Genomic DNA, 72,089 nt, shown 5'->3' on the forward strand with positions numbered 1-72,089 from the left:
GCCACTAGCAGTTAAGCATACACACACACACACACACACACACACACTCTACATGTATAGAGATATCTAAATTATACACATGCATTCATACACATTTGTGTAAAATTGTCTTATGCTTATTTTCACTTAGCCTGTTTCTCTAAAGGTGGAAAACATTTTCTTTTAAAATCTTAAAGTCTATATATTTTTTCAAAATCCATCAGTTCATTATTTCCTATCACATTAATATCCCAATCTTAAAATCTCTAGTCATTTTAAATAATATAAAACAATATCAATTAATATGACTGAAATTTAGTGTGGTTTCCTTATTTTTCTCTTTTGATTAACTATATATTTTAGCTTTATCTTTGTCGAAGATCCTAACCTTACTAATGCTAATCTACTATCCCTGCCTTTTGGTTACATAGCAAATACTACACCTGGTCTTTATTTTATTTTTCTGATTATATTTCATTTTTACATTTCCTGAAAGCCACATATTGTTGAGTTCAAATTTTTAGTCTACTATTTCCACTTTATGAATGAATTCATCAAATTGACATGATAAGCTATGATTACTTGTTCTTTATTTTTCTCCTTTTTATTTTCCTACTCTCCTTATTCTATTTCTATCACTCCTTACTCCTCTATCTTAGTTCTAATTGTTACTTTGCACTTCTCTTACTTACCATACTTCACTTAGGATTCCCTTGCTTATGCTCTCTTTATCCCAACCCCATTCCCTCTTATTTCTATCCAAATGTAGAAGATTTCTATACCCTTCCAAATTATATATCTATATCTATATATCTATATATCTATATATACATGTATATATGTATATATATATACACATATATATATATATATTATATATGTACACATACCTATATTACATATATACTCACATATACATACATGTGTGTATTATTTCTTATAAATTTAGAAGATTTTTCTTCCCATCTAAATATATTTTTGTTCTCTCAGATGTAAGTATGGTTCCTTCTAAATATTCTCTCCTTAATTCCCTCCATCCCCTCACTCTCCTCTTTCTGAACTTAGAATACTTTTATATACACAAGCACTGATATACAAACACACATATACTGTATACACATACACACACACACACACACACACACACACACACACAAATAGATTCACACCTATCGTTACTTCTTTAACCCAATGTAAGAGAGTAGGCTTCCATATTTAACAGTTCTCCTCCAACTAATTCCTCTGTATTAGTTCTTCCTTCTGCATCTCTTTTATATAACAACTCTTTTTGCCTTTTCCCACATGGTTTTGCATTTTGGAATCATGTTATATTCACCTCTACCCCCCCAATTTTTTTTCTAACTACCTAATTATTAAGAATAATCTTTGGCATTTGTTTTACATTTCCTCATATAAAAAGTAAACAATTTGTTGTTATTGAATTTCTTGTAATTAGTCTTTGATATTTACCTTATATTTATACTGGATTTTGTATGTTAATTATTTTATTAAGTTCAGGCCTTTTTGCAACAAAATCCAGAAAGTTTGCAGTTTATTGAATATACATTATTTCTTTTTAGGATTATGCTAATTTGTTGGGTATGATAGCTTCCTTTTCTGTCCCAGAAAAAGGACACTTTTGCTCACCTGTATTATTTTAATGTCACCTTGATAGATCTTGGGTAATTCTAATTGTGGCTTCGCCATATGTGAATTATTATTTTTACCTTGTTACTTTTAATATTTTCTCCTTAATATGGGGGTTTTGGAATTTGACTTTGATATTCCTGTAACTTTATCTTGTAGGATCTCTTTCAGCTGGTGATCAGTGATTTTTTTTCTTTTTTATATTTCTACTTTCTCTCTTGTTCTAACAAGTCAGAATACTTGTCTTTTAATAATTTCTCATATTATTGTGTTAAGATTATTTTTTTATCATAGCTTTCAAGTGATTTGGTTATTCTTATATTTTCTCACCTTGGTCTGTTCTCCAAGTTATTCTTATTTTTAGCATTCATTCAGCAGATATATACTGAGGAGGCTCACAACATGAAGGCATAATGCTAGGGACAGATAGCTGCTTGAACAAATCATATGTAAACCTAAATTTTCCTCTTACATATATGATAACCCATGTGAGAAAAAATCCTTGAAGTGAGACTTCACTTATTCCCCTCACTGCTGCTGCCATTCAGGGTCCTAACACAAACTGCCAGCCTTTCAGTACTGTGTCTTAGTTCTGCTGGTTTGATGTCAGTGTTGAAAGCCAAGGAGCCCTGGATGGCCATTTAAATCAGGCTTAGTTGCAGTCACTAGCATGGTAAACTGGGCAGTTGCTTACTGAGCCTATCACAGAGTCCTCACAAGGGGAGGTATACCATGCCATACTAGCCACATTGTGAGCTCCTATGAAAAGGGCTACCTGAAGAAACATTGTCATATGTGGAGAGTATCTGGGATAAATTAGAGTCTTTAGGTTTGTCACCAGATAAGGTCCAATATTGACCTCAAAGAGAGGACAACTCATTCATGAACCAGTTCTTACTAATGGGAAAGATAATGATGTGCAAGGAAGCACTAATTAGCTTTGGACTCTCTTAGTTGGCCTCTGGCTGCTCAAAGGAGTAGGTCCAGTTTGGAAAAGTTTGGACTTTCTTATGAGGACTAACAGCGGTCTTGTTAGGGCAAATCTGGGTACACCAACAGATCCACTCTTGGGTAGACTACGGAAGGGTTTTTTTTTCTTGCTAACCTTCCTCGTCATGTTCGTCCAAGATCCCTTCTGCTTCACCACTTGGAGTAGCAGGTGTGACTTTTGGTTAAGGGGCTGGGGTATCACTCTGGGCAGCACTGTAGAGCTGACTATGCTTGATAATCAGAATTGTCATGAGACAAGGGATGTACCTTCCATTATTGTCAATGGATTGTCTTTTTGGGGATGTAAGATATTTCAGCCAATCACTGTAGCAAGATTCTGGACAACCATCTTTATATTTAAGTGAACTTGAACTTCATACAAAAACTTACATATGTATTTAAGAAGGTCTGAGGAAGATTTTTCACTGCTCAGCTAATTCCAGAGTGCCTTCACTCTCATTATTAATTTTTCTTTTTGTTTGTTGTTGTTGTACTTGTTATTGTTTTGCTGAGGCAATTGGGATTAAGTGATTTGCCCAGGGTCACAAAGCTAGGAAGTGTTAAGTGTCTGAGACCAGATTTGAACTCAGGTCTTCCTGACTTCAGGGCTGGTGCTCTAGCCACTGTGCCACCTAGCTGCTACATCTCATTATTTGAGAACAATTGAGCAAAAGAGAGGAAATCTTCATATTTGGCAAAGGGGATGGCAGACTCAAGCAGCTCCCAAAGATATAGTTTTAATAAGGAAAAACCTGTATAGACATCTGTTGTACTGTCAAAAAATGTTTTCTCTCCACATTTAAATGAATCATGTAAATCCCTAAGCTAATGTGACCAAGCATTCTCTGAGTCCTTATTTTGGATGTGCTTGATTGTTTCTTGATGTCTCATAAATGCATTAGCTTTCACTTGCCCCATTCTAAATTTAAGGAATTGTTTTCCTCAATTAGCTTTTATATTTTCTTTTCTATACAGCCAATTGTACTTATTAAGGAGTTGTTTTATATAGTAAATTTTGGCATTTCCATTTGGCCAGATCTACTTTTTGGGCAATTGTTTTCTTTTTCCAAGCTATTGACTGTTCTTTCTTTTTTAATAGTTTTCTTGCATCACAGTCATTTTTTCCCCATTTTTTTTTCTCTAACATATTTTTCAATTCTTCAGTGCACTCTTTTGGTGGTTGAGACTACTTCCTTTTTTTCTTTAGGGTTTTGTATTAAACCAATCCTGTATTCCTGGCATAAATTTCACCTGGTCATAATGTAATGGCACTGTTGGTTTAAATAGTACATTATGTACAATTTTATAACTCTTTGGGCATAGTTACAGATTGTTCTCCAGAATGGTTGGATCATTTTACAACTTCACCAATAATGCATTAGTGTCCATGTTTTCCCAATCCATCCAATATTTATCATTATTTTTCCTGTCATCTTAACCAGTCTCATAAGAGTGAGGCATTACCCTAACATTGGTTTAATTTGCATTTCTCTAGTCAATTGTGATTTAGAACTTTTTTTATATGACTATGGATGGCTTTAATTTCATCATCTGAAAATTGTATGTTCATATCCTTTGACTATCATTTGGGGAAAGACTTGTATTCTTATAAATTTAACACAGTTTTTTATATATTTTAGAAATACAACTTTTGTTAGAAACACTAATTGTAAAGATTTTCCCCCAGTTTTGTACTTCGCTTTTAATCTGGTTTCTGTTGGTTTTATATTTACAAAAACTTTTTAAATTATTGTTATGGACAACAAAAGTTGTCCATTTTGCCTTTCATAATGTTTTCTAGTTCTTCTTTGGTCATAGCTTCCTCCTTCCTGAGATCTGATAGGTGAATTATACCTTGCTTTCCTAATTAGTTCATGCTATCATCCTTTTTGCCCAAAGCATATACTTATTTTGACCTTATTTTGGTAGGAGCTGTGAGCTATAGGTCTTTACTGAGTTTCTGACATATTATTTTCCAGTTTTCTCAGCATTTTTTTTTTAAATAGTGATTTCTGTAGAAACTGCAGATTGGGTATTTATCAAAAACTAGATTACTATAGGCCTGTTATTGTGTCATGTGTATCAAATCTATTCCACTGATCCATCACTCTATTTCTTATCCAGTACCAAATGATTTTTGTGTTTTTGCTGAGGCAATGGGAGTTAAGTGACTTGCCCAGGTCACACAGCTAGGAAGTTCTAAGTGTCTGGATTTGAACTCAGGGCCTCCTGACTTCAGGGCTAGTGCTCTATCCAGGGTTCTACCTAGCTGCTCCAAATGGTTTTGATGATTGCTGCTTTATAATATTGTTTTAGGTTTTGGTTTGCTGCTAAGCCACCCTCCTTCATATTTTAGGTTCATTAATTCCCTTGATATTCTTGACCTTTCTTCCAGATGAATTTTGTTATTACTTCTAATTCTTAAAAAAATATTTTTTTGCAGTTTGAACAAGTAGAACAATTTAAGTAGAATTATTTTTTTTTTTTTGTGTGTGTGTGTGAGAAATGTTTGGTAATTGTGTTCACATAGTTCTCTGTTTTTTCTTGGTAGGTAGACCCCCAAATATTTTATTCTCTCTACAATATTTTAAATGTAATTTTTCTTTCTGTCTCTTGCTGATGGGTTTTAACAGTAATATATAAAAATGAAGATTATTCATGTAATACCCCATAACTTTTGTAAAGCTGTGAATAGTTTTCCAGTAGATTTTTAGATGACTTTCTAGGATTCTCTAAGAACATCCTATCATCCACAGAGTGAATTTTATTTCCTCAATCCCTATTATAATTTCTTTAATTTCTTTTTCTTTTCTTATTGCTAAAGCCAACATTACTAGTACAATGCTGAATAAGAGTTGTGATAATGGGCATTATTTTCCATCCCTGATATTATTGGGAATGTGCCCAACTTCTGTGCATTATAAATGCTTGCTGTTGGTTTTAAATAGATATTTTTTTTTATTGAGTTAAAGAAAGCTTCCTTTATTCCTTTGTTCTCCAGTGTTTTTAAATAGGAATAAAAGCTGTATTTTCACAATACTTTTTTTATTATAGCTTTTTATTTACAAGTTATATGCATGGGTAATTTTACAGCATTGACAATTGCCTGTAATGGGCTGAGGTTTGAGCTGATGCACTGAGGTCCCAAGTACATGAGGCTAGATAGTAATTGGGCTATACTCTATTAATATACATGATTGGATAAAGAATGGTCCCTGCCCACTCTCTGTGCAAGTCCTGATGTGTTGTATAGGAAATGACGATTTTGGTGGGTGGAGGCAGAGAGAGAGGGAGGAAGACAAGTGGGGAGAGATTGGGCTGGGTTCGAGACTCCGAGCTGCTGGTTGTGTGGCTGCTGGTCGAGCTAGCTTCTTGACTCAGCTGCACACATTGCTATCGCCGATTCTCTTCCACCTCCGATCCTTCTTCACTGAGAATAAAGACTGACGATTTTCCCCTAACCTGAATTCCTGTCTCGTGCTGATCTTAAAATACACGACCTTAACAATTGCCAAACCTTTTGTTCCAATTTTTCCCCTCCTTTCCCCATCCCCTCCCCCAGGTGGCAGGTTGACCAATATATGTTAAATCTGTTAAAGTATAAATTAAATACAATATTAGTACAGATGTCCAAAGAGTTATTTTGCTGTACAAAAAGAATCAGACTTTGAAAGAGTGTACAATTAGCCTGTGAGGGAAATCAAAAATGGAGGCAGACAAAAATAGAGTGATTGGGAATTCTATGTAGCAGTTCATAGTCATCTCCCAGAGTTCTTTCGCTGGGTGTAGCTAGTTCAATTCATTACTGCTCTTTTGGAACTGATTTGGTTCATCTCATTGTTGAAGAAGGCCAGGTACATCAGAATTGATCATCATACAGTGTTATTGTTGAAGTATATAATGATCTTCTGGTCCTACTCATTTCACTCAGCATCAGTTTACCAAGCCTTTCTGAAATCATCTTGCTGGTCATTTTTTACAGAATAATAATATTCCATAACTTTCATATACCACAATTTATTCAGCCATTCTCCAATTAATGAGCATCCATTCATTTTCCAGCTTCTAGCCACTACAAAGAGGGCTGCCACAAACATTCTTGCACATATAGGTCCCTTTCCCTTCTTTAAAATCTATTTGGGATATAATCCCAGTAGTAACACTGATGGACCAAAGGGTATGCACAGTTTGATAACATTTTGAGCATAGTTCCAAATTGCTCTCCAGAATGTCTGGATGTATTCACACTTCCACCAACAATGTATCAGTGACCCTATTTTCCAACATTGTGCATAATCTTTCCCTACCATTCTAGCCAATCTGACAGGTGTGTAGTGGTATCTCAGAGTTGTCTTAATTTGCATTTCTCTGATCAATAGTAATTTGGAACACTCTTTCATATGAGTGGTTATAGTTTTAATTTCATCATCTGAAAATTGTCTGTTCTTATCCTTTGACCATTTATCAATTGGAGAATGGCTTGATTTCTTATAAAGTTGAGTCAATTCTCTATGTAATTTGGAAATGAGGCCTTTATCAAGGCCTTTGAATGTAAAAATGTTTTCCCACTTTATTGCTTCCCTTCTAATCTTATCTGCATTAGTTTTGTTTGTATGAAAACTTTTCTATTTGATATAATCAAAATTTTCTATTTTGTGATCAATAATGATCTCTAATTCTTTATTGGTCATAAATTCCTTCCTCTTTCACAGGTCTGAGAGGTAAGCTATGGCATGTTCCTCCAATTTGTGTGTAATCTCATGCTTTATGCCTAGGTCATGAACCCATTTTGACCTTATCTGGTGTACAGTGTTAAGTGTGGGTCAATGCTGAGTTTCTGCCATACTAATTTCCAATTTTCCCAGCAATTTTTGTCAAACAGCGAGTTCTTATCCCAAAAGCTGGGGTCTTTTGGTTTGTCAAACACTAGAGTATTAAAGTTTTTGACTCTTTTGTCCTTTGAACCTTACCTATTCCATTGATCAACTAGTCTATTTTTTAGCTAGTACCAAATGGTTTTGGTAACTGATGCTTTATAATATAATTTTAAATCTGGTACAGCTAGGCCACCTTCATTTGATTTTTTTTTCATTAATTTCCTTGAAATTCTTGACCTTTTGTTTTTCCATATGAACTTTGTTGTTATTTTTTCTAGGTCATTCAAATAATTTTTTGGAAATCTGGTTGGTATAGTGCTAAATAAATAGATTAGGTTAGTTAGGATTGTCGTCTTTATTAAATTTGCTCACCCTATCTCAAGAGCATTTAATATTTTTCCAATTGGTTAGATCAGACTTAATTTGCGTGGAAAGTATTTTGTAGTTTTGCTTTTAAAGTTTCTGATTTTTCATTGGGAGATAGATTCCTTAATATTTTATACTATAAGTAATTACTTTAAATGGAATTTCTCTTTGTAACTCTAACTGTTGGATTTTGTTAGTGATATATAAGAATGCTGATGACTTATGTGGGTTCATTTTGTATCCTGCAACTTTGCTAAAGGTGTGAATTATTGCTAATAGTTTTTAGTCAAATTCCTGCGGTTCTCTAAATATATATACCATCATATCATCAGCAAAGAGTGATAATTTGGTTTCCTCATTACCTACTCTAATTCCTTTAATCTCTTTCTCAACTCTTATTGCCAAAGCTAACACTATTACAATATTGTATAGTAATGGTGATAATGGGCAACCTTGTTTCACTCCAGAAATGGTTGCAGTTTATCCTCATTACATATGAAGCTTACTGATGGTTTTAAATAGATACTACTGATTATTTTAAGGAAAAGTCCATTTATTCCTATACTCTTAAGTGTTTTTAATAGAAATGGATGTTGGATTTTATCAAATGTTTTTTCTGCATCCATTGAGATGATCATATGTTCTTTGTTAATTTGGTTATTAATATGGCCAATTATGCTGATAGTTTTCCGAATATTGAACCAACCCTGCATTCATGGTATAAATCTTGTTTGATCATGGTGTATTATCCTTGGGATGATTTTCTGTAGTATTTTTACTAATATCTTGTTTAAGATTTTAGCATCAATATTCATTAGGGAAATTGGTCTATAATTTTCTTTCTCTGTTTTCAACCTACCTGGTTTAGGTATCAGTACCATGTCTGTGTCATAAAAGGAATTTGGTAGGACTCCATCATTCCCTATTTTTAAACATAGTTTATATAGCATTGGGGCTAATTGTTCTTAAATGTTTGGTAGAATTCACATGTAAATCCATCTGGTCCTGGAGATTTTTTTTATGGAGTTGATTAATAAATTGTTCTATTTCTTTTTCTGAAATGGGACTATTTGAGCAATTTAATTCCTCCTCTGTTAATCTGGGAAGCCTGTATTTTTGGAGGTAGTCATCAATTTCACTTAGTTATGAAATTTATTGGCATGAAGTTGGGCAAAGTAACTCATTATTTCTCTAATTTCCTCTTAATTTGTGGAAAGTTCTCCCTTTTCATTTTTAAGATTAATAATTTGATCTTCCTCCTTCCTTTTTCTAATCAGATTTACTAAAGGTTTATCTATTTTATTGTTTTTTCATCAAACCAAATCTTAGTTTTAATTATTAATTTAATTGTTTTTTTTTCTTTCAATATTATTAATTTCTTCTTTTAATTTTAGAATTTAAAGTTTGGTATTTATTGGAGGGTTTTAATTTGGTATTTTTCTACCTTTTTAAGTTGCAAGACAATTCATTGATCTTCTCTTTCTCTATTTTATTCAAGTAAGCCTCTAAGGATATAAAAATTCCCCTTATTACTTCTTTGGCTCCATCCCACAAATTTTTGTATGATGTCTCATTGTTGTCATTATCTTGAGTGAAATTATTAATTGTGTCTATGATTTGCTGTTTCACCCAATCATTCTTTAAGATGAGATTATTTAGTTTCCAATTACTTTTTTGGTCTATTTACCCCTAACTTTTTGTTGAATGTAGTTTTTATTGCATCATGATCTGAAAAGAAAGCATTTACAATTTCTGCCTTCCTGCATTTAATTTTGAGGTCTTTATGCTCTAATATATGGTCAATTTTTATATAGGTTCCATGAACTGCTGAGAAGAAAGTATACTCCTTTCTGTCACCATTCAGTATTCTCCAAAGATCTTTCATATCTAATTTTTTTTAATATTCTTTTTACCTCTTTAATTTCTTTCTTATTTGTTTTGTGGCTTTGATTATCTAATTCTGAGAGTGCAAGGTTGAGATCTCCCACTGTTACAGTTTTGTTGTCTATTTCTTCTTGCAACTCTCTTAACTTCTACATTAGGAAATTTGATGCTATACCATATATATGTTTAATATTTATATTGCTTCATTATCTATGCTACCCTTTACCGAGATATAGTTTCCTTACTCATCTCTTTTAATTAGATCAATTTTTGCTTTTGCTTGATCTTAGATATGGATGGCTACCCCTGCTTTTTTGACTTCATTTGAAGCATAATAGATTCTTCTCCAGCCTTTTACCTTTACTCTGTATGTATCTCCCTGCTTTAAATGTGTTTCCTGTAAACAACATATTGTAGAGTTCTGACTTTAATCCATTCTGCTATCCATCTCCACTTTATGGGAGAGTTCATCCCATTCATATTTACAGTTAAAATTACTAATTCTGTATTTCCTGCCTTTTTATTATTCCTAAATTATGCTTTTATTTTTCTTGCCCCCCCCTTTACCTTTTTTCCCAGTATTAAACTTAGGACTCCATTTGCGTCACTCAGCTCTCCCTCTTTAGGATCCCTTCCTCCCCCCTTCAAATCCCTTCCTTTTTCTTATACCCTTTGCTTATTACTCTTTTCCTTTTCCCTTTCCTCTCCCACTTTTTAATGAGGTGAGAGAAGATTCTCTGTAAAACAAATATGTCAATTATTTTCTCTTTGAGCCAACTCTGATGAGAGTAAGATTCACACAATGTTCCTTCCCCTTTTTAAGTTCCCTCAAATATGATAAGTTTCTTTTACTTCTTTGTGGGATGTAGTTTCCCTTTTTTTGTCTACCCTTTTCCCCTTTTTTCTGACACTATCCCCTTTCCATTTCTACTTCACATTTTTTCATGTTAAATCAGTAAAATCAGATTATACATGTGGTCTTTATGTATATCCACAACAGAAATACAGTTCTCAAGAATTCCTTTTACCTTTTTCTGCTTCTGTTGAGTCCTATGGTTTGAGATCATATTTTTTGATTAGATCCATTTTTTTCCTTAGAAACAAATGGCATTCATCTGTTTCATTAAATTTCCATCTTCTTCCATGAAAGTAAATGTTCAGCTTAGCTGGGGAGTTTATTCTTGACAGTATTTCAAATTCTTTTGCGTTTCAGAATATCAGATTCCAGGCCTTTCGATCCTTTAATGGGGAGGCAGCCAGATCTTGAGTGATCCTTATTGTGGCACCTCGTATTTGAATTGTTTTTTCCTGGTTGCTCATAATATATTTTCCTTAGTCTGATGATTCAGAACTTTGGCCACAATATTCCTTTGGAGTTTTTATTTTAGGGTCTTTTTCAGAAGGTGTTCAATGAATTCTTTAAATACCTATTTTACCTTCTGATTCTATTAAATCTGAACAGTTATCTTTGATGATTTCCTATAAAATAGCATTTAGTCTTTTTTTTTTTTTCATCATTATTTTCAGGAAGTCCACTAATCCTCAGATTATCTCTCCTAGATCTATTTTCCAGGTCTGTTGTTTTTCCAAGTAGATATTTAACGTTTTTTTTTCCTAATTTTTCATTTTTTTGGTTTTGCTTGACTGATCCTTGATGTCTCAATGAATCATTCATTTCTATTTGCTCAGTTTTGATTTTTAATGAGTTATTTTCTCCATTAGCTTTTTTTTACTTCTTTTTTATATGTCCAGTTGAGTTTTTAAATGAGTTGTTTTGCTCTATGGAATTTTTTTTCCATTTCAGTATTTTTTTTTTTTTTTTTTTTTAGTGAGTTATTTTATTTTTCCAAATCTTAAATCCTACTTTCCTGGGATTATTTTTTTACCTTTTCCAATTCACAAATTCTCTTTCCTTGCACTTCCTGGGAATTCTTTACCTTTTCCAATTCACATTTCAGGAAGTTATTACTCTTTTGCATAGCTTTTCTTTCATTTCACCATTTTTCTTCTAGCTGTCTTTTAAAATTGTTAGTATACTCTCCTAGGAGAGCGTTATGTGTTGGGGGCCAGGTAACATTCCCCTTTGGGGTATTGTCTGGAGACTCTCTGCTATTAGTCTCCTTGGGATTGAAAGCCTTCTCTCTTTTTGTATAGAAGCTATCAATCATCCTTTTGATTTTTTTTTTTTACTCATTTTTCAAAGCCTGTAGGGTCTGCCTTCAGGGCAAGGAAGTTACCAGTTTCCTCTGCAGAACACTGATAGGTGTATGGACAATAGCAGTCCTGCAAACAGGCTGCAAAGAGCAGTGAAGTCCAGGAGTGCTCTGGGAAAAAACCCCCCTTCCCCCAAGTGATTCAGACCTGGTTAGCCAGAGCCAAGCTGGAGAAGTGCCCAGTGAAGAACAATGCTTTGTGGATTAGTGACTGCCCAGTGGTTAGAGACTGAGCAATGAAAGTGTCACTAGCCCAAGCCCAAGCCTGCTACAGGCCATCAGTATTAGCAGCTGACCCACAAATAGCCCGGTACAGACTGGAAGTGTCTCTGCCCTGGGAAGTACTGTCTTGCTGTGGAAGTTCTATTGCCCCAGACCAAGCCCCACACTGTGCAGATTAGAGCCTGCCCCGGATTGTGCCCCCCTGCTGTGCAGATTTGTGGCTGTCCTGGGTCGTCCCTTGCTCCAGAATTCAGTTTTACAACTGTGCTGTAGTCTGAGCTGAATCACTTCTAGTTTTGGGTGGGTATAGCCAGATCTTGTTAGGTTCTGGTGTTTTTTAGAGTACCCTCTGCCTTTGGCTTTAATTTCTCTGTTGATCTGTTGTTTTGCAAGCAAGGCGGAGTACTCAGCCTATGGCAGAGTCGTCTCTGTAGATTTTCTAACAACAGACGCCACCCCTGCCTGGTCTGCTCGGTCTGCTAGACTCTAGGTCTATCCTTGCCCGTACTGATGTTTTCCCACTGCTCAGAACAAACCTTTCCTAATGAACTTCTAGATTATCTTTGGCTGGTAACTTGTCCTTCAAATCTTCATGAATTTTACCAGTCAAGTGCTATTTTTGAGGCTGAATTTAATAATTGATCTTGAGGATATGAGAGAACTCAGAAAGTAGTGTGTACCTTCTCTGCCAATCTTTGCTCCACCTCCATGAGTGCTGTATTTTGTCAAAAATTTTTCTGCATCTATTAAGATTATTTTATGATTTCTGTTGATTTTATTATTGATCTGGTCGATTATGGAAGTAGTTTTCATAATAGTGAAATAGCCTTGAATTCCTGGGGCAAATCCCACTTGGTCACAATGTATTATCTGACTGATAAGTTACTCTAATCTCTTTGCCAATAGAGAATATTTTTGCATCAATATTCATTAGAGAGATTAGTCTGTAATTTTCTTTCTCTGTTTTGGGTCTTCCTCGTTTAGGTAAGAGTATTATAATTTTGACAAAGAAAGAATTTGGCAGGACACCTTTAACTATTTTTTCCCAATATTTTAGATAGCACTGGAATTAATTTTTTTTTTTTGTTTGTTTGTTTGCTTTTTAATATTTGGTGGAATTCACTTGTGAATTGATCTAATCCTAGAGATTTTTTTTCCTAGGACATTCATTGTGATGAACTCGTATTTAAAATCAGCCAGAGTCTCCTGACAGGTTAAGGGAAAATCTTTGATCTTTATTCTCTGTGGAGGTGAAGAAGAATCGGAGGTGAAAAGCGATCAGAGGTGAAAGAGGGATCGCAATAGCAATGTCAGCAGCTGCAACAAGACACCAGCCAGCAGTTTCTCTCTGCCTCTCTTCCTGCCCCTCTGCCTCCACCCACCAAAATCGTCATTTCCTATACAATACATCAGGACTTGCACAAAGAATGGACGGGGCCATTTTTTCTCCAAGCATGTATATTAATAGAATATGGTCCAATTACTATTTAGCCTCATGTGCTTGGGACTTCAGTGCATCAACTCCAGCTTCAGCCCATTACAATTCATTAATGGCTTGTTAATTTTTTTTCTTTTCTTTTTTTTTTTTTTTAACATTAAAACAAACAAAGCTTTAATTAAGGCTTTTTTTTTAAATTTAATAGCCTTTTATTTACAGGATATATACATGGGTAACTTTACAGCATTAACAATTGCCAAACCTCTTGTTCCAATTTTTCACCTCTTACCCCCCCAGCCCCTCCCCCAGATGGCAGGATGACCAGTAGATGTTAAATATATTAAAATATAAATCAGATACACAATAAGTATACCTGACCAAAACGTTATTTTGCTGTAGAAAAAGAATCAGACTCTGAAATATTGTACAATTAGCTTGTGAAGGAAATCAAAAATGCAGGTGTGCATAAATATAGGGATTGGGAATTCAATGTAATGGTTTTTAGTCATCTCCCAGAGTTCTTTTTCTGGGCATAGCTAGTTCAGTTCATTACTGCTCCATTAGAAATGATTTGGTTGATCTCGTTGCTGAGGATGGCCTGATCCATCAGAACTGGTCATCATCTAGTATTGTTGTTGAAGTATATAATGATCTCCTGGTCCTGCTCATTTCACTCAGCATCAGTTCGTGTAAGTCTCTCCAGGCCTTTCTGAAATCATCCTGTTGGTCATTTCTTACAGAACAGTAATATTCCATAATTTTCATATACCACAATTTATTCAACCATTCTCCAACTGATGGACATCCATTCAGTTTCCAGTTTTTAGCCACTACAAAAAGGGCTGCCACAAACATTCGTGCACATACAGGTCCCTTTCCCCAATTTAAGGATTTTATTTCCTCTTTTGGGCAATTATTGTATTTGTAAATATTCATAGGTTTTGGTTTTATTGGTGGATTTGGTGCCATACAGTTAGGTAAAATTGTTCCTAAGTTTTTCTTTAATTTATTTTCCATTGGTGGTAAGTTCACCCTTTTGATTTTTAAGGCTGGTGATTGTTTTTTCTTTCCTTTTTCTAATCAAATTAGTCAAAGTTAATTTATTTTGTTGTTGCTTTTGTCATAAAACCAACCCTTAGTTTTATTGAGTAATTCTATAGTTTTCTTGGTTTTTTTTATTTTATTTTTTATTATCTTCTTATTTTATTTTTTCTTCTTATATATATTTTATTTATCTTCTTATTAATTATTTATTAATATCTTCTTTGAGTTTCAGAATTTCTAATTTGATATTAGAAATGGGAGTTTTGATTCTTTTTCTAACTTTTTTATCGTATACCCAAATAATTGATCTCTTCTTTCTATTTTATTTATGTCCTAGGTAATCATTCTTACTTATACTTTCTCTCATAAAGTCCTCAATTTTTCTATAATATATAAAGAACTGGGCAAGATTTATAAAACTCTATGCTATCCCCTAATTGATTCCCACTGATGGAATAAGAACAGGTAGTTTTCATGTAGCTAGGTTTTAGATGGAAAAATCAAAGCTTTATATGTAAAATGCTCTAGATTACTTTTGATCAGGAAAAAAATGCAATTTAAAATAACTTTGAGGTATAATTACCAAAATTGGCTAATATGATACAAATGGAAAATAATAAATTTTGGTGAAGGTATGATAAAATTGGGATAGCAATATCCTCTTGTTGGTGGTGTGAATTGCTTTAAATAGTCTGGTGAGCAATTTGAAACTGTAACCAAAGGGCTATAAAACTTCATACCCTTTGATCCACTATTAAATCTGTGTCCCAAAGGGATGATAACAAAGAAAAAGGATCTACGTGTGAAAACAACATATTTCATACCAGCAATTTTCATTTCTTCATTTCATTCACATTGTGTTTTCTGGCTGATTTTAGAAAAAAAACAAATAAACCAAAAACAAGGAAAGGCTCATCTGAATTGTGGCAAAGTGTAGTGAGTAGAACTAGTAGAACAATGACATAGAACATTATGACAATAGTACTCTAAGATGATTGTGGATGATTAAGCTTATCTTAGAAATACACAAAACAAGATGATTAGAAAGCACTAGCGATCAAAAATCTTACACATCTCCAGAGAAAGAACTGATAAATTTTGATTGCAAGTATATTATTTTTCTCTCTGTTTTCTTTTATTTATTTGGGTCTTTTAAATTTATTTTTGCTGCTTTTTTTTTAGCATGATTAATACAATAATATGTTTTTATATGATATAGGTTCTGAAATATAGCAATGGTTTTGGGGTCTCCTGACCTTGAGGGCCCTCTGTTCTAACAAGGAATCAATAATATTAAATCTTCTGTCTTTGGAAACCCCTATACCCAATCTGCCTGATTCTAGAGATCACTCCTCAATTCACTGCTGACTGGTAATCTTGTTAGTAATAGTCTGGTCAATAGAGAACTGATCCTTCCAGAGATCACTCCTTTCTATCTATGAACCATAGAATTAGCATACCTAGAGTTGAAAGCTGTATAAATGTATCTTCTTGCTTCTGTTTCTCTGCTGAAATTCCCTTAGAATTTCCAGTTTGCTTTTATAAAGGCATTACAATTACTATTGCAATAAATCTTTGCCCCTAGACTAGGAGATGGGTTTAAGCCTGCAAATTGTTTTGAGATACCTCACAGCACTACTCTGGAACCCCAAACTTTTAGGTCCCCCTTCCCAACTTCAACATTTTGAATGATTGAAAATGAATAACCTATTTCAAATTGCTTAAAGATTCAAGTAAAGAGAATTTAAGGGAGAGAGAAAGAAATTTGGAACTTAACATTTTAAAAAAATGAACGTTAAAATTGCCTTTAAATTTAATGGAGGAAAAAAAATTATAATAAACATATCATTAACAACAACAACAAAAACCTTTTTTAGTTCTGTCACACTAGCCTTCTTATTAGCAATGTTTCCTAAGGTCCATTTGATTTTATATATGTGCATTTTATTATATTGTGTTGAATTGCATTACATGATGTTGAATTATATTGTAATATATTGTATTAGAGGCCGTGTGTGGCACGATAAATAGAATGTTAGGTTTGAAATGAAGAACAATAGTATTAGCTCTGTGGTAATGGGGAAGTTAATTAATCTCTTTTTACTTTGGTTTCCACAATGTACAAGGGATATAATATGAATTTTCATCTCCCATAGTTGTGACAATTTAAAGAGATAATGTGTATAAAAATATTCAGCATAAAGTCTGACATAGAAACAGAAAGAAAAAGATATAGACACAGAGAAAGATAGAGAAAGAGGCAGAAAGAAAACAATTATATGTATACATTTCAGTAGATTAAAATTTCACTGATCCAACCCTGCAATTTTTGCCATACCACAGATACTTGAACTAAAGACTTCAGAGCTTTGAAGTTGTAAAGCTATAGTTCTCCTCACAAATAAATCTTGGGTGGCTTATTTTTGAACTTAGTTGGACTTGTTCTAAGAGAGCAGGATGTAGTCTGTCGCTAGGACCATAAGAATATACTAAAAGCCTTTGTATATATGTTTGTATTTGTGTGTATGGATAGATCACTGAGTCAGGAGTCAGGAAGAGCTAAGTTCATATTTGAGCTCAGACACTTACTAGCTAAGTGATCCTGGAAAAGTCACTTCATTCTATTTGCCTCAGTTTTCTTATCTATAAAAAAGATCTGGAGAAAGAATTGACAAACCATGTTAGTATCTTTGCCAAGAAAACTTCATATGGGGTCATGAGGAATTGCACATAACTGAAATAACTGAAAAAAAAAAAAAAACAACAAGATTGTATGAGCAACACTCACTCTGATGATTTTCACAAGATTTTAAAAGAAGTTGTTAAATTTATTTTCTTAATTTGGCTCAATCATAGTCTAACTCTGAGAAATATAAAAGGCATTTTTGTTAGCAAAAGTATTCTACTGGTTTTCTTATTATCATCCACAACAACTCTATTTAAATCAAATATGCTCAGATAATTCTTTCTCTTTTAAGGCTTTATTTCTTTTTGACTCATTACTCCAGATAGAATATTTCAAATGAAAAGTAAGTTTTCTGACCTTTTTCCTCTGAGGATACATGACACTAAAGAGATGCACAATGGCGATCTTCCCTGGAGGTAACAGCTTTCCAAGTCCAGCCCTTCAGTTTTATCTAAATGGTCAGCATTCCCAGAAATATCAGAGTTCCAATTTCTGCTGAAATGTCCTTTTGTAGACAGAACAGGCTGAACAAATGGAAATTGAATGATTGGTTCTGATCACACAGATTACTTTGATACAATCAGAATGATTTGAAAATTCTTGCCCCAAAATACGTATGGCCTCTTCTTTTCTCCCCACAGACTCCCAAAATTATGATTTCATCTTTTTTTCAAACACCTGATTCAGAAACTACCTCCATTGATGCAGTTTTGCAGCACATATGAGATTGAGAAGTTTAGTTGCTTAAGATCCTAATACATTAAATATCGTATCCAAGCCTAACACAATAAGCTTATTTCAAAGACCATACTTGAATCTAGTTCTTCCGAAATGTGAGGATGAATCCTATACCTACTACAATACTATTTCTCATGTTCCCCCCCTCAAAAAAAATTAGAAAATATATGGAAGATAATTCATTTTGTATTCTTCTTGTCTATTAAATTGGTTAAAGTTAATGAAATTTTATGTAATATTAGAAAGGATACAGGGAAGAAAACAAGATCTGTTTGAAAATGGTTTGAAACCTGTACAGAGCATCTCCATAGAGATCCATTTCAACTCAAGAATTCAGGAGAGATATTAAGGTTAAACTCTTATATTTGAAGGTGATCAGCCTAGAGATGAGACATGCATGTATGGGAGATATCATGAATATAGGGGCTCTACAGAGAGGAGTGGATGTTAATTAGACTAAAAACTTATTCATGGAAACTTGAGACAAAAAGGAAAATTAAGAATGGACCACAATCCTCATTTCTATATTGGTAGAACTAGTAGCATAGTGACAAGAAAGAATAAAGGTATGGCAGGAAAAATGCAAATAATTGAATGATTCTTTGGATTTCTATACATTTTAAATTAGTAATTGGATTTTTTTTTTTTTTTTTTTGCACTGAGGCAATTGGGGTTAAGTGACTTGCCCAGGGTCACAGTGCCAAGTGTTAAGTGTCTAAGGCCAGGTTTGAAGTCAGGTCGTCTTGACCATGTAATTGAAATTCTAAATGAGCATTCCTTGTACTCAGAAAAAGGTGAAATATTTAAAGAAAAAAGAAAGATGAAAGGATGGAAAGAAGGAAAGAAGTGAAGAAATAAGAACTAAAGGAGGGAGAGAGGGAAGAAGAGAAGGAGGTAGAAAGGGAGCAAGAAAGGAAGAGAAAAAATAAGGAAATGAGGAAAAAAGAAGGAAAGGAAGAGGAGAGAGGGAGAAAAGGAGGAAAATGATAATGATAAAACATATTTACTAACAGCCTGTGATGTATAAGGCAGTGTTCTATGCTGGAAATATAATTATAAGTAAAACAGAAGGACAGGTTCTATCCTCAGTGAGATTTTTTTTCACTTAATATTTTTTCAGTTACATGTAAAGATAGTTTTTGACATTCATTCTTGTGAGATTTTGAGTTAATTTTTCCTTCCTCCCTCTTTTACCTCCTCTGTCCTCAAAACAGCAAGCAATATGGCATAGGTTATACATATATAATCATTTTAAACACATTTCTGTTCATCATGTTGTGAAAGAAAATTCAGAACAAAAGGGAGATACATGGAAAAGAAAAAAAAAAAAAAGAAAAGCAAACCAAAAAATGAAAGGTGAAAATAGTATACTTCAATCTGTTTTTAGTATTTATAGTTCTTTCTATGGATGCTCATAGCATTTTCACATTCCAAAATCCAATGTCTTGAATCACTATTTTGCTGAGAAGATCTAAATCGATCATAGTTGTTCATCACACAATCTTGCTGTTACTGTGTACAGTTATCTTGGTTCTGGTCACTTCACTCAGCATCAGTTTATATAAGTCTTTCCAAATGTTTCTGAAATCATTCAGCTCATCATTTCTCATAGAACAATTGTATTTCAGTATATTCATGAACAATAACTTATTTAGTCATTCACCAACTGATGGGCATCTACTTCTTTTCCAATTCTTTGCTACCACAAAAAAAAAAAAAAAAAAAAAAAAAAAAAAACTGCTACAAACATTTTTTGCACATATGGGTCCTTTTTCTTCTTTTATGATTTCTTTTGGATATAGACCCCATAGGGGCATGACTAGATCAAAGGATATGCAGTTTCATAGTGTTTTTGGAATAGTTCCAAATTGCTCTTAAGAATTGTTGGATCACTTTACCATTCCAACAACAATGAATTAGAATTCTCAGTTTTCCCACATTCCCTCCAATATTTATCATGTGACCTTAACTAATCTAAGAAGTATGAGATAATACCTCTGAGTTGTTTTAATTTGAATTTCTCTGATCCTTAATGACGTAGAAAACTTTTAATATGAATATTAGTGACGTTGATTTCTTCATCTGAAAATTATTTGTTCATATATTTTGACCATCTATTTATCAATTGGTGAATGTCTTGTATTCTTTTACATTTGACTCACTTCTCTTATGTTTTTAAAATGAGGTCTTTATCAGAAACATTGGCTGTAAAAATTGTTTCCCAACTTTCTGCTTCCCTTCTAATCTTGGCTGCTTAGATTTTGTTTGTATAATTTTTTTAAAATTTAATTTAATCAAAAATATACATCTTGCATTTCATTATATCCTTTACTTCTTTTTTGATCATAAATTCTTCCTCTCTCCAAAGATCTGACAGGTGAAGTATTCTTTATTCTTCCAACTTGCTTATAATACCAATTTTATAAGTCATGAACCCATTTTGACATCTTGGTACAGGATGTGAGATGTTGGTCTATGCTTGGCATTTCCCATACAATTTTCTAGGTTTCCCAGTAATTTTTGTCAAATGGTGAGTTCTTATCATTAGGAGTTAAACATTATATTACAATATTCATTTATTATTGTGTATTATGTATTTAAACTATTCCAGTCATCCAATGTTTTATTTCTGAGTCAGTGCCAAGTGGGTTTGATGAATACAACTTTATAATAGAGTTTTACATCTGGTATGACCAGACTGCTTTCCTTCGCATTTTAAAATTAATTCCCTTATTATTCATGACTTTAATTCTTCAAGATGACTTTTGTTATTATTTCTTCTAGCTCTAAAAAATAATTTTTGATTAGGTATGGTTTGATTGGCATGGCCCTGAACAAGTATGCTAATTTAGGCAAAATTTTCATTTTTATTATATTAGCTAGGCTTACACATGAGCAATTTTACCAATTGTTTAGATCTGACTTTATTTGTGTGAGAAGTGTTTTGCAATTGTATTCATCTAGTTCTCTGGTTTGTCTTGGCAGATAGACCCTCAAATATTTTATTTTATCCACAGTTATTTTAATGGAATTTCTCTTTCTTTATCTTGCTAATGGGTTTTGTCAGTAATATAAAGAAATATGTATGACTTGTGTGGGTTTATTTATAACTTTTATAAAGCTGCAAATTGTTTTAAGTAAGTTTTTAGATGATTTTCAAGGATTCTCTAAGTATATCATCATATCATTTGCAGCGATGATAGTTTTATTTCATCGTTGCCTATTCTAATTGCTTTAATTTCTTATTCTTTTTTATGGCCGACATTTCTAATGTTTTTAGTAGGAATGGGTGCTGTATTTTGTAAGAAGCTTTTTCTGCATTTTATGATTTCTGTTGGTTTTGTTTTTGATCTGGTTGATTATAGTAGTAGTTATTTTTCCTCATTGTGAAAGAGCCCTGCATAAATCTCACTTGGTCATAGTGTATTATTCTATTGATAAGCTACTGTAATCTCTTTACTAGTATTTTATTTAAAAATTTTTGCATAAATATTCATTAGAGAAATTGGTCTGTAATTTTCTTTCTCTATTTTGGCTCTTCCTGGGTGAGTAATCAGTACTATATTTGTGTTAAAGATGGAATTTTACAGGGATCATTCTTTACCTATTTTTTTCCCAAATAATTTAAATAGTATTGGAATTAATTTTTCTTTAAATATTTGGTAGAATTAACTTGTGAATCCATCTGGACTTGAAGATTTTTTTTCTTAGGGAGTTCATTAATGGCTTGTTAAATTTCTTTTTCTGAAGAGGCCTTGTTTAAATAATTTATTTTTTCTCCCGTTAATCTGGGCAATTGATATTTTTGTAAATATTCATCTATTTTGATTAGATTGTTGGATTTCTTGATATACAGTTAGACAAAAGAGCTCCTAATGATTTCTTTAATTTCATTTTCATTGGTGGTGAATTCACACTTTTCATTTTTGATACTAGTGGTTTATTATTTTTTCTTTTCTTTTTCTAATCGAATTAACCAAAATTTTATCTATTTTGATGCTTTTTTCATAAAAGCAACTCTTTATCTTATTTATTAGTTCAATAGATTTTTTTTATTTTCAATTGTGTTGTCTCCTTTGAGTTTCAGAATTTCTAATTAGGTATTTAATTGGGGGGGGGTAATTTTTCCTGGCTTTTTTCATGGCATGCCCAATTTATGGATTTCTTCTTTCTGTTTTACTCATATATTATGAAATAATTCTGACAGCTCATTTCTCTGATAAAGTTCTCATTTTTAAAATATATAGAGAAATGATCAAATTTGTAAGCTCCATGCAACCCCTAATTGATCAATGTTCATGGAATAGGAATAGGTAGTTTTCATATAGGTAGATTTTAGACAAAAAAAAAAAAAAAAAAAAAAAAAAAAAAGAGAAGCTATTTATCTGTAAAATGTTCTATATTACTTTTTATTGGAAAATTGCAATTTAACTTAACTTTGAGGTATAACTTTCAAGATTGGTTAACAGAAAAGAAAACTCATAAATATTGGTGGAGATCTGGGAAAATTGGGACACCAAAATATTATTGTTTGTGGTGTGAACTGCTTTAACTATTCTGGATAGCAATTTGGAACAGCAACCAAAGGGCTATAAAACTCTATATCCTTTGATCCACTATTAGGTCTGTGTTGCAAAGAGATCATAACAAAGAAAAAAGAATCTACATGTGAACTTTTCATTTTTGATTAATATTTCATTTTCAGGTTGATTTCAGAAAAATAAAAACAAACAGAAAATAAACAAACAAAAAAATCTGTCAAGGCTTATATGAATTGATGTAAAGTTCAGTGAATAGAACCAGGAGAACATTGTACACTGTGATAATAGTACTATAAGACGATCAGTTGTGTAGATTAAAATAGGAAGGATTGTAATTTTATTTTATTAGCTTGGCCTACTCATGCATCATTGATATTTTTCCAACTGTTTGGATTTGACTTCTGAAAAGTGTTTTGTAATTGTGCTCATATTAAGTTTCTAGATTTGTCTTGGCAGAAATAATCCAAAATATCTTACAGTACCTATAGTTATTTTAAATGGGATTTCTCTTTCTATCTATTCTTGCTTATCTTTCTTAGTAACATTCAAATACCAGTGGTTTATGTGAAACCCTATGACTGCTAAAGTTAATTGTATTAAGTAGTTTTTTACTTGATTCTCTAGGATTTTCTAAGTATATCATCATATCACCTGCAAAGTTTAACTTTGTTTCCTTTTTACCGACTCTAATTACTTCAATTTATTTTTTTCTCATTGCTGAAGCTAAAATTTATAGAATATTATGGAATGGTAATGGTAATAATGGTTTCACCTCTAGTTCTTATTTTAAGTGTTTATAGTTTATAGCTTATCCCCATTACATATAATGTTTGCTGATAGTTTGAGAGAGTTTCTGTTCATCATTAAAAAACAAACAAACAAACAAACAAAAAACAACTTCCATTTATTCCTATTTTCTCTAATGTTTTAATGTGCTTGTATAATGTATTTGGTTAAATGCCTTTTATTTCATCTATTGAGGTAATATGATTTCTATTAGTTTTGTTATTAAATGGTCCATTATGCCAATAGTTTTTCTTATATTGACACAAATCTACATTTCTGGTATAAATTTCATGTGGTCATATTGTAATATCCTGGTAACAAACTGCTTAAATATCTTTGATAATACTTTATTTGAAATGTTTGCTTTAATATTCATTTTGTATATTGATTTATAATTTTTTCCCTGTTTTTGCCCTTCTTTAAATATCAGCAGCATATTTGTGTAACAAAAGGAATTTGGCAGGACTCCTTTGTTACCTATTTTTTTAAAAAAATGTTCATATGCTATTAGAATATATTATTCTTTAAACATTTGGTAGAATTCACTTGTAAATCCATCTGTTGTTGGAGATTTTTTTTTTTCTTTAGGGAGTTTACTGATGACTTTTTCAATTTCTTTCTCTAAAATGGGTTATTTAAGTACTTATTTTTTCTTCTGTTGATGATGATTTTGTCTAGACTCTGAATCTCTCTCTTTTTGCCTTTCTCTCTCTCTCTCTCTCTCTCTCTCTCTCTCTCTCTCTTTGTCTCTCTCTCTGATCATTACATTCAGGTAGTCTAATAATTCTTAAATTATTTCTCCTGGTTCTATTTTCTAGGTTACTTGTTATTCCAATGAAATATTTTACATATTCTTCTATTTTTTTTTATTTTGTTTGATTTTTTGATGTCTTGCTGAGCTATTAACTTCCACTTGTCCAATTTTAATTTTCAATGAATTATTTTTTTCAGTTATCTTTTTTACCTGCTCCATTGTGTCAATTCTTCTTTTAAAGTTGTTTTCTTCAGAGTATTAGGGATATAGAAAACCCTTACCCAAAATGACTACTCAGAGATCATTCAGTAGAAAGCAGAAAAGTTGTTTAGTAAAACCTCCAGAGAATGAGCTGTCCTATCACAAGGTAAGAAAGAGAAAGCTCGTGGTAGGAGGGCTAAAAAATTAGTAAAGATATACAGCTTTTATAGGTTCTGTTATAAAGGATTACATCATAAATTGGGAAACATTGAGAAATAGGTGTCCTCTCCTCTACTTGAATGTTAAACATTGGTGCCAAAGGCAGATTAGAACTGAATACTTTGTTTCCCTCGTTCCAAGAGGAATCATGAGTCAGATCTTCAAACTTCAGATTACTGAGCTGACAGTATTTAATAATGTAAATATTGATAACATTGGACAAGGTTAAGTAAATATATGTAAAGTTTAAGTAAATATTGGCTAGCTCACATCATACTTATGTAGGTCACAGAGACATAGAAATAATAATAAAAAAGATAAAATAAAGAAAAAGAATTTAAACATTCTTATAAGTTCTTCACCTTATCTCTCTATTCCATACAAGTGATTTTTTTTCCTATTTTGTCACATATATATTTTAAGGAGTTGTTTTCTTCTTCAATTTTTGTTCTATTTTATTTATTCAATTTTGTTCTATTTATTTATATTTGTTCTATTTATTTATTTATTATATAATTAATTATATATATAAATTATTTATTAACTATTTAATCCACTAAACCACTTAGAGATATACAATTTTCCCTAAGAAATGCTTTGGCTGTATCCTATAGGTTTTGATATGTTGTCTCATTATTGTCATTTTCTTGGATGAAATTATGGATTGTTTCTGTGATTTGTTATTTGACTCACTCATTCTTTAAAATTAGATTATTTAATTTCCAATTGGTTTTTAATCTATTTTTCTCTGGCCCTTTGTTGAATATGATTTTTATTGTATTGTGTTCTGAAAAGGAAGGATTTACTATTTCTTCATTTTTACATTTGATTGTGAGGTTTTTGTATCCTAATATATGTTCAATTTTTTTGAATTTGACATATTACCAAGAAAAAGGTGTATTATTTTGTGTCCCTATTCAATTTTCTCTGTATGTCTATCACATGTGGCTTTTCTAGGAACCTATTAACCTCCTAGTTTCTTTCTTGTTTATTTTGTGGTTAGATTTGTTTGATTCTGAGAAGGAAGGCTGAGGTCCCCCATTAGGATTGTTTTCTATTTCTTCCAGTAAGTGGCTTAAAATCTGCTCTTGGAATTTGCATGTTCTATCACTAGATGCACTCACATTTAGTATTTTTACTACTTCATTATTTATTGTACCCTTTATCAAGATGTACTTTCCCTCCTTATTTCTTTTAATAAGATCTATTTTTACTTTTGCTTTATCTGAGATCAGAATTGCTGCCCTTGATTTTTTTTTTTTTTTACTTCAGCTGAAGCACAATAAATTCTGTTCCACCCTTTTACCTCTACTCTTATGTCTCTCTGTGTCAAATGTGTATCTTGTCTTTTATACAACATATTGTAGCTTTTTTTTTTTTTTTTTTTTTTTTTTATTTTGAACTCAGGTTCTTCTGACTTCAGGGCTGGTGCTCTATTCACTGCACCTCCACCAAGGATTCTGTTTTTTTTTTGTTTTGTTTTGTTTTTTTTGTTGTTGTTGTTAATTCACTCTGCTTCTGTTTTATGGGACAGCTCCTCCCATTCACATTAACAGTTGTGATTACCAGTTCTTTATTTTCCTCCATCTTATTTTTCTCCCTTGTGTATACTTTTGTTTTCTCTTTCCACCCTATTAGTTGTGCTTTTATATAGTTACTCCACCCACTATTTTATCTCCTATCACCCCTCCCCTTTCTCTTACTAGTGTTTTTTTTTTTAACCATGCCACTTATTATCCTATCTTCTTTTACCTCTTCTACTTTCTTAGTAGTATTTTGTTTTTTAATCCACTAACTTATCTTATATCATCTCTTTCCCCCTTCTCTTACCTTTTTTTCCCTCTTGTTTTTTCCTCCCTTCTATTTTATTCCTCCCTTTTCTTTACCTCTTTCTCCTCCTACTTCACTATAGGATTAGACGAATTTCTATATTCAACTGAATGATTAAATTATTCCCTCTTAGAGTCAAAACTGATGAGATCAAGCTTGATGAGATCAAGCTTCAGACAATACTTTTCCCCCTCTCTTTTTTCCCTTAATTGTAATAAGTCTTTTGAGCCTCTTAGTGTGAGCTAATGGTCACATTATATCTCCCCTTTCCTTTTTTCTAGAACAGACCTTTTTTTACCCATTAATGTCTTTTTTATGCCATCTTATTTGCTTTTTGAAGTATTTTATGAGCATTTCCAAGAAACCTCTTTGGGCTTCAGACCAATTTATCTCACTCTTTGAGATTTCCTCTGTGGACATTCTGTATTCCTTTGAGTTTTGTTTTGGTCTGCCCTGTCACCATAGTAACTTTCTATGGTCAAGATGCTCTTCTATTTTCTTCCTCATTTTCTTTCCTTTTCTCTTGATATTCCAATTTTTGTTTGTTTGTTTGTTTTTACTTTTACGGTAGAACTCTTGTCTTGGTTTTAAGGGAGTACTGTCTCAAGCTTCCTGTGCAACTCTGTACCTTAGCTTTGAGCACAGGGGCCCCTTGTGTTTGCAGGTGGTAGCTTTACTTGTTTTTTTTTTTTTTTTTTTTTTTTTTTTTTTTTTTTTTTTTTTTTTTTTTTTTTTTTTAGACTGATTTCCCAGAGTTTGCCTTCTAAGCTGCAACTGGAAGCTGCCCCACTCTTCTCCTCTATTGAATCAGGACTGCTGATTTGCTGTGATTAAAACCTTCACATCAGCCTTTCCAGAGTCTATCTGACCTGGACTGGACATCTTTTTCACAAGAGTGACTTTGACCTTTCTTGAATATTTTTCAGTCTATCTGGAGTTGGGGAATGGTTTCCTTCCATCAGACTTTGTTCAAAGGCTTAGTTTCATATGGTTTTCCAGGGAAAGCTCAAGTAGCTTCCTGATGTTACTTTGTCGTCTTTCTATTTAGAGTTTTGATTTAACATTGCTCCTAAGGGAAACTGGGGAGATCTTAAGCTAGTTTCTGGCTTCTCTCTGCCATCCAGGATTTTTATTTATTTATTTATTATTAAAATGTACACATAAAAAGGAACTAAAAATCAGGGTTTAGAAAAAAAAAGTTATCCATGTGAAAGATAAAAGGGGAAAATTTTCACATTATGACCTGAGAGAAATAAGAACTAAAATTGACTTACGCAGTTACTCAAATGGAGGTTTTGAGTAGAAACTCACTATTAGGAGGAGGAAACTATGAGAATAAAGGAATATTCAGAGTGCAAAGAAAACAAGACAAAGTGGGAATATCTGTAAACGAAGGAGCAGAGTAAGGAGATAACAAAATCACATTATTCTTGACTTTCCATTGGACTGTGAGGACCTTGCATGCATGGACTTTTTTTTTTTTTTTTTTTTTTTTAAGAAGCAAAGCAAAAACTTATTGTACATTCTCCCAAGAATCAGGTGTCCCACTTGTTGAGCAGGCAATCAAAGGGAGGAGGCACCTTCTGGGACAGGTTTTACACTTTAAATAGTCCCTAACACAAACACCCCTCCCACCACTGACCATCATCCTCATTGGCTGAGGGTCTTACATTCTTTTTTTTTTTTTTTTTTTTGATGAAAAGCTATTTATTTTATTTTATTTTTTAATTTTTAATGGCTTTTTATTAACAAGTTATATGCATGGGTAATTTTACAGCATTGACAATTGCCAAACCTTTTGTTCCAATTTTTCCCCTCCTTCCTCCCATCCCCTCCCCTAGATGGCAGGATGATCAATATGTGTTAAATATGTTAAAAGTATAAATTAAATACAAAATAATTATACATGTATAAACCATTATTTTGCTGTACAAAAAGAATTGGACTCTGAAATAGTGTACAATTAGCCTGTGAAGGAAATCAAAAATGCAGGCGGGCAAAAATATAGGGATTGGGAATTCAATGTAATGGTTCTTAGTCATTTCCCAGAGTTCTTTCGCTAGGTGCAGCTGGTTCGGTTCATTACTGCTCCATTGGAACTGATTTGGTTTATTTCATTGCTTAAGATGACCACATCCATCAGAATTGATCATCATATAGTATTGTTGTTGAAGTATATAATGATCTCCTGGTCCTGCTCATTTCACTCAGCATCAGTTCATGTAAGTCTCTCCAGGCCTTTCTGAAATCATCCTGCTGGTCATTTCTTACAGGACAATATTTCATAATATTCATATAACACAATTTATTTAGCCATTCTCCAATTGATGGGCATCAATGATGACCTAGATAATGTTTCCTTCCTCCCTCTCCATATTCTTCTTTTTTGTCTTTCTCCACTCAGTTGTGAAATCCTTGAGTATAGGGACTGTATTTCTTTTTCATATTTTGTATCCAAAGCAGTTAGTCCAGTGATGTGCATAGAGTAGGTAATTAACAAATATTAATTGATTGGCTTGTTTTTCACTCTCAAGAAAGGTGATACTACTACACTGAAACTTTTTTACAGGTATAGTTATAATAGGTCTAATATGACAATAATGAGAAAACCATAAGAAGGCAGATTCTACCATGTTTACAAAAAGGGGACTCATGCTAGAGGTTAGATAATTATGAGGATATTTAGGGTGACAATATTCTAAGTAGCCAAAGGCATAAACTCTTTTTTATTGATGTTTTCTATTTTCAAAACATATGCAAAGATAATTTTTCACCATTGACCCTTGCAAAACCTTGTGTTCCAATTTCCCTCTCTTCTCCCCACTCCCTCTTCTAGATGTCAAGTAATCCAATATATGTTAAAACATTGCAAAAAACATGTAAATCTAATATAGGCATATGTATTTATACAATTATTTTTCTGCACAAGAAGAATCAAGTTACAAAGGAAAAACTGAGAAAGAAAATAAAATTGAAGCAAACAACACAAACAGAAGTGAAAATGCTAAGGAACAAATTCTTGGACCCAATTATTACCCAAAAAAGCAACAGAGAAAGAATTAAAACTGTTAACTATATCCTTATTTTCATATTCATATAAAGTATATTATAATAAATCCACACAAATACATTATTGTCCTCAATAAGGATTTGAATAGAGCTTACAACTAATATTATTCCACAGTTCATAACTTACCCATCTTCTTTGTGAATGAATGATTACCATGAACAACAACCACAGCTGTACTGAAAGTTTTTCAAAATACATTCGCCTTATTTTTTGTTGACTCAAAAAAGAGCTTTGATTTGATGAATTAAAATTCATTTGTAAAGGCATCTTTTATCAAGGTATATCTCATATATGTATCAATATTAATTTTAAAAACTCATTGAAAGATGCAAAAGGCAAAATTCAATAGTCATTAATATCAGGTAAGGTCTCAAATAGAGAAATGTTTGCTAACCAAGAATACTTGCTATAACCATAAAGGAGATTCAGTGAATATTCCAAGTGGACTTATAAGCCTCTTTCCCATCAGCAATGAGACCTTCCAAATGCTCTGATTTATGGATAACATTGTATAAATTTCACAAAGACCTGTATTATTAATTGCATGGACTCTTGGATAAGGGATTGGACCAGTGATCCAGATAGATAGACAGACAGACAGATAGATAAACGTATCCACATATATCACATATATGTATTAGCTCTTTTTGTGGTGGCAAATATTTAGAAATTAAAGATATATCTATCAATTGAAGAAAGGTTAAAAAAGTTATATACGTTTGTATTGGAATACTATTGTGCTAAAAGAAATGAAAAGCAGGACTCTATATTAAAATCTAGAAGGACGTGAACTGGTGCAAAGTAACATAACCATAACCAGGAAAATAGTGTACCTATTAATAGCAATATTTTACAGTGATCAGCTGTGAATATTTTAGCTATTCTCAGCAATACAATGATACAAACAATTCTGAAGCACTTATGATTTAAAAAAAATTGTTATCCACCTCAAAAGAATTAACTAATGAAGTCTAAATGCATATGAAAGCATATTTTTAGAAATTATTATTGTTGTTTAGTTTGTTTTTTCTTTTACAAATAACTAATATAAAAATGTTTTGCTTAATTGTATTTGTATAACCTACACCAAATTATTTGCTTTCTTAAGGAAAGGATGGGTAAAACTCACTAAATCTAAATAGAGTCTCTACAACAAATTTCTAAATCTTTCCAAATATTTCTTACTTCTTCTATTTATTTTTATTTGAAGACAATTTGTATTTTGGACTTTCTCAATAAAAAATAACTAGTAAATTTGTCTGAAGCCAAATTCAAATTCATATCCTCTTGACTACAGAATTATATCTACAGTACCATTTAGCTATCCACAAATTTCTCTTTATTCTAATGTTTTTATTTAATGTTTTCCATTGATTATTTCCAATTTATCCTGTATATCTTGTTTGCCGACAGTAATTATTCAAGTTGTCTCCCCCAATAGACTGAGCTGTTTGAGAGCAGAAAATTTCTTTTGTCTTGCTTTCAGTCTTCAGTGCTTGGTACAATGTCTTGTCCATAGAAACACTTGATAGACATTTGGGGGATAGATGCACCAAATGACTTTCCCCTTAAGTAATATTTTCAAGTAATGGTAGAGTTTTTTGGAGGGAGAGCTATTGGTGAATACTGTGCACTAAGATTTGACTGAAAATTGAGAATAGCTTTGAATCATTAAATAGCAATAAAAGATACTGGACTCAAGAGGGCAATGGAGAGGAGGTACTTAGAAAGTAGTGTAGAAGAGGGAGATGGAAAGATAACCATGTTTACCTTAATCTGATTTATAATTATTTATAAGCACTGCCAATGATCTGAGGGTTGCTGACACTTATTTGAAATGTTATATAGGTATAACTGATATTCACTTATTGTCAAGACATCAAGAGATAGGTCTCCCAATGCACTGGGTGAAACTCCCATGAATCATTTACTAAAAAGGGGAAGGAAAGGAACAAACATTTATCCAACACTATCATGTGCCAGGCCCTTTACAAATATCATATATTATAGTTTAAGAAATGGACAAAATTGTCTAAGGATGGGCAAACACGGATGAAATTCAATATATATTTTAGAAGAGAGTACTCACATTAATACAGTTACAGATCCATTAGTGTATAAGTAGCTAAATAAATGCATATCATAATACTACTACCTCATTCTTTGTTAACAGGCAAGTACTTCCATACTTGTCATCCAATCACACAGTTAACTAAAAGAGAGTATCAACTGAAACAGACAATGATGATGTATCTAGATATATGTATAAGAGGAAAAAAAAGTCTCTTTCCTGGATAGTGGGCATAGTTTTAAAATGTGATAATTTTGAGAATAAAAACTGTTGGTATTTCACAATACACTTCAAGTTTGTGAAATTTTTTTAATACAACTAATAGTTTATTTACTTGGGTGTATTTTATATATCATGTTTTAGTACTGTCACTTTTCAGCAACACGGAAAGTTTGCTACCTTTAGTTGACTTTAAACTTATTTTTATTTTCACTTGTGTAAAACCTTGAATATCTGGAAAATTGCAGAGTATTGAAACCACCAGCAGATTTTCTTCAAATGACTTTTTCAGTTTCTTGGTTTGTCTCTGACACCCACACATCTTCCTACACAACCTCGTTCATTTCTTGATGACAGTGTCAGTGACTGAACAAGTAGGATCTATCCAAAATAAATGTGCTGATAAGCCATATGGTCACATTGTTCCTTTGCTTAATTTAAAATTTTGCTTGTTGTGACTGCATAATATTTTGATTTTTGGAGTTGTATAATTGGCATAGACAACCCACCACTTTTGTAGGATTCCATCTTTTTATTCCAAATTCCCCAACTATCATTTCTTTTAGGATTCCTCCCCCCAAAAAAAAAATTAGGTAGATTCAATGTGACATGCATACTGGATCTAGATTCATTTAATGTTTAGGAGATTTTCCCATTTAATTCTGTGTCTTGAGTCTTCTTTTAATAAGAGAAAAATCACTCACCTGAGAGCACAAGAAATCATCCTTCCAGAAAGAGCATTTCAATCTCTTTCAGCTGCAGGCAGTAGAGATGGCCATCCTCATGGAGTGATGCACTTCACTGGAGTTGGGGACATTTCATTTGATTGCATCTGCCCTAAATTTCAAAAACACAATTTTCCTATAGTTTTACCCCAAAATTTATTTATCATATTCTATACACAGTTGTACATTAATCTTATGAAATATCATAGAATCATATGGATAAGACCTTAGAGGACATCTAATTTCATACCCTAATTTTATACATAAGAAAACTGATGGTCAGAGGAGTTAAATGATTTATCCCCAGTCAAATAGGTAGAAAGTAGCTGCATTCAAATTTTTAAACCATTTAAACTATTCACAATATTAGAGAATGATTTATATTTGGAAGGGACTTGGCAAAACTCTTCACAATATCAGAGAATCTCCAAATATTAGAAATGAAAGGGATATTAACAATATCTAGTTTAACACTAACCTCACAAATTACTCTCTTAAAAATCACAGAAAACTAATGATTAAGCAGCTAATGCATGAAAAATTTAAATGAGACAAAATTAGCTGGAAGTGTAAACAGTCCATCCCACTTTTGCCTCAAAATCTAGAAGGGTTATTTTCTTGTTTGTTTTGTTTTTTAGTTTTCTCATTAAATGAATAAATTTGTGCTTTTCAGTTTCTCTAATAATCCTACTTCCTACTAAATTAAAAAAAATATATTAGTTATACGACAATTTCATTATTGTAAAGAAAAGCTACAATATATAATGGACAACATAGTACATAGAATGACCTAGATTCAAATCTTTCAGCCTGCACAAATTTGCTGTCTGACCCTAGATCTCTTAACCTTGCAGTGCTCTAGCCAAACTTCTAAGACTAAAAGTTTCAGGAAGGTACTAATCTTCATTGATGGATGAATTTCAATCTCTCTCTCTCTCTCTGTCTTTCTTTGTTCCTCATTAAAAAAGATGGCAAAAATATCACTTGGTAATTATCTGGAAAGACAATACAAGAATTCCAATCTTGGAAAACTGGTTGATATATAAGAGAAGATCAATACATATTTATGCCTTGATTGATTGCACTGCAGTATGTATATTCAAATTTATGGTAATGTTAGCTTTCCAATGACAATCAAGGGGAGAGTGGCCAACTTTATTTAAGTAAAACTCAAGTTGCCTCTCTTCAACTAGAAACTCATTTAAAAATGAGATTAACTCTTTGGTTGGACCAATAGCTATATAAAAAGACACTTACAGGAAAATTCATTTAAACTATTCACAATATTAGAGAATGATTTATATTTGGAAGGGACTTGGCAAAACTCTTCACAATATCAGAGAATCTCCAAATATTAGAAATGAAAGGGATATTAACAATTATCTAGTTTAACACTAACCTCACAAATTACTCTCTTAAAAATCACAGAAAACTAATGATTAAGCAGCTAATGCATGAAAAATTTAAATGAGACAAAATTAGCTGGAAGTGTAAACAGTCCATCCCACTTTTGGATACCTGTAATTATTAATAAATTTTTCTTGACATCTATATCTATCTATCTCTATCTGTCTATCTATTTCTATATATTTGCAGGGAGGGGGAGGGGATTAGAATGTGTTTTATTCCTGTAGCCAAAAAACAACCTTCTAAGACCAGTATCCCCCCTGCAGAGCTCATGTTATGTTCAAGTAAGGGAAAGGGGGAGGACTGAGCCCTCTGCCCAGGCAACAGCTGAACTGCTTCCCAGGGTCAGGGAAGGAGACAGGAAGAGAGGATGGGAGTCCTGGACCCCTCTACCACCCTGGGCACAGGATCAGGGGCTGAGAAGCTTTCCAATAATAATTACAAAGGGGAGAGGTCACTCCAGGGAAGCAGTTTAGAAAAGAAAGAGGATGATGGGAGAGCAGAGTTGGGGGTGTTGGAGGGGGATAATTGAGGAACTCTTTCAGGTAGTTGCGATGCTTCCCTTTGGCCCAGATGGTCATTTGTCTAAAGCTCACAAAGGGAGAAGAGAGCCATTGGGAGGCACTGAGTCATGATGGTAAACCCAATCCAGGATCCTACCTCATATGTGTAAGTGGGACATGACTTCAGCAGAAAAAGCCACATAAAGTGGTTCTTGATTGGATACGGTATCTTCTGGGTTTTGGAACCTGGTGGCGCAGATTCCTCAGAATGATGTGAATGGAGAAGTTTCTGAGCTAGCAGAGCACAAAGATGCCAAGTGCTAGTTTCACTTGCTGACTACCATGTGTTTGGTAAGTTTTGAGAGGGTGGTTGATATAAAAGACCACCTAAGCAGCAACCCCCCGGTAGTAGGTACAATTCTTAAAGATGCATATTATAGGGGCATTATCCTGTGAGAGAAACTATGGACAATGTTTCCAGTAAGCACTTGAGGTAGTGGAAAGAGTGACAAATACAAGCAAGATGAACCACAGTGTGCCAGCTAGATGTGAAGACATATTTATGACTATAGATGAAGGGTACCCGGAAGTAGAATAGATAAATGAGGAGAGGGCCAGCATAATCTATCCGGAATATTGTCACCCAGCTTATTTGGGCTCCCAGATCCCAGAAGTAGACTGTAGTCCCCACAGGTAGGTTTTCACGGAATGTCCTCATTCTCCAAGGACTTGACTTTAAGATCCATCTACAGGGATTGCAGGGCAGCAAAACACTGGGGATGTGATTTTGTGAAGAGGTTCTTGATGTCAGCAGTGGTATCATTGGGTTCTACCTTATCCAGGAAACACAGCATCCAGAATCCTCATAGTGCTTCATGACTCCCTCTCACCAGGGAGGCCGCAGCCATTTCCCAGCTCACTCCAACCATACTCATAAAATTATTTTTAAATTCTATTAACTGTTTACATTTCTGTCCCTCAGAGCCAAACCAATGAAATCAAAACTCATGAATTTTTCTCTGTTTTTGTTCTCTTTTTTTTTTCCTTCTTCAAATTTCTGTTAGCATTTTGATCTCCCTGGTCTTGATATGCTCTGACCTATCAATGTCCTTTCTAACAAATATAAAGCAGAAATAGAATCACTACTGGAAATATATTTCAATCATGACAAATATAATACAATCGTTAATTTTATAAGTCTCTTTAACTGTAGTTTTAGGGAAGTTTTAGCTATTTCGCCTGGTCTATCACATAATTAACTTTTTTTTTCTTATACGTCAATAAAACTCCTAGACCTTTATCATAGGAACTATTATATAACTATGCCCATTTATTATGTTTTTAAGAAATACTTTTTTAGTCATCTGCATAGAACTTTGCTTTTTTAATTAAATTTCATGTTAGACTCAGCCAGGTATAATGCTAGAACCAGCTTGTGAAAAGTGATTGTTAAATTTTGACTATAGAAATCTATACCTTGTGAATCAGTAAACTGCAAATTTGGACTTGATTTTTTGTTTTGTTTTTCATGTAGATTTAAGAAATTGATGGACGATGTTGTAATAATTTGTGCTAAATACTATAAATATATCATGCATATATTTTCCACTAATCCAGGTCAAAAATATGATTTTAAAATATTTTTTCCAGTACATGACTGTTTCAGAGTCTATACTCTAAATTCATCCCTGTGTCTAGAACTATTCCTGAATGGAAGTACTCCTTATCTTATTCATAACAAATAGTCTTCCAGCTTATGTTTGAAAATATTCACTATCATAGACTATGTCATAAAATAGCACATTTTATTATAGGATGGAAAGCAAATTTTTTTCCTTAAAAAAAAAAATTTCCATAATAACTACCTGAAGCTTTTATCTTAATTCCTACTTCTTGATCACTCAGCTTTATAATGCAAATTCACATAAATGAGAACAATTCTCATTTATGTGAATTAGCATTATAAACTATGATTCTCACTTTTGTTTCCTTGAAGTGACTTGCTATTGAAGATTCAAATTTTTCTGTTTTGCTTTTAATTTTTGTTGTGCAGGAGAGATTCTGTTCTTTTAATTATCAAATTTGTTTTAAACTCAAAAACAGCTTGCTGTGGTTTCATATTCTCGCCTCATGCAGACTCCTATGTAGCATTAACTCTGGGATCATTTTACTTCATTTTGCAATATTTATTTATAGATGCCTGAACTTGTATTTGAATATCAAATTTCTTTGCCCCCTTTTACCTTTTGTTGTTGTTGTTGTTGGTTGCTCTGCTTAATGTTTGAGGATTTTGATACTTTTTTTCCTGGAATCTTTGTTTCCTGGAACTCAGTTTCCTCCTACTCTTTCATTTTCTTTATTGCTCAATTCCCCACTCTCTGACTAGTTTCTTTGGGGACTGGATCTTAAAGCATCTCAAATCTTTTCTGAATTCAGTTAACCAGATTAGATCTCTGCCCCATTTGATTTTTGGGTGGTCAGACCTGGATTAAATTGGCCATATTTTTCTTCCCTCAGAAGTTCTACATAGTTCCCTACATAAAAAGTTTCCTATCCTTGTGACCTCTCCCAGTCCCTGTTATTAATTCTTTGGCCTAGCACTAGCAATTCAGAATTTGCTTTTCCTGGCATGAGCATTTCAGAGCCCTTGGCAATTCAAAACTTTGTGGCATGGTGCTTCAGAATTACAGCCACAGTGATTTTTTGCCCCTGACATTCTTTAGTCAACCTGAATGTTGAGACAAAAAAACAAAAAAAAAAGCTTCTACAATCTGAGGCTGGGTTTTCTGTGATATTGTAAAGAAGGGAAAGGAAGTGAAATTTTCTGCAAGCTTGTGCCATATCCCTCAGTTAACTAGTATAATCTTGCTGCTAGTAGTATGGAAGGTAGGGAAGAGATGGTAAAATAATTCATAAAATCAATGTTAATAGTAGTAGTAGTAGTATGTAAAAAAGACCTACTTTATCAACATGTAATAGTGTGAAATTATTTTGTTTGTATAGCTAAATTAAGATAATGGCCCAATACCCCTTCCATGTTCAATCTGTGGAGGTAATTATGAGTCACCATGCTAGACTCTGAAAAAAGTGTACAAATTGTTCAGAAAGCACCTACCAATATAAAGAGATATGGTCTTGGTGACAAGCACAATTGATATAAAGTAAAGATAAGTACTAAGATCATCATCAGGAAAAATTTGGTAACCAGATAATTTGTAAAAGTGCTTTTATTTTTGTCAGATAAAACAAATTTCTTTGTTCTTTTAATTGTTGTTCCATTTACATAGTAATATATTAATTAACAAAAATCAGGAATGAATATTAGGAATTATGTACTTAGACTACCTACAAAATAGCATTTTATTGATGTCTTTCAATATCTGTTGATAGAAAGTATGCCTCAAGTCAAAAAGAAATGTGTTAAAGAATTATTTATATTACATAAAAGGTGTATATTCTTTGGAAAGTCATTTTGTACCCTGATATTTTTGGAGAATCTCCAACCATCTAAATTGCAGAAGAGAAGCTGACATGCATATTTCTAAGAAACTTTTCCCCCCAAACTATCCTATACTAAGGAACTCATGAGCCTAGTCCAAAAAAAAAATGAAACAAAACAAAGAAACAAAAACAAAAACAAAACTCAATGAAAAAATCTTTGTCCCCCCAAAAAAATTAGTTGACACATTATTAAAGAATGAGCCAAAATAAATAGAAGCTAATTTCCATAAAAGCAATGCCTATGCCAATTTTTAATTAGTACATAGTAGGTATTTATTGAATGTTTAATGAATTGATTTGAATAGAATCCAAACTTGAATTTTCACCATAAAAGACAAAGAAACTACATAGAAAATAAAAACAAAGAAGTTTTCCTTGAAGAACAGAAAAAGAAGTTGGTGAATTGGTTTCATCAAGTTCAAGAAAAAGTATCCTATCATCAATAACTGGAAAACCTTACCTTTGTATTTCTGATCAGTGTAAGGATAAAGATCAAGATCATGAAGACCATTGTAGTTAAAACTTCATCCTTTGCAAAACACATATACATACACACAGATCCCACAAAAAACAAAAACAAGCATAAAATTTATAAGCAGAGAAATCATATGAAGATATTTACAACAATTTCTAAATTTGGTCAATTTAAAATCCAGAACTTAGGGAAGTCACTGAAAAATAATCAAAAGAGCACAATAAACATTATAAACATTCTATAGTCAAAGAATCAGCTATACCAGTAATTTCTGTGGTGCTCAGAGTATTCATACTAAGCAGCATCAAGAATTTTGTGTGGAGTCAAGGCTGAATTTGAATTCAGGAATACCTGGACAAGACCTCCACCAATATTTGAACCTAGTTGAGACTCTGATTTTTCATCTGCCTACTTTTTAGATATGTTTTAAGGTTTTTTTGTTTGTTTTTTTATTCATTATTTAGGTGTAGTTGTGTCATACTCTAATCAATGACATATCAAATGTTTTCTACCAGTTAGGTAAAAATAAATAACAAAATTATTAGATACTACCAGGAAATGCACATTACAGGAATAAAAATGGAAGGCCAGTTAGATGGCACAGTTTATAGAGTGCCAAACTTGGAGTCAGAAAGACCAAACTTCAGAAAAGGCAAATCTTTTAAGGTTGTTTACCTCAGGTCCTCTTCTGTAAAATGAACTGGACAAGGAATTTACAAACTATTCCAATAACATTGCCAAGAAAATCCCACTGGGGTCACAGTCAGATATGACTGAAAATCATCGTCATGAGGATAAAGTTAAAAAGGGGGTGCATTTTTATAACTTTAGCAGCTCCATTCTGATCTTTTGAAACAAACTTTTAATCATGAAGATTTGTGAATGAAATAAAATGAAATCAGCATTTGTCACATAAGTTAACATATTCAAAATAGTCACAAAAAAGAAAAAAGCAAAAAAAAAAAAGTAAGTCAATGTTTCAGTCAATAAAAACTTAAATTATTTGTCAAACTGAAAGACATGATCATGTTATGCTAAGGGAAGCATTAGATTAGAAAACATGATTATTTATGAAATTTCCATGAAAAGGAAGATGATAAATAGCAAGCTTAGAAAACTGGTAGAAACATTTGAGGAGAAAACTCAGATGCAAAAATGATGGCATGAATTATAATAATGAATCAAATTGAAATGATTTTCTTGATAAATTCAGAAAGATAACAAACTGATAACTTTATGCATTTTCTTCTCTTTTTTTGCAATATTTATTTTACTTTTCAATTGCAAATTCTATTCCTCCTCCCTCCTTCCTCTTCTATTTAGAAAACAAGGGAGAGAAGGCCTATTCCAAGGCAAAAAATTCATCTTAGTCATATCAGAAAGTGTGTTTGTGGAGGAAGATCCAACATGGTTTTTTTCTGAATCCTAAAGCTATTTATTTCCATTATCATATTTAACAAATATAATTGGGTTCTTCAACATCAAAAACTTATGTATCCCACCAGGAAGTAATAAATTATACATAATAAAATTGAGAAGAGAGCCTACTGCCAAACAAATATTAATTTCAATCTATATGTGTGATGACATAATTATAAAGGAACTCAGGAATTGATTTTGTTAGTGCTTCCAAGTGAGAAAGCCATAAAAAGCAAAGAGTAGGGAATGTTTTTTATCACAGAAGGCAACAAAAAGATATCAGCAAACATTAAATGGATACAAATGAAAATGATCCATATAACAAGTGATATTTTGATGAAACACAAGATATGAGATAAGAATAGACAGACTTCCACAAATTGCATTAGCAAAAGGACCAGACCATTCTGCCATTCAACTAATTGAAAGCCGAAGAGAAAATATTACATTGTTTTTTTATTACTAAAGAAAAATATATATATAGTAAAGACAATGCATCTGTGAAGTTTTTCTTCAAATGATATATGACCTATAACCAAATTTAAAATATGCAAAATTTTCAAAAAATAAATTGTTCATGCAACTTTGTTATTTATTTGTAAAGTTATGAAATCATGTATGCTATTATGAATGGATTCATATATTATTTAGTCTTTGCTATTATTGTGAAATATTTTCCATTATTAAACAAAAAAGTAATATTTTCATCAAAGTGAATAAGATTATTCTCATAAACAATGAGAAAGCAAAGTGGATAAAAATACATATCACTCATACTATGTCAAACACTTGAAAAAGTAGTCTTTTGAGACTACCAACATATTTCTATTGAATATGTTGTATAAGAGGAAAATAGTTCATTTACAGAAATGAGTAGACAATATCTATAAGGCAACTATTCTACTTGAAAACAATTTGAAGTTTCAATGATCAGTGATCCCAATATAATCCCTGACCAAAATATTATCTATTTTATTTGATTATTTGTCATCTAGGGAAGTGGGGAGAAGGGAGGGAGAAAAAAAAATTGAACAAAAGGTTTTGCAGGGGTGAATTTTAAAACTATGCATGTATTTTGAAAATAAAAAGGTATATGTAAAAATAAACTTAAATAAATTATTTATTTAATATTGACAATAAAAATAAATTCTCTTTGTAATACCTTCTAAAATAAACATGAGAGAAATGGCATAAAAGATAATAGTTGTGAATAAAGTATCAGTTTATTTAACAAATATACAGTTCAAATGGCTTTAAGAGTCATCTAATAATAGATATTTAAAAAAAAAATCAAAAGACAGTAAGGAGATCAGACAACCAGACAAAAAGTAATTGCTGTTACCAGGAACAGAAATTTGTTGCATTATCTATACTTGGATCTACATCTATGTCCTGGATCTTAGCGCTGGTGAAAGGAGGACCACTAGCACAGCAGAGCTTGTCACCACCCACAAAGAGAAACTATGGTCACAGTTCCAGGATTGGAAGGGGAGCTTGAGTTCACTCACAAACCAGTCCACATTGCACGAGAGTAATAAACACTCTCCCTAAATCATACCAAGAGTCAAAAAAATTACAGGTTCCCAGAATTGCCTCTAAAAACAGTTACACAGAAAAACAAGCTTGGAAGAGTGACCTTTCCACTTGAGAAGCAGATTCCACCTTATCATGGAGTTTAAACTCAAGAAATGCTGGAAAATTAGCAAGCAACAAGAAAAAAAATTCTGACCATAAAATGTTACTATAGTAGCAAGGAAGATCAAAACACATAGACTAATAAGAGAACATCTAAAACCTCAAAAATATGGATTCTTAGACCATGGAAGAGGTAAAAAAGAAAAGGATTTTAAAAATCAAATAATAGGGGCAATTGGTTGGTATTGTTGATAGAGCACCAGTCCTGAAGTCAGGAGTACCTGAGCTCAACTCTGGCCTCAGACACTTAACACTTCATAGCTGTGTGACTCTGAGAAAGTTACTTAACCCCAATTGCCTCTACAACAACACCACCAAAAAAATATTAAATAGGAGAAGTAGAGGAAAAATTGGGAAGAGAACTGAGAATGATGCAAGAAAATCATGAAAAACAAATCAAAATCTTGTCAAAAGAGTTATACAAAATACTGCAGATTACAACACCTTAAAAAACAGACTAGGCCAAATGGTAAAAGAGGTACAAAAATCCAAAAAAGGAAATGATGCCTTGAAAAGTAGGACTGGCCAAAGATGCAAAAGCACACTGAAGAAAATTCCTTAAAAGTTAAAATTTGGGGGCGGAGCCAAGATGGCAGAGAAGACACACACGACTTTCTAAGCTCTTCTCTTACCCTCTTTATCAATATTATATCGAGCCTCAAAAATAGTCTTGACTGCTACAATTCGTAAAGATAAGAAGTAGAACAACTCACGGGCCGAAGAAAATCTGCAGTCTCGCCAAAAAAAGTTGGTTCCGGGGCCAGGGGGGAGATCGGCACAGACGGGGAGAGAAATTAGGTTCCGAGGAGAGTCTCAAACTGAGGGTGAAGGCACAGATCTCAGCACAAGCGCACAGCCCCAACCCGCAGTACGGGCTTTTCCTTGGGGCAGTTGTGATCCTGCACGGCAGGAGGACGCAGCCCGGGTTAGCCTCCAATTTGCGGTGGTCTGCGGTCTGCGGTCTGTGGTCTGCGGTCAGCTGCTAATACTCACAGTCCCACAAGAGGCTCCGGCCTGGGGCAGTGACACTTTCACCCCTTAGTCTCTAGCCTAGGGCAATCGATAATCCACTCAGCCCTACTAAGCAGTTTGATAGCTCTGGCCAGTGCTGAATCCACTTCCTGGTGGGGAAGGGAAACTCCTCACTCAGAGCACTCCATACTGGAGCAAGAAATCGGTTTACATCTTTCCCTACTCTGCAGAGGAAGCTGGTAACCCCTTGCCTAGGAGACCTACCCCAAAGGCTTTTAAAACATGAATAAAAAAGATGAAAAGAACGATCGACAGCTTCTATGCAGAAAAAGAGCAGGTCAGCAAACCTGAAGAGACCCTCAAACAGCAAAATGCATCAGACTGTCCTCCTTACATGATGCTCTACAGAAGAGACCATTAAAAGTCCCAAAAGAGAGTAAGAAGATAAATGGGGAAAAGGAAAGAGAAGCCTTACAAGAGAGCAACAACTTCCTGAAATACGAATTGGAAAAGTAAAAATCTCAGCAAAGTAAGAATTGTGAATTGAAAAATAAAGAATTCACTAGAAAGTAGGATTTGTGAATTGAAAAAGACAAAGAACTCGCAAGAAAGTAGGATCGTGAATTGAAAAAGAAAATAATTCACTAAAAAAAAAAAAATTAGTGAAATGGAAAAATTCCAAAGACCAAAACAATACATTTAAAAAACTCAATTGGACATATATAGAAAGAAGTAAAAAAGCTAATGAAGAAAAATAATTTTTAAAAATTAGAACTGAAACAAATAGAAACTAATGATTTATTGAGACAGCAAGAATCAGTCAAGCAAAACAAAAAAAATGACAAACTGGAAAAAACCATGAATTATCTACTTGCAAAAATGACAGACTTGGAAAATATATCTAGGAGAGATAATCTGAGGATTATTGGACTTTCCAAAAACTAAGATGAAAAAAAGAGCCTAGATACTATTTTATAAAAAATCATCAAAGAGAACTGCCCAGATGTAATAGAACTAGAAGGTAAAATAGGTACTTGAAAGAATCTATCGAACACCTTCTGAAAGAAACCCTAAAATAAAAACCCCAAGGAATATTGTGGCAAAATTTCAGAACCATCAGATTAAGGAAAAATTTTACAAGCAGCAAAAACCATTTAAATACCGAGGTGCCACAATAAGGATCACCCAAGATCTGGCTGCCTCTACATTAAAGGAAAGAAGGGCCTGGAATATGATATTCTGAAAGGCACAAGAACTTGGGATGCAGCCAAGAATAAACTACCCAGCTAAGCTGAGCATTTTCTTCCCTGGAAGAAAATGGATTTTTTAATGAAACAAATGAATTGCATTTGTTTCTGAAGAAAAACCAGAACTAAACAAAAATTTTGTTCTCCAACCATAGAACCTAAGAGATGCAGAAAAAGGTAAAATAACTTTGAGAATTGATTTTGTTGTGGATATACAAAAAGAATACATTATAATTTGATTGTACTGATATAAAAAAAAAGGAAGTAGATATGGAAAAAGGGATGATGGCAGAAAAGGTGGAAAGGGGGGAAAAAGAGGGAAACCCATCCCAAAAGAGGCAAAGGAAACATCATATATGAGGGAATTTGAGAGGGGAGGAACATTGTGGAATCTTACTCCATCAGAGTTCCAAAAGAAAAAATAATTGACATTTGTATTAGAGAAATTTCTCCCGCCTCATTAAAATGGGGAGAGGAAAAAAGAAAAGAGTAATAAGGGAAGGAAGGGGAAAAGATTCAAAGGGGGAGGGAGGATTATAAAGAGGGTAAGCATCATGATACAAGGGGAATAAGTTCAAAAGGGGGAAAGAGGGTTGGGGAGGCAAAAAAGAAAGAAATCTGGGGTTTTAGGATGGGGAAATACAGATTTAGAATTCAACCAAATGGAATGAGTAATTCCAAAGAGGGGAGAAGCAGACTGGATCAAAAGTCAGAACCCCAAAAATGTTGTTTAGAAGAAACACATTTAAAGAGGGAAATATATAAGAGAAAGGTGAAAGGCTGGAGCAAAATCTATTATGCTTCAGGTGAAGTCAAAACAGGGTAGCCACCTTATTCAGATCTAGCAAAAGCAAAATTGATCTAATTAAAAAGAGATGGAAGGTAACTAATCCTGCTAAAGGGAGAAAACAACCAACAATATCAATATTAAAATATATGACCAAGTGGAAGGGCATCCAATTCCTAAAGGGAAAGTTAAGAAAGGGAAGAAGAAATAGACAACAAAACTGTAAAGTAGGAGATCTCAACCTTGCACCTCAGAATTAAAAATCAAACCACAAAACAAAAAGAAAAAATTAAAGAAGTAAATAGAATATTAGAAAGTTAATTTAGATCTTTGGAGGAAATTGAATGAGATAGAAAGGAATATACTTTTTTCCTCAAGTTCATGAACCTATTCAAAAATTAACCATATTAGGACATAAAGACCTCAAATTTAAAATGCAAGAAAGAGAAATAGTAAATGTTTTTTTCATCATGATAAAAAAAACTAATTCAACAAAAAGTTAGAAATAGACCAAAAAGTAATTGAAACAAACAATTCATCTTTAAAGAATGATTGGTAAAGAAAAAAATTATAGGTAATTAATTTTACCCAAGATAATGACAATGATGAGACATAAAAATTTATGGATGAGCCAAAGGGTAATGGGGAATTTTATTCCCAAGGCACTTAAATAAAACAGAGAAAGAAAAAGATTAATGAATTGGTTTAACTAAAAAAACTAAAAAAAAATTAAACCCCAAATACTAAATTAAATTCTAAAATTAAAAGGAGAAATTAAAAAATATTGAAAGTAAAAAAATTATTGAACAATTAATAAAACTAAGATTGTCCAGAAAAAGCCAATAAAATAGATGTTTGGAAATCTGATTAGAAAAGGAGGAGGAAATGAAATTATAGTCAAAAATAAAAGGGAGAACTTTCCACCAATGAAGAGGAAATTAGAAAATAATAATGAGTTATTTTGCCAACTTTATGCCAATAAATTTGATAACCAAGTGAAATGGATGATCCCCAAAAAATACAGACTTCCCAGATAAAGAGGAGGAAGTAAATTGTTGAATAGTCCCATTTCAGAAAAAGAAATAGAACAGGCAATTAAACAACTCCCTAAGAAAAAACCCCAGGACCAGATGGATTTACATGAATTTTACCAAACATTTAAAGAACAAGGCCCCAATGCTATATAAATTATTTGATAAAATAGGGAATGAAGGAGATTCAAATTCTTCATGACACAGACATGGTATGATACCTAAACCAGGTAGGTTGAAAACAGAAAAGAAAATTATAAACCAATCTCCATAATGAATATTGATGAAAAATCTTAAAAAGATAATAACAAAAGACTACAGAAAATCATTCCAAGATAATACACTATCATCAAGTTGATTTATAGCAGGAATGCAGGTGGTTCAATATTAGGAAAATATCAAATAATTGGCCAATTAACAAACTATTAAAAAAACCATAAGATCATCTCAATAGATGCAGAAAAAGATTTTAAAAATCCAACATCCATTCTATTAAAAAAACCTTGAGAGAAGGGAAAAATGGATTTCCTTAAAATATTAGCAGCATCTATTTAAAACCATCAGTAAGACTATGTAATGGAGACAAACTGCAACCATTCCCAATAAGATCTGAGGAAAAAGGTTGCCATATCACCTTTTTACTCTTTTAATATTGTATTAGAAATGTATTTCAATAAGAGCTGAAAAGAATTGGAATAAGAATAGGCAATGAGGAAAAAATTTACTTTGCCGACGACATAATGGTATATTTAGAGAACCCCAGAGATTTACTAAAAAATTATTAGAAATAATCCACAACTTTAAAAGTTGCTGGTTAAAAATAAACCCAATAAGTCATCAGCATTCTTTATATCACTAAAAATCCAACATCAGATTAAAAGAGAAAATTTTTAAAGTAACTATGATAATATAAAATATTTAGAATCATCTGCCAAGGGAAAATCAGAAACGTTAGAGAAAATTATAGACCACTTTTCACAAAATTAAGTCTGATCTAAAATTGAAAATATTAAATGCTCTTGGATAGGGCGAGCAAAATAATAAAGATGACAATATTACCTAAACTAATCTATTTATTTAGCCTATACCAAGCAGAGTCCCAAAAAACATTTTAATGACCGAAAATAACAACAAAGTTCATATGGAAAAAACAAAAGGTCAAGAATTTCAAGGAATTAAAAAAAAATCAAATGATTGGCTTAGCTTAAGATCTAAAATTAATTATAGGAGCAGTTACCAAACATTTGGTATTGGCTAAGAAAGATTAGTTGATCAGTGGAAAGATTAGGTTCCAAGGGACAAAACAGCAAAAAATAGAAACCTGTTTTTGACAAACCCAAAGACCTAGCTTTGGGATAAGAACTTTGGATAAAATTGTGGGAAAATTGGAAACAATATGGCAGAAACCACGATTATTCCACTTAAACCCAACACCAAGATAAGGTCAAAACAGACCTGGAGAAGAAAAAAATTAAATTGAAGAAACAGGATAGGTTACCTCTCAGACCTGTGGAAGGGAAGGACTTTATGACCAAAAGAAAGAATTACTGATCACAAATAGAAAATTTCGATTATACCAAATAAAAGTTTTTGTCCAAACAAAACAATGTAGACAAGATTAGAAGGAAACAAAAACTGGGAAAATATTTTACAATCAAAGGTTCTTATAAGGCCCATTTCCAAAATATATAGAGAATTAAATTTAATTTATAAAAAATGCCATTCTCCAATTGATAAATGGTCAAAGGATTGAACAGACAATTCCTAGATGAAGAAATTGAAACTATTTCTAGTCATGAAAAAGATGCCCAAGCTTATTAATCAGTGAAATGCAAAAAGACAATTTAAGAACTATAACAGCGATTGGCTAAGATGACAGGAAAAAATAATGATGATTGTTGAGGGGATAGGAAAACTGGGACATTGATGCATTGTTGGTGGAGGAAGAATCCAACCATTTTGGAGAGAGTTTGGGAACTATTCTCAAAAAGTTATAAACGTATACCCTTTTGATCCAGCAGTGTTTACTGGGCTTATATCCCAAAAGATTATAAAGAAGGAAAGGGACCTGTATGTGCAAGAATGTTTGTTGCAGCCCTTTTGTAGAAGGAAAATGGAAATTGGGATGTCCATATTGAGAATGGGAAAAATTGTCGTTAGAATATTATGGATTTTATTCGTAAGAAATGACCACATGATTATTTGAAAGGTTTGGGGAATTTCAGAATGATGGAGGAAAAAGAGGACCAAGAGATTTATTACCAAAAAATATATATGATGAATTTAATGGACCGGCCATTGCAAGAGACAAACCAAATATTTAATGCAGCAGTAATGAATGAACCAATATGCCCAGAAAAGATTTGGGAGATAATAAAACCTTAATTGAATTTCATCCCTTTTTATGCCATTTGTTTTTTTTTTCCTTTTCAAAGAATTGTAAATATTTAGAGTTGATTTTTTTGTAAGAAAAATAAATTTTTTGTATATTTTTTGTATCTAATTTATATTTTTTATATTTACCATTACTGGGAATCCTGCCACTAGGGGAGGGGGGGGGGTAAAATTGGAAAAGGTTTAATTTTGCTGTGTTATCCATGATAACCCTTAAATAAAAGGTTTAAATAAAAAAAAAATTAAAAGAGGTTTGGAATTTTAATGCTGTGTTACCCAGATATGTCCTGTAAATAAAAGGCTATTAAATAAAAAAAATAAAAAATAAAAGATAAAACCAAATCTTAGTTTTATTAGTTCAATAGGTTTTTTACTTTCAATTTTATTAATCTCTCCTTTTATTTTCAAAATTTCAAATTTGTTATTTAATTGAGGGGTTTTAATTTGTATGTTTTTCTACCTTTTTTGGTTTCAAGCCCAATTTATTGATCTTCTCTTTCCCTATTTTATAGAAGAAAGCATCAAGAGATATACAATTTCCTCCACGAATTGTTTTGGCTGCATCTCATAAATTTTGTTATGTTTTCTTATTATTGTTATTGTCTAGGATGAAATTATCAATTTTGTATATTAATTGTTGTTTCACCTACTCTTTCATTTGGATCAGGTTATTTAGTTACAATCAATTTTTGCTATTATTGCTGGTCCTTTATTGCATGTAATTTTATTGTGTCATTATCTGAAAAAGATACATTTACTATTTCTTCATTTCTATATTTAGTCCTCAGATTTTTATGACTTGATATATGGTCACATTATCTATAGATTCCATGAACTGAAAAGAAAAAAAAAAGTCTACTCCTGTCTTCATTCAATTTTCTCCAAATGTTTATCATATCTAACTTTTCTAAAATTCTACCTCCTTAACTTCTCATTTATTTTGTGCTTTGATTTATTTAGTTTTTAAAGAGGAAAGTTGAGATCCCCTACTTGCATAGTTTTGCTGTCTAATTCTTCTTGCAGATCTCTTAACTTCTCCCCTAGGAATTAGTATTTGGTGCATAGATGTTTAATATTAATATTACTTCATTATCTATGGTACCTTTTAGCAAAATGTAGTTTCCTTCCTTATCTCTTTTAATTACATCTATTTTTACTTTTGCTTTATCTGAGATCATAATCATTACCCTGCTTTTTTTTTTTTTTAATTTCAGCTGAAGCATAATAGATTCTGCTCTATCCTTTAACATTTACTCTGTATGTATCACTCTACTTTTAATGTGATAACAATATTTTGTAGAATGCTGGTTTTTAATCCAGTCAGTTATCTGCTTCCTTTTTATGGAAGAATAATGAATAGGATGATTTATCTTATTCATTTTCACAGTTAAAATGACTAATTCTGTATTTCCCATTATCTTATTTTCTTCAAGTTACATTTTATTTTTATTTTTCCCTTCTCCCTCCTCCCCACTTTTTTGTTTCTGATGACCACCTCTCTCAATCACTCTTTCCCTTTTACAGCTCCTCCCCCTTTCTTATACTATTCCTCTTCTCCTATTTTCCCTTCTATTAACCTCCCCCTTTCTTTTCCCGTCTCCTCTTACCTCCATATACAGTGAAACAAATTTCTCTATGAAAATAATATTTCTGATATTTTCTCTTTGAGCCAAATATGAAGAGAGTAAGATTCTCTCAATGTTCATCATTCTTCCTTCTTTCCTTCAATTTTAATAGGTCTTTTTCACCTCTTCATGAGTTCTAATTTACCTGATTTTACCTCCATTTTTCTCTTTTTCCAGTACAATCCACTTTTCACCTCTAGTTCTTTTTTTTACATTATTACAATAAATCTAATTATACCTGCACCTTGTACGTATTCACATAACAGAGAAACTGTTTTTAAGAGTTAAACATATCATTTTTTGTTATAGGGACGCAAGCTTTTTAACTTTTAAAAGAAGCATTTTTTTTTCCTTTTACCTTTTCATACTTCTCCTGAGTTCTATACTTGAAGATAAAAATTTCTGTTCAGCTCTGGTGTTTTCATAAAAAAAAAATGAAAATAACCTGTATCATTGAATGTTTAACTTTTTCCATGAAAAATAATGTTTAATTTTTCTGGATGATTGATTTTGGGCTGTAATCCAAGTTCCTTTTCCTTTCATCATATTCTCGGCCTTTTGATCCTTTAAAGTGGAAGGTTTTGTGGTTCCTCGATATTAAAATTGTTTCTTTCTGGCTACTTGAAATATTTTCTCCTTGATCTGATAATTATGAAATTTAGATAAGAGATTCCTTGATGTCTTCAAATTTGTGATCTTTTTCAGAATATGATTGGTGAAATTCTTTCTTTCAATGGGTATTTTTATATTCTGGTGCTAGGACATCAGGACAGTTTTTCTTGATGATTTAATGAAAGATTATGTCTAGACTCTTTTTTTCATCCTGGTTTTCAGGAAGTCCAGTAATTCTTAGATTGTCTCTCCTAGATCCTATTTCCAAGTTAGATGTTTTTCCAGTGAAATATTTTATAGTTTCTTTTATTTTTTAAATTTTCTTAGTTTTGTTTGACTGATTCTTGACATCTCATTGAGTCATTCACTTCCATTTTTTCAATTCTAATTTTTAGTGAATTATTTTCTTCAGTTAACTTTTTAAGTTCTTTTTCCATTAGGCCAATTAAGTTTTATATGAGTTATTTTGTTCAATAGATTTTTTTTTCCATTAAAGAAATTTTGTTTTTCAGGGAATTGTTTTTGTTTTTCCATTTTGTCAAAACTATTTTGTAAGGAGTTATATGCTTTTCTATTTCACTGAATCTATTTTGTAAGCAGTTTTCTTTAGATCATTTTTGTGTTTCCTTTTTCCAGACTCTCTTGTAATGTTCTCATTTGCTTTCTCCATTTTTCTTCCAAAATTCCTTGATGATTCCTTTTGAATTCTTCTAAGAGTGCAAAATAGAAACCAACTTATATCATCTAATCCTTTGGGGTTTCATCTAGAAATAATTTGCCTTTAGTGTCCTCAGGGTTTGTAGTCTGTTCTTCTCTTTCTTCTCTTTCTCCATAATATTGCAGTATTGTCAGTTGTTTTTTTTTTTTTTTTTTTTTTTTTTTTTTTTTTTTTTCCTCATTTTATAAAGGTTGAAGTCTGCTCTTAAGAACAGGGGGGGATTTCTACATACTTCCTCTACAGGTAACAATTGGCCCTGGCCAATGCTGCTGACTTCCTTCCTAGACTGGGTGGGTGTGACCAAGTTTTGCATAATTCTGGGGTTCAGAGGATCACAATCTGCCCTTTGTATTTGCTTTGGATGTGTCACAGCTAATCTGCTGATCCAGATTCACTGACTCCCAAACCAGGGGTTTATCTATGCTTTACCTCCTGGTCAATTTTCCATGTGTGAACACTACACCACCCTGGATCCCTGCGCCGTGCCAGGGATTTGCTGCCTCCCCCATGCCTGATTAAAACAGACCTTTTCTAAGGTTCTTCCAAAATATTTTCTGCTAGATATTTGTTATACTCCAAGTATTTGTGGATTCTATCACTCCAAAAGCAGTTCAGAGGCTTGATTTTGTTTTGATCTGAGGGGCATTAGGAAGAGCTTCAGATAAAGACTTATTATCTTTCTGCCATCTTCACCCTGCCCTAGAAAAAAAAAAATTAAGGAAAAGAATTTAACAGATCTTTTATGTTGTGGGAAAAATATATAAATTGAAGCAATGACTATCAGTTAGGAAAGGAAAGGGCTGGCCAAGTTATTGAATATGATTGTTGTAGGATATGCTTTACTAAATGATGATCAGAATGTGCTCAGGAAATAAAAGAAACATGGAAAAACTTACATAAACTGATGTATTAAATAAAAGAACCAGGAAAACATTGTTCATAACAACAGCAACATTGTACAATGATCTACTATGAATAACTTAGCCATTCTAAGCAATAAAATAATCCAAGATAATGCTATTGGATTTAGGATGTTACCCATATCCAGAGGAAGAATTGTCAGACTGCAAATTAAAAACAATCTTTCTTTACTTTCTCATTTTTTCTTGTTGTTGTTATTGAGCTTTTTAGTGTGTTTATGTGCTTTGGTGGATTTTTTTTTTTTGGCTTTTGTTTCCTTCCACAGAATAATTTATATGGACTTTTTTTTGCATAAGTACACATGCATAACTTATGTCAAATTCCTTGCCTCCTCAATGGAGGGAGAAAGATGCAAGGAGAAAATTTGGAACTCAGAATTAGGAACAAATGATACAATTATTTTACATGTAATTTGTGAAAAATATAAAAATATGAAATAACAAAGGGAAAAAGTAGATGACGGGGGATTGGTGATATTTATTTCTCAGGCAAATATAAAAACCCATTATTCCTTCTTCTATATAAGAAATTACATTGAAATATAATTTTGGATGCTTCCTTTCTTTTATGTGCAGTCTGTGTCCACTTTAATCTCTATGGAACATAAATTCTTCTTTTATTTCCCTTTTCACCATCATGTAGTTTAATTCCAGGAATTGAAAAATAAATGAATGATATTTCTTTAATTATTATTTCACTTATGACTTCTTTCAGAATAAAATTTTACCAAACTACATTGATTCTCCCCAAATAATATTCTCATTTTTATTTTGCATATCAATATCATATATTAGCTTTTAGCTAAATAAGTTTTTGAACCATAGAAGTAGGAAAAATACATTATTTCAAGCAATATATTGTGCAATTTAACATATGCAAATTAATATCTAAAAAGTCTCTGGAAAAGCAGGGGCATTAACACCTATTTCATTACTTTTTTTGTAATTGGGGAAGACAATTTTACCACTTTCTGTTTTGAGAAGAAGTTTAAAGTCTTTTTTAGAAAGTATGATGCAAGCTTTCCCATTACAGAACATTGAGAGACAATTTTTTTTGTTAAATTGTTTGTTTTATTAAATAAAGATATATAGATCAGTCTTCAGTTCTTCCACAAAATTTAAAAATACTGGGATTTTTAATATATTCTCTTCTTTCATAGAGAAACCTATTAACATTCATTCACAAGAAACAAGAAGAAGCTGTTAACATTTTTAATTTCAAAAATATATTGAAAGATCTGCCTTTGAAATTAGATAATTGCATTCATGTTTTCTAATAAAAGACAAAGATAATATTTGTATTTTTATATTTCAGTATTGAATTATCAAAATCATAGTTAAATTATTTTACAGTCTGAAAAAAATCTGCAATATGTAAGCTCTTTAGTAGACTGCAGAGAGCCACAGATACTGGTGAGGAACTCTGGATAAGGTATAAGCCCCTTCAGCCCTGAGGGAGCCACTGTCTGGTTTGACTCCCCATCTCTCCTTGGGGCAAGGAATACTTACAGTAAAGAGGAATTTACATATCAACAGCAGGGTGCTTATAGTTAGTACTTGCACACTGTGCTGTGGTGATATGGTGAAGTAATGGTTCTATAGTTGGCACATGCTTAATCTGCTGTAGTAATGGAATTATACTAAGATATTTAGGGGCTGAGAAGACTTGAAATAAATGGACTCCATCTTTGGACTCCTGATTCATCACTTCTTCACTAAGACCAAGGACTAGGGCTGTTACCAAGATCCTTCAGTGAGCTAGTCCAGACAAAATATTTTTGTACCAGTGTGTGGGCTCCAGAAAGCACACTACAGTAGACTATTACTCATGTTAGACTGCCATATTTTTCAAGTTTTTTTTTTTTTAATTGGTAGTTTACTGGCCCCTGTATAGCATATCTCCACAATTTTCTAAAAGGGTGTAAACTCTTTTATAGGTCTCCTATTCTAATTTTGCTTATTTTACAATGTTTTGTTTGTCAGAAATAAAACAAAGCCATTTTTTGGTTGTGCATAAATTAGAAAAAATAAAATAAAGACAGATGGGAAATACAGGTTTTGGGAAGATGCTCTTGAACAACTTATGGCTTCATGACAATATGATATTGCTATGTTTCCCAGTGCAGATAATTCTTTCTTAATTTTCACTTGTCTACTTGCACAATTTTCGTGTTTTCATCTTTAGCATTTAATAATTAATTAACTGAAACCAAAGTCCAGCATATCTGCTAAGAAGGAAGAGTGAAGAAGTAAATTTGAAAATAAGGAGTAATAAAAGATTTTAAATTCATTTCTTCTCACTTACACTGACTGCTAATATCACTGAGTGGAGAAACCATTTATGCATATTTGGTAGTGATTTAAGTAATATTAAGAAAAAATATAGCAAATGAAAGTTATTGTACAAAAATTTTCTGGGCAGTTTTTAAGGTTATATATTTGTTTACTTCCATGGAATCATGATCTTTCTGGTGTGATTATTTTCCATGAACAAATGTCATAATTCATTATCAGTTTTTTTGTACTTTTTTGTCTTTATTTCTTTATCCAATAATTTTGTAATATCTTGTATTATAGATTCTGATTCCAACATAAAAAAAAAGAAACCCAAATTTCAATCTGTTAGAGTTTTTATACGGGGGTTAAAGTACAAATTGACGAGGTATTGAATATGTAAAACAAGTTTGATGGCCTTTAGAATATTGCTTGGTATTTTTTTTTTTTTGTCCTGAGGCAATTGGGATTAAGTAACTTGCCCAGAGTCACATAGCTAGAAAGTGTTAAGTGCCTGAGGCCAGATTTGAACTCAGGTCCTCCTGACTTCAGGACTGGTGCTCTATCCATTAGACCATCTTGCTGCCTCTTGATATTTTCATATATTAGTAGTAAATGAGTAGTTTTATTCATTTCTTTTATTAGATTCACTGATGTGTCTCGCATCCAAATGTTGTCAAGCACCAAAAAGAGGATGAATCAATTATTCATAGGCAAATTCATTAAAAAATTGTAGCAAGATGGTGGATTAAAGCTATGGACTCACCTTAGAGCTCCCATATTTTTCTCCAAACAATTTCAAAATAACACCTAAAAATTAAGTCTGGAGTGAAGAAGCAACAAAAAGACAGTGTGAAGCAATTTTCCCACCCAAGAAAACTTAGAAGTTTGACAGGAAAGATATTTTTCACTGGGATGGGAGTGGAGCACAATCCAACACTGGATTTACTCAATTAACCAAGGCATTGGTGTCATGCTTAAAAGGGACCAAGGCTTTGGCATCTTATAGCCCACAGATGGTAAAAGGGATGGATAATCAGTTAGAAAGATATTACAGGGGATTCTTTGCTGACATTGGCAATAGGACTAAGTTGCATTGTCTATGCCAGGCTTGAAGTAACAGTGTGAGAGGGAAGATCTGCACTAAACAGAGCAAGGACCCTGATTATAATTTCAGGATGGAAATGAGGGCTGATGGTTACTCACAGGCCAAAGAACAGGTGAAGAAGTAGTGAGCACATCTCTACTTATATCATACCACCTTGTAAGAACTGAAAAATTGAAATAGACTGAAACAATGAGCAAAGAATGATAAAAGTAAAATATTCTGACCATAGAAAGGTACTGAGATGACATGAAAGATTAAATTATAGATTCAGGAAAAGACTACAAAATCAAAGCAACTATCTTCAAAGCTTCAAAGAAAAAAATGTGAATTGGTCTCAAGCCTTAAAGAAATTCTTGGACAACCATGAACAATGATTTTAAAGTAAAAATGAGAGTGATAGGGGAATAATTGCAAAAGAAAGAGAGTGATGCACAATAATCATGAAAAATGAATGGAAAACTTGGGAAGGAAGACAGAAAAAAATTGAAGAAAATAACACCTTAAAAACCAAAATAAGCCAAATGGAAAAAATGTGTTCAAAAATTCATGGTAAACAAAACTAATTAAAAAGGAGAAATGGGAGAATATACATTAATATTTACTGAAAAGTTAAAAAGTAGAATTTGCCAAATGGAAAAGGAGATATAAAAGTGCTCTCCAAAATAATTTCTTATGAATGACAATTGGAAATTAGATTCTAATTATTCAATGAGACATAAAGAGACAATGAAACAAAATCAAAAGAATGATAGAAATCAATGTAAGATACCTCATTGGAAATACAACTTGCTGCAAAATGGGTACATGATTTGGGTGTAAAGGGTAAAGAATTGTGTTAAAGTTATAAGAATACAAGTAATTCTCCTATTGATAAATGGTTAAAGGATATAAACAGACAATTTTCTAATGACATAATTAAAGGTATCTATAGTCAAATAAATGCTCCAGAATCACTATTGACTAGAGAAATGTCAATTCAAAGAATTCTGAGGTACCACATCTTTAAGATTGGCTATGGCAGGAAAAGAAAATGACAAATGCTAAATGGAATGTGGGAAAACTGGAACACAAATATTTTGTTGGTGGAGTTGTGAAATGAGGCAACCTTTTTGGAGAAAAATTTGTCACTATACCTAAGACCTATCAAATTGAACATACCCTTTAACCCAGCATTCCCAACAGTGGTCTGTGTGACCAAGGAAATCATAAAAGAAGGGAAAGGACCCTTGTGCAAAAATTCTTGAAGCAACTTTTGTTGATGTTGTTGTTGTTGTGGCAAAGAATTGGAAATGATGAGAAGCCCTTTAATTGGGGAATGACTAAATAAGATAGGGCATATGAAAATAATGAAATATTATTGCTCTATAAAAATGATGAAAAAGTTGACTTTAGAAGGTCCTGGAAAGATTTACAAAAACTGATGCTGAGTGAAACAAGTAGAACCAAGAAAGCATAGAACCAGGAATTCATTGTATACAATAACAATAAGATTATTATTGATCAACTATGGAAGACTTGGTTCTTCTCAGCAGTTCAGTGATCCAAGGCAATCCCAATATACTTTGGACGGAAAATGCTACCTAGATACAGAGAGATATATACTATATATACTTTTTTCTTTTTCTTCTGTTTTCTCTCTCTCATATTTTCCCCTTTTGTTCTGATTTTTGGGTTCCAACATGATTTATAAAGAAATGTATTTTTTTTTAAATGAATGAACCCATATAACCAGAAGAAAATAAAATACAACTGACCTTGATAGAAACTATTTCATACCTATAAGATTAGCTAAAATTATAGAAAAGGAAAATGATATTAGAGAAGATGTGGGAAAATTGAAACACTGAAACCCTTTTGATAGATTTGTGAACTGATCCAACCATTCTGGAGAGGAATTATAAGCATGGGAAAAGGGCTTTAAAACATTCAAATCCTTTGAACCAAAATCTCACTATGAAAACTGTATTCAAAAGGAAGAAAGGTAGCAAGCAAGAGAGACTATATATTCAAAACAATTTATTGCAGTTCTTTTTGTGGTGACAAAGAAATGTAAATTACATTGATGTCCATTAATTAGGGAATGGCTGAATAAGTTATGTTTTATGATTGCAATGGAATATTATTATGCTATACACAATGATAAACAGGATGATATTAGAAAAACCCAGGTTAAGATTTATAGAATACATGCAAAGTAAAGTGAGTAGAACCAAGAGAAATTTATATTTGAAATACAGCAACAGTGCATACTCATCAACTGTGAATTACTTACCTATTCTCAACAAAACAATGATCCAAAGCAATCCAAAGGATTTAAGATGAAAAAAAATGTGATCTACTTCTAGAGAAAGAATTGGAGTCGGAGTGCATATCAATGCACACTTTTCTTGATTTTTCTTTTTTTGAGGTCTATTTTCTTTTATAGTATGACTAATATGGAAATATGTCTTGCATAACTTCATATTTATAGCTGTCTCAAATTGCTTGCAAAGAAAGTAAAAAAGGAAGAAATTAAGGATTTCAATTTTTAAATTATTTTTTAATTAGTAAAATATCACACATAATTAGAAAAAATAATATATGAACAAATTAGGAGACTCATCACTTCCACTTAAACATTGGAAGGCTTGGTAATTCTTGAATTTTCTGTGGATAGAGCTAAGTTGAGACTATGATGAACAGAAGTAGTAAATAGTATACATCAGGTTATATGCAAGTGGTGGAACTTAGTAGGAAATGGCTATAAAGATTATATTTAAGGTGGTAAAACTGACTTTGATGAGAGTATCAATATTTTTTCAAAGAGGAGTGACAAATTAGTTAAATAGAAATAATTTAATTAGTCACACTAGCAGTTAAAATTTTCACAAAATAGAAATTGACCTAAGTTATTATAAATCTGGATTCTGGGTAGACTAGTATTCAAGACCTCTGCAGCATATCCATCATTGAAATTTCATAAAAATATAACAAATTACCTTTTAGCAATTTGAAAATAGAGGTGAGGGATATAAAACTATCCAATTATTTCTTTTATATATATATTTTTTTTTATTTTTTTTATTATAGCTATTTTATTTATAAGTTTTATGCATGGGTAATTTTACAGCATTGACAATTGCCAAAACTTTTCAAATTATTTTTTAATTGGCTACAGGTAGTATAGAAGAAAGATCCAAATGAAATTAGTCATTTGGAATGGAAGGATGAGTTTTAATTTTGAAGAGAATAGAACATTTGATTCAAAATGGAATTCTTTCTTAGAACAGTGACATCATATCCAGTGATGTCGGAATTGGCAAACCTTCAAATATAAGCAAAATGTATTTCCTTAGCCTTGGAATGGATCTGAGAATCAGTCTTTCATCCTAGAAAATAGGAACAACAATAGTAACAGAACTTTATGAGTAGTGATAAGAAAGAATCTAAAACTTAAATATTCTGGGTATTGTTTTGGCTCTTGATGTTTCTGTTTACCCTTTTCTATTTCTCATATGGTTAGGAAGGAGAGATATTTCTCTCTACATGACTTTTTCTATTGCCTCTTTTATTTACTAGAGAATAAAGCAATAAAAATTATATGATGTACTCAATTGATGAGTGGTTTAGAGTATTAGTGATTTAGATATTATTTTTTCTGTTAAGTAAAGGAAGAGAAAGTTTATCTTTTCTTCCTACATCTCATGATCCTTTGTGTTGTCTGATGTTTTCTGTATGTCTTTTTCTCTCTAAATGTGCCTATCACTGTCTGTTTCAGTTTATCTCCCTTCCTCTTTCTTCTCTGAGTCTTTTTGTCTTTTTGTCTCTCTTTCTCTTTCTCTCTCTGTGTCTGTCTCTCATTGTTGGTTCCACATAGCTTTCTATCCAAGTACAGTTTATGGGCCAAAGTTAGCTTGGAAGTTTTCTCCATTGTCATTCTTTTTTAGGAAAATTAGTATATTATATGTGTACAGACATACGAGCATACATACACACATTGGGTGTATATCTATATATTTATAACACATATATGTATTGATTATAATTGTTTTCATTATATACAAATTATTTTGGAATATTTGTATGTTTAACATTAAATAATTATTTTCCTCTGATCCTAAACATTTTGTTTCCCATCAAATATTTCTTTTACACAAACCTAATTATGTCTTTGTGTTGTAGGGATCAGTATCCAGTCAATGTCTAAACAGTCCTGAGTATTCTATTCTCCAACAGATTAGGATTCATCACAGCAGGCAGTCTGAAGCCTATTAGAGAGAACTAGTATACTGAATGATCTAATAGACGCCTTATTGGAAAAAAAAAATCTGTTATAATTTAAACTAAAAAAAGAACAAAGAAGGTCTTATCACAGAAATGTTTGATGTCCGTCAAGCCCTTCAATAAAAACCTCTCATAAGGCAAATACTTTTTACTCTTTTTTCCCCCTCTGAATTATACATAAGCCAAATTGATATATCTACTGGCATATGGAATCAGAAAAATGCATTTTTCATCAATGATAGAGGTTTTTTGTCTAACTGTAGGGAGTCATGTCTGAAATCTCTGCTTCTGGTAGTTCTGTTAATGCTATTTTTTTATTGAAAGGATTAGAATGGTATTATTTTATCACTACTGAGCCTGTTGGAAATCTGAATTACAAATTATTGAGTCAAATCTAAAAAGATAGTGAAGAAAACTACAGGGTCCTATGATTTCCTTTTCAAAGCTTACATTTTAGGGAAAAATACACATCTGAGGAAGGCCATGAGCAATGGAAGCAATATGATCTTTTTATATTGTTTATCTCAAAGTTGCTTAAAAATATTTGAGTAGGATATAACTGAGGAACAAAGTAATGGCTGAAGTACATAGGAATGTTTCTGGTAACAATTAAAATGTCATAGTTAACTAATGCCAATCATCGGTTTAAGGATAACAGGAAGAAGTAAAAGTCTTACTTATCCTAACCTATTTTTAAAATTTTCATAAAATTGGCACTTTGAAGAAAAAATATTGAGGACAGAATGCTCCACTCTGAAATTGTAAGCTACTGGCACCTGAAAATGTTTTAGGACAAGAATGACTATTTGAGAACAAGACACATAATTATGGGACTGACAATCCAAAATAAGTAAATTATTAAGCAAAACAACAACAAAAACACAGAGAAATAGATAAATAGAAAGATAAAATGAATATACAAAAATAAGTATTTTCTAATTACTCCCCTTTTCCTAAGATTTTAATACAATGACAGCAAACACACAGCTTATTTTGCCCTGCAAACAGCAGGGCTATCTGAATCTTATCTCATACTATTCTTCAAAAAATAGTGAACATGGCTTGGTCTTCAGGAAAAAAAAAAGATATATATTTAATATATACACAAGTAATTTACATATATATGTGTATACACAAAACTATGCATACAATACATATATACACACACACAAGCACACACACACATATTAACAAGAGCAAAATATCCAGAATCACACATAGTATGCTAAAACTTGAGATAGGTGCACTTCCTTTTTCATTCCAATTACCAAACCTTTATCATATTATACCTGGATAACTATTTAACCATCAATTTAGCTGGTATTTATGCCTTTCAAAACTCAAAACAATTCTGAAAAATATTGTTAGAGAACTATGTCTAAAAATATTAGAGAAATATGTCTAATTCTGACATATAATAATTGTATGTGAGACTTTGAAAAAATGTTTAACTACTCAGTGCTCTAGCTATTTTGTAGAGGGCTGAAACTCCAGAAATGTATGCTTGAATCAGACAACCAGGCACTTAAGGCTCATTACCTATTTGATGTGAGACAATGACTCTGTTAGCATATATTTAGATGAATGGCTCTTCTCACTGTTGGTGCTTGCTGAATGTTTGGTGTTAAGATAATCAAAGGCAAGGAGGACAGAAGAAGGGAAGCAGAGGCACTTGGCTATAGGCCAAGGAGGAGAGAAGCTGGTGATGCTGGACTCCAGGATCCAGAATTTTGCTTGGCTGCTTCCTTCACTTTTCCCCCTAAACTAAGGTCTTTAATTCATCCTGATTCTGGCTGACCCTGAAGCCCTCCAGGGAGCTATCCTGTACTCTACACTATTATTTATGGTGCCTTCCTGATTTTGATTATTTGCTACTTATCCTGCATATAACTTGCTTTGTATATATTTATTTGCATGTTTTCTCCCTCCATTAGATTATAAGCTCTTTAGATGGAGTGACTTTTTTTTTTTGCCTTTTTATATATGCTTTGCCTAATTTCGGACATATAGTGAGTACTTAACAAATATTTATTGCATTAAATTGCTTGAATAAATAAGTCTTTAAAATTAAAAGTTTAAAAAAGATGCTTTTCTGCATTTGTAGGTAGTTTCATCAAGTGAAAGTTTCTGCTCAACTGGGAAAAAAGATGGTAGAGTAAGCAGTGAATCTCTGTAAGCTTCACATGTTCACTGTGGGAAAGCATGAAATAGTGCCTCAAAACAAGTTTCCAGAGTGATAGAACCAGTAAGCAGATGGGATGAAACAATCTTTTAGCCCAGGAAACTTGGAGTAATGGTAAGAGAGTTATTTCTCATTTGGGTAAGCCAAAGACAGAAAGTTCCCTAGCAAATGGACTTCAGCAAAACAGCAGGAAATCCTGAGTCCCACAGGAGAATGCCAATACCAAGATCCCCATGTGTCTTGGCAAAACCCAAGAAAGCTGGTGGACACCAGCACTGGGAATAACCAATGCTTTCAGGTTATGCCAGGAAAATACAGAAATATACTCTTAGAGATAGAAATGGAAAAAGAAAACAACTTCTTGAAAAGCAGAATTGGTGGCATGGTGGTATATGGAAGACTCTCCATCCCTGGTCTCACTGGGCTGTATCTTGGTCTCCCACCCCGGCTGATTGAGATAAGTTCTGAAGTTTTTTCAAAATACCTTCTCCTGAAAATAAACAAAAATTTTGTATCTCTTTTGTTTTTTTTCCATTTTATTAATTATACATTTCAGTGTTTTCTTAAGTGGACTTTTTTTTTTCCATTTGACTGACTTATTTTTAAGGAATTTATTTCTTCAGAGTTTTTGTTTGTAATTTGTTTGTGTGTTTGTTTGTTTTAATTTGCCCAATTGAATTTTTTAAGGAATTCTTTTCTCCCATTAATTTGTCATTCCTTTCCAAGGTATTGTCTTCTTTTCCTTAGCTCTCATTTCTTATCCCAGTTTTTTCTTTTACTTCTCTTATTTGACTTTTAATGTCCTTTTACCAAAATTTCTAAGAGGTTCTTTGAACTTGAAACCAATTCATATCAGGTTTTTACATGTCTTTACATGTCTTCTGAGTTTTTTTTTTTTAACTTTCCTGTCACCGTAGAGTTTTCTTACTCATTTTCTTTTATTATTTCTTTACTTTCTTTTTTTTTTTTTTCTCTAATGTTGTGACTTTTAAGGGGAGCTCTACTCCAGGCACAGAGGGTGATGTCTCAAGATACTTATGCAGCTTTGAGCCTTCACTTTCAGTACAAGGGCCCCCTGGGATTAGTGTCTTCCTCATAGCAAAGGGTAGCTGGACCTAGTCTTACCTGTTGTTATCTGGTTTCCTAGACTTCCTTCTGTGCTAAAACTGGAGGCTTCCCCTTTGGTCTGAGTAATGAACCACGAAAGAGGGTCTTGGTTACTGATCTGCTGTGATTAAAACCCTTTTACTGGCTTTCTCTGAATACCATTAAAGTTGGTCTGAGTACCTGTTTCACATCAGGGAAACTGCTCTTTTTTGAAGTCTTTTCAAATTATCTTTTGCTGGAGAATGTGATGACCATGTTAGCACCCTGGATACCTTAGAATCAACCAGAGTCAGAATAAGCAAAAGTCCTTGGTCTTTATTCTTGGTCTTTAGAGGTAGGATTGCATTGGATGGATACCATCTAATTATCGAGCTAGCACAGGACAGTGGGAAGGGCCATTTTCCAAGCATATGCTTATAGAGTATTGTCCAATCGGTAATTAGCCTTAAGTGCTTGGTTCTCCAACCTCAGTGCATCGACTCAAGAGTTTCAGCCCTTTACAGGAGAAGAATTTCATTCCATGTCTACAGATTCCGTCATTCCAGCTTTTGTTCAGAAGTTTGCTTTCATGTAGTTTTTCAAGGAAACTTGAAATGCTCAAGCTGCTTTTTGCTTCACTCCACTATCTCAGCTCCATAAAAGAAAGTTGGTGTTGGAACTATTTTTGAGTTCTCTACTTTTCTGCAGCAACAAGTATTGATTTTCTTCTGTGGCAGGAGTGCTTTAGCTACTTCTCTAAAGGCTCCTACCCATATTCCATCTGAAATCTGGGGCCAGGAAATCCCAGAATGAGTTACTCACATGGCCCCAGCCAGAATGTCTCCAAGATCTTACTGTGGTCTTCTACCACTACCAAAATCTAATTAAATCTGAGGCCAAAGAGGTCTTGCTACCCCCATTAAGAAATTCCTTAAATTTGAGCTTCTAATTCCATGTCTGTCTCACTATAATACCTTCATCCTCCCTGGTTAAAAAATAAATGGGGAGTATCAAGTGATACAAGATCTCAGAGCTATTAATGAGACTATCAATCCTATTTCCACAATAGTGTCTAATCCCTATAATATCCTTACTCAGATTCCAGAAGATATCCAATAGTTTTCCATTTTTTCTTTAATGAACTTTATTCATTTTTTTCCTTTTTTTAATTACAACTTGTTATTTTCAAAACATATGCATAGATAATTTTTCAACATTAACCCTTGCAAAACCTTGTATTCCAATTTTTTCCCTCCCTTCTCCCCACCTCCATATATTGGCAAGTAATCCAATATATGTCAAACATGTTAAAAATATATGTTAAATCCAATATATGTATACATAATTATATAATTATTATGTTGCACAAGAAAAATCAGATCAAAAAGAAAATAATGAGAAAGAAAACAAAATGCAAGCAGACAACAAAAAGAGTGAAAATGCTATGTTGAGATCCACACTCAGTTTGCATAGTCCTCTCTATGAATGTGGATGGCTCTCACCATTGGAAATGGCCTCAATCTTCTCATTGTTGAAAAGAGCCATGTCAATAAGAATTGATCTTCAAATAATCTTGTTGTTCCTGTGTACAATGATCTCCTGGTTCTGCTCATTTCACTTAGCAGCAATTCATCTAAGTCTCTCCAGGCCTCTCTGAAATCATCCTGCTGATCAGTTCTTATAGAACAATAACATTCCATTACATTCATATACCGTAACTTATTCAGCCATTCTCCAGTTGATGGGCATTCAATTAGTTTCTAGTTTCTTGCCACTACAAAAATGGCTGCCACAAATATTTTTGCCTATGTGGGTCCTTTTCTCTTCTTTATGATCTCTTTGGAATATAAGTTCAGTAGAAACACTGCTAGATCAAAGGGAATGCACAGTTTGATAACTTTTTGAGCATAGTTCCACTTTGCTCTCCAGAATGGCTGGATCAGTTCACAGTTCCACCAACAATATATTAGTATCCTAATTTTCCCACATCCCCTTCAATATTTGTTATTACCTTTTCCTGTCACTTTAGCCATGTGAGATGTGTGTAGTAGTACATCAGAGTTGTCTTAATTTGCATTTCTTTGATCAATTTTGATTTAGACCACCTTTTTATATGACTAGAAATGGTTTCAATTTCTTCATTTAAAAAATGTCTGTTCATATCCTTTGACCATTTATCATTTGGAAAAATGGCTTGAATTCTTATAAATTTAAGTCAATTCTCTATATATTTTAGATATTAGAAGTATCTATTCTAGGTCTTAAAGAGGCCTTCTTTGACATACTGTTCCACAAAGATTCACAATTTATTTTTATCTTTGATTGGACACTCTTAGGTGAAACAAAATCCAACCAAATAACATGAACAGTCTGGCCAATTTTTTTTGAAACAGCTTTCACCTATTTGGTCTGACTTTAGGAAAAAACATTTATGGGTCTAGAACTGACTTAAAGTAATCTGATCCAATATATAGATGACATCCTCATCTGCCTAACCTTCTCTGGCTGCTGACGTAACAACCTCTCATCCTGAGATCCTGGAGCTATAGATTTTTGGAGCTATATATTTTCTTTATCTAAGTCTTACCCTGCCTATCTATCTGTTAAGTATGAACTAACCTCCACCTCTTGCTCATTGCATCAAAGAGAAAACAGGCCATTTTGTCACTTCTTGAGCAAGCCACAAAGAAGTAGCTGGATTTTGTAGAATCTGGATGCCCAAATTTGGGATTATTGAAAAACTGCTTCATGATTTTATTCAGGATCCTGATTCAGTTCCTTCAGACTAGGGACCTGAACTAACTAAGGATTTTGGAAATTGAAAATCCAATTGAGTACTGCTCTAGATTTAGCCCTGTCCAAACTGGACAGACCCTTCATTCTGTATATTAATGATAACCCCAAGCCTTGAGGTCTTCAATTCAGTCCTTAGGACAAAATCCAAGACCTTTGGCATGATTTTCCAAACAATCTGCCCCCAAGACCTCCACAGAGTTCTGCCTGCTGTAGCCCTTTTAATTGAGCCAGCCTCCAAGTTTTTGGCCATCTTTTGGAAATCCCCCCTATTAACACCCCATTACGATCGAAGAACTGTGGAAGTAATGACTATCAGTGGCTGGCTAGTTGAAGTCTTACTAAATAAGAGGCCCTTGTTCTGGACACATTTGACTTAAATTTCCAGGTCTGTCATACTCTCAATCTAGTCACCCTGCTTCCTGACACCACAATAAAGTTCTATTATCCATGATTAGGAGGGGACTTGATAGTCTATTTATTCTAGCTGGTCTGATTTCACATATCTCCTCCTTGACAAACTGACAATGAATGGTTCACAGTTTTATTGAGAATGAGGAGAGAAAAGCAGACTACTCCAATGTTAGCTTCAATAGTAGCTTAGAGGCTAAACCACTCCCTCCTGGGACTTTCACTTAGAGGTACAAACTTATTCACCTCACTAGAGCTCTAGAATTGAGCAAGGGAATGAAAATTAACATCTATACTTATTCTAAATATGCCTTTCATGTTTTATATGATCAGGGGGGCTCTATGATGGAAAGGAGATTTTTGACAATCAAAAATTCCTCCATCAAGCATAAAAGGGAAAATCTTACAATTATTACAAACTCATTTATGAACCTAGTGAGGTTTCACTTATATTTTGCAAAGGATATCAAAAGAAGAACTCACTCCAAGGTGAAGATAACAGGCTTGCAGATTCACCTGCCTGAGCTGTCGCATGATTGTCCCTAATCATGTTACTACAATTTCCCCATCTACCCAATTTTTAATGTACTTTCTTAATCCCTTCCCCACTTCTCCCTCCCACTACTCCCTCCCCCCCCCCCCCCCAGGGCCAAGTAGGCCCTTGCCAAAGAGAAGGAATACATTCTTTCCCTCTCAAACACTCTCAGGCCAGCTTCTAATCTTAGAAGTGAGGAAATGGGAACTTCTCTTTGGACTTTACCAGGCTACTTACTTGGGTAAGAAGGCTCATCAGTCTCTGAAAAAACCACCCAGCATGTCTGTCAAGCCTACCTAATTTGTGCCCAATTTGTGCCTAGGTAAATACTAAATATGCCATAAACCAGGCTTCTCACTTAAAACCTATTCAGGAGACTGGAAAACAGACTTTATAATATGCTCCAATGGAAATATTTCATATTACTTCAGGTTTTTGTTGACACTTTACCAACTGGATAGAGACATTTCCTTGGAGCGCTGAAAAGATTCAAAAAATAACAAACTTTTTACTACAAGTGATCATACTTTGATTTGGACTGCCTAGTTCTTTACAGAAGAACATGGATCTAGCCTTCACTTCATAAATAACTCAAACTGTGGCAGAGGCACTTAACATTACTTAAGATTTCCACTCTGCCTGAATCCTTACCCTCCTCATTAATTTACTTCTTTTGATTTTCAGTCCTGGCTTGTTAAATCTTTTAAATTTGTCTCTTCCAGACTATCCTCTATTAATTCCCAGATGATCTTGCAGTACTGACATCACCCAAGAACTAAATCATCATCTGAGGCTGTTCATTCTTTTGATGCAATTTTGGTGTGATTTTTTTCTTAATCTTCACCTCTCAGCCCTGGGCCTCTAGGCAGCTCTACTCCAATTCTCTGTCTGAAGAAGCTATGGAAGAAAAGACCTTTATCCCTCATACAAAGTAATTTGAATTCTAACACTTTGATGGGGAAATGATAGAATTCTGATTATTGCCCCCAATGCATACCTGTTCAACCAATCCCAATTCGAGAAATCCTCAGTCACTAGATGACAGGCACAGATACAGGTATGAATGGTCGATAATTCCATCATTCATCAAGTCTAGAAACATGGAAATCAAAAGGTTGGAAACCATTATATTAGGCCACAAATTTTAAGTAATCTTTCTCCTGACATGGTATCTGTGCAGTATCTTTCTTTGATGTCCTTTGGTTGAATTTATGAGAAAGTCAGGTTAAATATAATATCATTATTATATATAAATATCCATATTCTTTTCTGTATGAGATTTTTCTATATGGATTATGGTAACCACATACAATACTATCAAGACTTTAGGACCTGTCAATTCTAGCAAATACCTCTTGTAACCTCAAAACCTCCATATTTTAAAAATAACATCAAATTCCATAAATATCCTTATCTTGCTTTGTAGGGGAAGATTCCTGCTAATTCCTACCTCCTAGCAAGCACATCTTGCTCTAAGTAGATAGGTCTCAGTATCAATAAATTCCTTTACATGATTTGAAGATATGCTGAGTCATGAATCCTCTTTGAGGATAATACCACAGTTTATCTTGTTTGCTTGAATAATAACAATAGTACCTACCTCAGAATTGTTTTAATATACATATCCCCAATTAATTATTATTGAGAGCATTTTTTCTTTCTTTAAAACTTTTTATTTTGGGGGGATGGAGCCAAGATGGGAGAGAAGGCACACACGACTTTCTAAGCTCCTCTCTTACCCTTACTATCAATATTATATTTAGCCTCAAAAATAGGCTTGACTGCTACAACTCATAAAGATTAGAAGTAGAACAACTTACCAGCCTAAGAAAATCTGCAGTCTCGCAAAAAAAAAAAAAAAAAAAAGGTTGGTTCCTGGGCCAGGGGGGAGATCAGCACATATGGGGAGAGAAATTAGGTTACCAGGAGAGCCTCAAACCGAAAGTGAAAGCACAGATATCAGCACAAGCCCTCAGCCCCAACCCACAGTATGGGGCTTTTCCTTGGGGCAGTTGTGATCCTGCAAGGCAGGAGGACACAGCCCGGGTTAGCCTACAATCTGCCCAGTGGGGAGCTCGGCTTGGGGCCATAGAGCTTTTCCAGGGCCTATTTGCATCAGGCAGAGACACTGGGGCAGAGTTTGCTGTGGTCTGCAGTCAGCTGCTAATACTCACAGTCCCACAAAAGGCTCTGGCCTGGGGCAGTGACACTTTCACCACTTAGTCTCTAGCCTAGGGCAATCGCTAACCCACACAGCCCAACTGGGTACTTCGATAGCTCGGCCAGTGCTGAATCCACTTCCTGTTGGGGGAAGGGAAAACTCTCACTCAGAGCACTCCCATACCTCTGAGCCGGAAATGGGGTTTACATCTTTCAAGCTGGTAACCCCCTTGCCTAGGAGGCATACCCTAAAGGCTTTAAAACATGAATAAAAAAATGAAAAGAACAATGGACAGCTTCTATGCAGAAAGAGCAGGTCAGCAAACCTGAAGAGACCTCAAACAGCAAAAATGCATCAGATTGTCCTCCTTTACATGATGCTCTCATAGAAGAGAACCATTAAAAGTCTAAAAGGAGTTAGAAGATAAAATGGGGAAAGGAAAGAGAAGCCTTTACAAGAGAGCAACAACTTCCTGAAATATGAATTGAAAAGTTAAAAATTCCAGGAAGTGCAGGAAATTAAAATTGGTGAATTGGAAAAATAAAGAATTCACTAGAAAGAGGATTTTGACTTGGAAAAGAAAATAATTCACTAAAAAAAAATTAGTGAAATGGAAAAAAAATTCCACAGACCAAAACAATACAATTAAAAACTCCAATTGGACATATACAGAAAGAAGTAAAAAAGCTAATGAAGAAAATAATTTTTAAAAGTTAGAACTGAACAAATAGAAACTAATGATTCATTGAGACAGCAAGAATCAGTCAGCAAAAAAAAAATGACAAACTGGAAAAAACATGAATTATCTACCTGCAAAAGTGACAGGACTTGGAAAATAGATCTAGGAGAGGTAATCTGAGGATTATTGACTTTCGAAAACTATGATGAAAAAAAAAAGCTAATACTTTTTTTACAGAAATCATCAAAGAGAACTGCCCATATGTAATAGAATCAGAAGGTAAAACAGGCATTGAAAGAATTCATCAAACACCTTCTGAAAGAAACCCTAAAATAAAAACCCCAAGGAATATTGTGGACAAATTTCAGAACTATCAGATTAAGGAAAAAATTTCACAAGCAGAAAAAAAAAACCCATTTAAATACCGAGGTGCCACAATAAGGATCACCCAAGATCTGGCTGCCTCTACATTAAAGGAACGAAGGCCTGAAATGATATTCCAAAGGCACAAGAACTGATGCACCAAGAATAAACTACCCAGCTAAGCGGCATTTTCTTCTAGGAAGAAGATGGACATTTAATGAACAAATGAATTCCATTTGTTTCTGAAGAAAAACAGAACTAAACAAAAATTTGTTCCCAACCATAGAACTCAAGAGAGGCAGAAAGGTAAAAATAATTCTTGAGAATTGTATTTCGTTGTGGATATACAAAAGAATACATGTATAATTTGATTGTACTGAATAAATAAAAAGGGATGTAGATATGGAAAAGGAAATGATGGCAGAATAAAGGAGGGAAGGAGGGATAAAGAGAGGAAACACATCCACAAAGGGCAAAAACTTATCATATCTGAGGGAATTTTGAGAGGGGAGGAACATTGTGTGAATCTTAACTTCATCAAGTTGGCTCAAAGAAAAATAATTGACATTTGTTTTAGAGAAAATTTTCTCGCCCTCATTAAAAACAGGGAGAGGAAAGGGAAAGGAAAAAGAGTAATAAGGGAAAGAAGGGGAAAGACTCAAAGGGGGGAGAGAGGGATTATAAAGAGGGTAACATCATGATCAAGAGGGACATAATTTTAAAGGGGAAGAGGGTTGGGGAAGCAAAAATAAGTAAAGCATAATCTGGGGTTATTAGGATGGCAGGAATACAGATTTAGTAATTCTAACTGTAAATGTGAATGGATGAACTCCCCATAAAGAGGAGGCAGATAGCAGACTGGAATCAAAAGTCAGAACCCTAAATATGTTGTTTATAAGAAACACAATTAAAGCAGAGGATACTAGAGTAAAGGTAAAAGTGGAGCAAAATCTATTATGCTTCAGGTGAAGTCAAAAGAGGGTAGCCATCCTTATCTCAGATCTAGCAAAAGCAAAAATTGATCTAATTAAAGAGATAAGGAAGGAACTACATCCCTGCTAAGGGTACTATAAACAAGAAAATATCAATATTAAACATATATGCACCAAGTGGTAGCATCCAACTTCTAAAGGAGAAGTTAAAGAGTTGCAAGAAGAAATAGACAACAAAACTGTAATAGTGGGAGATCCTAACCTTGACCTCCGAATTAGACAAATCAAACCACAAAACAAATAAGAAAGAAATTAAGAAGTAAATAGAATATTAGAAAATTAGGTATGTTGGATCTTTGGAGAAAATTGAATGGAGATAGAAAGGAATATACTTTCTTCTCAGCAGTTCATGGAACCATTCAAAAATTGACCATATTAAGACATAAAGACCTCAAAATTAAATGCAAGAAAGCAGAAATATAAATGCTTTCTTTTCAGATCGATGCAATAAAAACTACATTCAACAAAAGTTGGGAAAGACAAAGTAATTGGAAACTAAGCAATCTCATCTTAAAGAATGATTGGGTGAAGCAGCAAATTATAGATAAAATTAATAATTTCACTCAAGATAATGACAATCTACCAAAATTTGTGGGATGCAGCCAAAGCGGTAATAAGAGGGAATTTTATATCCTTAGAGGCTTACTTGAATAAAACAGAGAAAGAAAAGATTAATGAATTGGGCTTGCAACTAAAAAAACTAAAAAAAGACCAAATTAAAAACCCCCAATCAAATACTAAATTGGAAATTCTAAAATTAAAAGGAGAAATTAAAAATATTGAAAGTAAAAAAACTATTGAACTAATTAATAAAACTAAGTGTTGGTTCTATGAAAAAGCCAATAAAATGATGTGATTTCTGCCCAGTGCTCTGAATGTCAAAGTGAAGAAATTCAATGAAGCGCGGGTAAACGGCGGGAGTAACTATGACTCTCTTAAGGTAGCCAAATGCCTCGTCATCTAATTAGTGACGCGCATGAATGGATGAACGAGATTCCCACTGTCCCTACCTACTATCTAGCGAAACCACAGCCAAGGGAACGGGCTTGGCGGAATCAGCGGGGAAAGAAGACCCTGTTGAGCTTGACTCTAGTCTGGCACGGTGAAGAGACATGAGAGGTGTAGAATAAGTGGGAGGCCCCCGGTGCCCCCCGGGGCCCCGTCCCCGGGTTCCCCGCGAGGGGTTCCCCGGGTCGGCGGGTCCCCCCCGGGGTCGGTGAGCCGGCCTTCCGGGCCGCCGGTGAAATACCACTACTCTGATCGTTTTTTCACTGACCCGGTGAGGCGGGGGGGCGAGCCCCGAGGGGCTCTCGCTTCTGGCGCCAAGCGCCCGGCCGCGCGGCGCGCCGGGCGCGACCCGCTCCGGGGACAGTGTCAGGTGGGGAGTTTGACTGGGGCGGTACACCTGTCAAACCGTAACGAAAAAGGAGGGAGGA

General features: G+C 33.2%; 2 pseudogenes; both read right to left on the reverse strand.

Moving 5' to 3' along the window:
• Positions 1 to 2,141: 2,141 nt before the first annotated feature.
• LOC105749737 lies at positions 2,142 to 24,384 on the reverse strand (annotated as a pseudogene).
• Positions 24,385 to 34,296: 9,912 nt separating this feature from the next.
• LOC100930686 lies at positions 34,297 to 35,264 on the reverse strand (annotated as a pseudogene).
• Positions 35,265 to 72,089: the final 36,825 nt, after the last annotated feature.

The sequence above is a fragment of the Sarcophilus harrisii genome, chromosome 1, assembly GCF_902635505.1.
Source record: "Sarcophilus harrisii chromosome 1, mSarHar1.11, whole genome shotgun sequence".
NCBI lineage: Eukaryota > Metazoa > Chordata > Mammalia > Dasyuromorphia > Dasyuridae > Sarcophilus > Sarcophilus harrisii.